The sequence below is a fragment of the Rutidosis leptorrhynchoides genome, chromosome 2 (assembly GCF_046630445.1).
Source record: "Rutidosis leptorrhynchoides isolate AG116_Rl617_1_P2 chromosome 2, CSIRO_AGI_Rlap_v1, whole genome shotgun sequence".
Classification (NCBI taxonomy): Eukaryota; Viridiplantae; Streptophyta; class Magnoliopsida; order Asterales; family Asteraceae; genus Rutidosis; species Rutidosis leptorrhynchoides.
The window spans coordinates 360628009-360700097 of NC_092334.1; the positions used below are offsets into that span (position 1 = coordinate 360628009).

At 36.1% G+C, this 72089-nt stretch overlaps 1 non-coding gene and 1 pseudogene across 1 annotated transcript; one reads left to right on the plus strand and one right to left on the minus strand.

The window, feature by feature from the left end:
• The first annotated feature begins 13023 nt into the window (after positions 1-13023).
• Positions 13024-13219, plus strand: LOC139895446 (U2 spliceosomal RNA). Its single transcript, XR_011775893.1, has one exon. It is a non-coding gene; the product is annotated as a U2 spliceosomal RNA (small nuclear RNA).
• A 1328-nt stretch (positions 13220-14547) lies between these two features.
• Positions 14548-55767, minus strand: LOC139888950 (uncharacterized; annotated as a pseudogene).
• Between the last annotated feature and the right edge of the window lie 16322 nt (positions 55768-72089).

Here is a 72089-nt window from a genome sequence, read left to right on the forward strand (position 1 = left end):
CGGCGGTGGCTATCATGCGTTGTACAGCTTGTTCGGGTGTTTCACGGCGTGGTGCACGACGAGGAGGCATTGTTCCTTCAAAACAAAAGAATACCTTTGGTTAGTATTCTAAATAATACTAACCGTGATATGGAATAAAGATAGAGAGAAAATTTTCCTTGACTCGCCTTAAATTCTTTATGTCATAATGTCGGAACGTTCATATGAGTCACCGTAATATAATCCCGGAAATTATATTACCCTGATTCATATGTGCATTCGACATTATTTCATATAGTCAAGGTGGCGTGTCAATCAAATTAAACAACGTGAGATTTAGATGAAATAAGAGTAGATATGAGTAGAAGCGTTCGAGTATAAATGCACAAATAGTCAAGTAATTCCTACTTCAAGTCTATATGCCGGTTGTAGTCTAGACTCACCAATGTACTCTATGACTCGGGGTTGACACCAATGAACTCTAAATCCCTACAACCAACGCTCTGATACCATCTGTAGCGACCCGACCAAATCATGTTTGACGGCGCCGACTACTTCGGTCCCGTTGCGTGGTCATAAGTCTTTATTATGACTTTTGACCAAAATATGTCGCATTTATTTTATAAGAAAAAGGATGTTTCAAGTTAACAAATGTAGTTCGAAAGACTAGTTACATTACAATGTTTAACGTACGAATGAAACCTATGCGACACAATTTAAAGTAGTCAAAAGACGCTCCATCTATGCATGTATACTCGACATCCAAGCAAGTATCAAAAAGAGTGCGGAAGCATGTATCAAGTAGCTTTCAAGGACCTGAGAAAACATATAGAAAACTGTCAACGAAAACGTTGGTGAAATCATAGGTGTTTTAGTAAACGTTGCATTTGAACCACAAGATTTAATATAATATGATTATCTAAATCATTTGCATTCCAAAGTTGTTATTTGTTTCGCGGGCACCCAATTATCAAACTTAACTGTTTTGCACCCTTCGCGTAGTGTTAGAACATACACTAGACCCGAAAATATATTTCATCCGCTAACGGTAGCGAACCGTCCGAATGAGGCTCGTCAAGCCCATGTGATCACATAATATAAGTTCACGTTTACACCCTGCAAGTGTAACTAATGATAATTGAATTGAGGCTTTTTGTTCAAACCCGTACGTGGAATGTTCGTTTTCGTACTTGTGTTCAAAGTGTAAAAGTATGATACGTATATGTTTCTCATCCCATAGTTTAAAGCATAAAAGTTGTTTGAAGGATGGGACTATGATCTCACCTTGAGTGCACGTATGAAAAGTACTTCACAAAGTAACGTGTGCGAAGGATAGTGCTAGTCTTGAACTAAACCAATAGGTCGTATCAATAACGGTAAACACGATAGGTCAAAGATGTTTAATTAGTCCTATGGCTCGTTACGACTCGATTATGTAGCATGTGAATCAAATTGTCAAGTTTCATGCAAGATACAAGTACAGAAACAAGTTAGGAAGGTTGCATAATCATTTGGTTAAGTTTGACAAAAAGTCAAACTTTGGTCGGTCAAAGTCAACGAAAGTCAACACGTTCGGGTCGGGTCCCGAACTATTTTTCTGAGGTTTTTATTCATATATAAGCATGTTAGAACAAGTCTCATGTGAATCAGAGGTCCATAGTGTGCCAAACATTTTTCGTATTTTGACCAAAGAGGTCAGAAACTGGACACGGCTTAGGCCGCTCCGCGGCCCCAAATTGTCGCGCCGCGACAATACACGGGACTGGTACCTGGTCAGTCTCAAATGTCCAAGTCTCAATTCCAAACATTTTCAAGCATAACTCGCAAACCGCTAATACTTAGAACTCGTATCTTATATCGTTAGAAAGGTAATTTGACAAAGAACACATCTAAATACATTTCACCAACCAAAAATGTTATTTGTAACAATCGACTTTCCAAAGTAAATGATCAATTAATGCACACATTTAATACACAAATTTGATAAGTGCACATTTATGATTCGGGCATTTAATGCATACATATAACATGCCGTTTTGTAGGTAATCGAGCATACAATACAACTAACTACTTACTAACTACAATTCATGTCATTCAATGCATCAAATATTCATTTCAAGCTTATCAAACCCTAACCCGAATTCACCAAAATCACTAATCAAGTTTATGGAGTTTTCTCAAGCAACCTACACATCAATTTGAAGCTAGTGATACTAGGAACACATTTAATACATGCATTTATAACATTTAACAACATTCAAACAACCAAATCACCAAATCAAACACACCAAAGTTCATACTCAAGCTAGTTACTTCAAATAACGAAATCGAGCATATAAATCATATATTCATGTTAGACTTGAGCCATAGACACTAATTAACAACTTTATAAGTTCAAAAATATCAAGAACACAAAATCTAGTGATTTTAGAAAGTTTCCCAAACTTGATGAAGTCGGTATGGAATCGAAGAGGAAGTTGCAAGGATTTCAAATATGTAATTTGTTTTGCATGACACCCGCTAGCTTGGATTTAGATGATGATTCCTTGTTTGAGAAATTGAGAGAAAATATGGAAGTAGAAGAAGAAAAGGGAAAATGAAAAAGAAAAGATGGGGGTGGGGGTTGACTAGTCAAAGGCTAGTCACCTCTTTGGCATTTTGGCGAAACTAGTCCCTCAAGTTCGGTTGCGGGTGCGTGAATTACCTAGACGAGATATTTTTAAAACACGTATTAACGGGAGATGTTATAAACATATAACGGGATTTAAATAGTTAAACGGAAAAGTAAACGGAAAAAGGCGGGATGTTACATTACCTACTCCTTAAAAGAAATTTCGTCCCGAAATTTAAGTAGGCGTAGTAGTCGTTGTTTCTTCCTCGGAATCCTGCGTTTCCGGAATTGGGAATAAATGAGGGTATTTCTTTTGCATTTGATCTTTCCTTTCCCAAGTAAACTCGGGTCCTCTTTTGGCGTTCCAACGGACTTTAACAATCGGGATTCGGCTTTGTTTCAATGTCTTGACGGAGGTGTCCACAATTTCAACCGGTTCCTCCACAAAATGAAGCTTGTCATCAATAGTAAGTTCCTCGAGAGGGATGACGATATCGGGTTCGGCAAGACACTTTTTCAAGTTAGATACATGGAAGGTAGGATGAACGGAGTTCAATTGAGGCGGAAGATCTAAACGATAAGCAACGTTTCCAATACGCTCCAAGATTTCGAAAGGACCAATATACCGCGGATTTAGCTTCCCGCGTTTCCCAAAACGGATTACACCTTTCCAAGGTGCAACTTTTAACATTACTCGGTCACCGACTTGAAATTCGAGGTCGTTGCGTCTTTTGTCGGTGTAGCACTATTGACGACTCCGGGCCGTCCGGAGCCTATCTCGGATTTGTACGATCTTCTCGGTGGTTTCGTGAATGAGTTCGGGTCCGGTGATTTGCACGTCGCCTACCTCGGCCCAACAAAGAGGTGAACGACATTTTCGGCCGTATAGCGCTTCAAAAGGTGCGGCTTTAATACTCGCGTGATAACTATTGTTGTAAGAGAACTCGGCGAGAGGTAAGCGCTCGTCCCAAGCTTTTCAAAAATCAACCACGCAAGCTCGTAACATGTCCTCCAAGGTTTGAATTGTACGTTCGATTTGTCCATCGGTTTGAGGATGATATGCGGTGCTCATGTCTAAACGCGTTCCCAACGCTTCTTGCAAGGTACGCCAAAATCTAGAAACAAAACGGCCATCTCGGTCGGAGATAATCGATAAAGGTACACCGTGTCGGGCTACGATTTCTTTAATGTAAAGTTGCGCAAGTTTCTCCATTTTGTCGGTCTCCTTCATGGCAAGAAAGTGTGCAGATTTGGTGAGGCGGTCAACAATAACCCAAATGGTATCATAACCGTCCGTCGTTTTTGGTAGTTTGGTGATAAAATCCATCGTTATCCTTTCCCACTTCCATTGCGGGATCTCGGGTTGTTGAAGTAGTCCGGACGGTCTTTGGTGTTCGGCTTTGACTTTGGAACATGTCAAACACTTGGAAACATAAGTAGTTACGTTCCTTTTGATGTTCGGCCACCAATATTGTTGTTTAAGGTCGTGGTACATCTTATTGGCACCGGGGTGGATCGAGTATCGTGACTTATGGGCTTCATCTAAAATGAGACTTCGTAGGTTCCCATAACTAGGCACCCAAATCCTTCCGGCGAAATATCGGAGTCCGGTTTCCTTAGTTTCGAATCGAGAGACGAGAATGTTCAAGAGCTCGTGTGAAACGTTTTCATCCTTGAGAGCCTCATCTTGGGCTATCCGAATTTGGCTATTAAGGTTGGTGTGGATGGTGATGTTTAAGGCTCGGACACGAAGAGGCACCGCTCTTTCTTTTCGACTTAAGGCATCGGCTACTACGTTTGCCTTCCCGGGATGGTAACGAAGTTCGCAATCGTAATCGTTTAAGGTTTCAATCCACCTTCGTTGTCTCATGTTTAGTTGCTTTTGATCGAAGATGTGTTGGAGACTTTTGTGATCGGTAAAGATAGTACTCTTGGTTCCATAAAGATAGTGTCTCCACATTTTAAGTGCAAAGACAACGGCTCCGAGTTCGAGATCATGTGTCGTGTAGTTTCGTTCATGAATTTTGAGTTGTCGAGAAGCATAAGAAATGACTTTCGTTCGTTGCATCAACACACACCCAAAACCATGTTTCGAGGCGTCACAATACACAACAAAATCATCGTTGCCTTCAGGAAGTGACAAGATAGGAGCGGTGGTAAGCTTTGTCTTCAAGATTTGGAACGCGGATTCTTGCTCGGTCGCCCAAATGAATTTCTTTCCCTTGTGAGTTAATGCGGTTAGAGGACGTGCAACCAAAGAGAAGTTTTCGATGAATCTACGATAGTACCCAGCGAGACCCAAGAATTGACGAATGTGAGTCGGAGTAGTAGGAGTTTCCCATTTACTAATGGCTTCGATTTTTGATGGATCGACTTTAATACCTTGGTCACTTACAACATGACCAAGAAATTGAACTTCCTTCAACCAAAATTCACACTTGGAGAATTTGGCATAGAGTCTTTCTTGTCTTAAAAGTTCAAGCACAAGTCGGAGGTGTTCATCGTGTTCTTCTTCGCTTTTTGAATAGACCAAATATCATCGATGAACACGATAACGAATTTGTCAAGATACGGTTTGCACACGCGGTTCATAAGATCCATGAACACCGCCGGTGCGTTCGTGAGACCAAATGGCATTACAAGAAATTCATAATTACCATAACGAGTTCGGAAAGCGGTTTTGGAGACATCTTCCCCCTTAACCCTTAATTGATGATAACCCGAGCGGAGATCGATTTTTGAATATACGCAAGACCCTTGTAATTGATCAAAGAGGTCATCGATGCGAGGAAGAGGATATCGGTTCTTAACCGTCAATTTGTTTAGTTCACGATAATCAATGCACATTCGTAGGGATCCGTCTTTCTTTTTAACAAACAAAATCGGAGCGCCCCAAGGTGAATGGCTAGGTTGGATAAAACCACGATCAAGTAGTTCTTGGATTTGACTTTGCAATTCTTGCATTTCGGATGGAGCGAGTCTATATGGTGCACGTGCTACGGGTGCGGCTCCCGGAATAAGATCGATTTGGAATTCAACCGGTCGATGGGGTGGAAGACCCGGCAATTCGTCGGGAAATACATCAAAAAAGTCACTAACAATAGGCACATCATCGATATGCTTCTCATCGGACTCGACTTTCTTAACGTGGGCAAGGATCGCAAAACAACCCTTACGGAGTAGTTTTCTAACTTTAAGGCACGAAACGAGGTTGAGTCTGGTGCAACTCTTATCGCCATAAACAATCAAAGGTTCACCATTCTCGATAGGAATTCGGATTGCGTTAAGATCACAAAGGATGTGAGATTTCGTTTTGACTAACCAATTCATACCGATTATTACATCAAAGCTTCCTAGTTCCATGGGTATCAAGTCAATTTCAAATTCCTTACCCAAAATGTTTAACGTACACCCCCGGTAATATGTGTCGGCACTTAATAGTTTCCCGTTAGCCACTTCAATGGTATAAGTGGTATCTAGTGGAAGTGGTGGAGTGCTAAAAGAATGAGTCAAAGTCTTGGATACAAAACTCTTATCGGCACCCGAATCGAATAAACAAGTAACATAAGTGTTGTTGAGGAGAAACGTACCCGTGACTAATTCATTGTCATCTCGGGCTTCCTCGGTGTTGATGTTGAAAGCTCGGCCGCGTGTGTTGGGGTTGGCTTTCTTCTTCGGACAGGCATTTCTAAAATGACCCGTTTGGCCACATTCATAACAAGTACCCGATTTTGGTGCATTGGGCACCTTTTGAGCGACGGGGGCGGCACTTCTACAATCGTTGGCCATATGACCACCCCTTTGGCACCGGTGGCAAAATAGATTGCTACATTCACCATAGTGGTGTTTGTGGCATTTGTTGCAAAAGGGTTTATTTCTGCCATAACTTTTCTTGGCGTCGGAGGTGAAAGGCTTTTTGGTGAAGTTGTTGTTGTAGTTGTTGCTTGATTGAGGGGCTTCCCATTTTCTTTTGTTGTTACCCGACTTGTCCTCGGCTTTAGGCGCCGGTACTACGATTTCGTCAACCGTTTCGATCAATTGGCGGGCCATGTTCAAAGCTTGTTGTAGGTTAGCGGGTTTGGATGACAACACCCCTTGTTTGATGCTCTTTGGAAGACCATACATATAAAGTTCGACCCTTTGAGATTCGGGGTTCACGAGGTTTGGGCAAATCAAGGATAGTTTGGCGAATCGTTGATTATAGGCATTGAGATCGTTTCCGACCGCCTCCAAGGTTCTTAGCTCTTGTTCGAGCTTTCGGGTTTCTTCGCGAGGGAAATATTCGATGACCATCTTTTCCCTTAAATCGGCCCAAGAGAGGGCGTGAGCTTCATCGGTACCCACCGATTGTACATAAGTATTCCACCATGTAAGAGCGACACCGGCGAAAGTGTGAGTGGAGTATTTGACCTTGTCTTGGTCCCGACAACCACTTATGCTAAAGACGGCTTCCGTTTGATCAAACCATCGGGTGAGCACAACCGGTCCCCCGGTTCCATCAAAAGTGTGAGGTTTGCACCCCATGAAGGCTTTATAGGAGCATCCCTCATTTGAGTTACCGGCTCCATTGTTGTTGTTGTTGTTGTTGTTGTTGTTGTTGTTTTGGTTGTTGTTTTGGTTGTTGTTATTATTATTGTTATTGTTGTTGGATGAGTGACCGGCCATGGCCGCATCTACGGCGGTGGCTATCATGCGTTGTAGAGCTTGTTCGGGTGTTTCACGGCGTGGTGCACGACGAGGAGGCATTGTTCCTTCAAAACAAAAGAATACCGTTGGTTAGTATTCTAAATAATACTAACCGTGATATGGAATAAAGATAGAGAGAAAATTTTCCTTGACTCGCCTTAAATTCTTTATGTCATAATGTCGGAACGTTCATATGAGTCACCGTAATATAATCCCGGAAATTATATTACCCTGATTCATATGTGCATTCGACATTATTTCATATAGTTAAGGTGGCGTGTCAATCAAATTAAACAACGTGAGATTTAGATGAAATAAGAGTAGATATGAGTAGAAGCGTTCGAGTATAAATGCACAAATAGTTAAGTAATTCCTACTTCAAGTCTATATGCCGGTTGTAGTCTAGACTCACCAATGTACCCTATGACTCGGGGTTGACACCAATGAACTCTAAATCCCTACAACCAACGCTCTGATACCATCTGTAGCGACCCGACCAAATCATGTTTGACGGCGCCGACTACTTCGGTCCCGTTGCGTGGTCATAAGTCTTTATTATGACTTTTGACCAAAATATGTCGCATTTATTTTATAAGAAAAAGGATGTTTCAAGTTAACAAATGTAGTTCAAAAGACTAGTTACATTACAATGTTTAACGTACGAATGAAACCTATGCGACACAATTTAAAGTAGTCAAAAGACGCTCCATCTATGCATGTATACTCGACATCCAAGCAAGTATCAAAAAGAGTGCGGAAGCATGTATCAAGTAGCTTTCAAGGACCTGAGAAAACATATAGAAAACTGTCAACGAAAACGTTGGTGAAATCATAGGTGTTTTAGTAAACGTTGCATTTGAACCACAAGATTTAATATAATATGATTATCTAAATCATTTGCATTCCAAAGTTGTTATTTGTTTCGCGGGCACCCAATTATCAAACTTAACTGTTTTGCACCCTTCGCGTAGTGTTAGAACATACACTAGACCCGAAAATATATTTCATCCGCTAACGGTAGCGAACCGTCCGAATGAGGCTCGTCAAGCCCATGTGATCACATAATATAAGTTCACGTTTACACCCTGCAAGTGTAACTAATGATAATTGAATTGAGGCTTTTTGTTCAAACTCGTACGTGGAATGTTCGTTTTCGTACTTGTGTTCAAAGTGTAAAAGTATGATACGTATATGTTTCTCATCCCATAGTTTAAAGCATAAAAGTTGTTTGAAGGATGGGACTATGATCTCACCTTGAGTGCACGTATGAAAAGTACTTCACAAAGTAACGTGTGCGAAGGATAGTGCTAGTCTTGACCTAAACCAATAGGTCGTATCAATAACGGTAAACACGATAGGTCAAAGATGTTTAATTAGTCCTATGGCTCGTTACGACTCGATTATGTAGCATGTGAATCAAATTGTCAAGTTTCATGCAAGATACAAGTACAGAAACAAGTTAGGAAGGTTGCATAATCATTTGGTTAAGTTTGACAAAAAGTCAAACTTTGGTCGGTCAAAGTCAACGAAAGTCAACACATTCGGGTCGGGTCCCGAACTATTTTTCTGAGGTTTTTATTCATATATAAGCATGTTAGAACAAGTCTCATGTGAATCGGAGGTCCATAGTGTGCCAAACATTTTTCGTATTTTGACCAAAGAGGTCAGAAACTGGACACGGCTTAGGCCGCGCCGCGGCCCCAAATTGTCGCGCCACGACAATACACGGGAACTGGTACCTGGTCAGTCTCAAATGTCCAAGTCTCAATTCCAAACACTTTCAAGCATAACTCGCAAACCGCTAATACTTAGAACTCGTATCTTATATCGTTAGAAAGGTAATTTGACAAAGAACACATCTAAATACATTTCACCAACCAAAAATGTTATTTGTAACAATCGGCTTTCCAAAGTAAATGATCAATTAATGCACACATTTAATACACAAATTTGATAAGTGCACATTTATGATTCGGGCATTTAATGCATACATATAACATGCCATTTTGTAGGTAATCGAGCATACAATACAACTAACTACTTACTAACTACAATTCATGTCATTCAATGCATCAAATATTCATTTCAAGCTTATCAAACCCTAACCCGAATTCACCAAAATCACTAATCAAGTTTATGGAGTTTTCTCAAGCAACCTACACATCAATTTGAAGCTAGTGATACTAGGAACACATTTAATACATGCATTTATAACATTTAACAACATTCAAACAACCAAATCACCAAATCAAACACACCAAAGTTCATACTCAAGCTAGTTACTTCAAATAACGAAATCGAGCATATAAATCATATATTCATGTTAGACTTGAGCCATAGACACTAATTAACAACTTTATAAGTTCAAAAATATCAAGAACACAAAATCTAGTGATTTTAGAAAGTTTTCCAAACTTGATGAAGTCGGTATGGAATCGAAGAGGAAGTTGCAAGGATTTCAAATATGTAATTTGTTTTGCAAGACACCCGCTAGCTTGGATTTAGATGATGATTCCTTGTTTGAGAAATTGAGAGAAAATATGGAAGTAGAAGAAGAAAAGGGAAAATGAAAAAGAAAAGATGGGGGTGGGGGTTGACTAGTCAAAGGCTAGTCACCTCTTTGGCATTTTGGCGAAACTAGTCCCTCAAGTTCGGTTGCGGGTGCGTGAATTACCTAGACGAGATATTTTTAAAACACGTATTAACGGGAGATGTTATAAACATATAACGGGATTTAAATAGTTAAACGGAAAAGTAAACGGAAAAAGGCGGGATGTTACACCGGTCAACTTGGGTGGTCAATTGTTTATATGAAACCTATTTCAATTAATCAAGTCTTAACAAGTTTGATTGCTTAACATGTTGGAAACACTTAATCATGTAAATAACAATTTCATTTAATATATATATAAACATGGAAAAGTTCAGGTCACTACAACATATCCTTAGGAGATTCCACTATATACGACACATAGTGGGAGACGGAGATGTTTGTATTCGCAAAGTTCACACAGATCAAAACCTTGCTGGTCCTTTTACAAAGGCTTTGGCACAATCAAAACATGAGGGTCATGCTCGGTGCATAGGGCTTCGTAATGTTAATGTTTGGAATGATTTGTAATTTAGTATTATGATATTTTGAAACATTTATGCAACATTTATATTAAATGATATGATGTATTTGGAGATAATCATACTCATTAATAATTGTTGTGTTCTTTATTAGTATGTTTAAATCCTTGAATAACCCCGTTATTCAAAAACGTCCATAGTCGATCACAGCTATGGGAATAGTTGTGAGTTAAGACTAATGTGAATAAGTTGGTTGACTTTCATAAAGATGAAAGTAGAGCAAGGGAGTTGCAACCAAATTCACCTATGTTTATTGAAGAATAAACATTGGACATGACCCGCTTTCAAGATCACTTCATGAATCGATGTCATAAGTGATTCTTGAAAATGGTAATATCTTTATATCCTTAGACCGTAGATACATATTGGGTCTTAAGTGTGAGGATTGTTATACTTTGACATAGTTAAACATTGTTCTTTAGCCAGGCAATCATAAAAGCTATTGTTAAGTATAATATGAGACACATGAGAGACGTGTGTAGTCTAGACAGGATTTGTTCCTTTCATCTGGATAAGAGATTGACATCTATGGGCCCCTCGATGATTTAAATTGATTAAGATGCGTGGCCACGCTTAAACTATATTGATGTATTCAATGGTGTTTGTTTTATCATTTTCAATCTTGATCGAGTAACATAATGTATGAGCTAAATATGAGATTGATTACTATCCATGTATCATGCTCAACGAGATGTCAGAACAAAGGGATAACTGATACCTCACCTATATATTGATTTGAAGAAGTAACTTAAGAATCAATGGATGCTCGGAATGACATTTTTCATGTGTTGTTAGGGGCAGTGACATGTTGCTAGACGTTTACCACTGTCTGTGTTGACATATGTTGAATCTTGTACAAGTGGGAGATTGTTGGTTATTAATGCCCAAGACACAACTTATGTCTATACTACTAATGACGTTTGAACCTAAAGGGTCACACACAATGAGCATATAGATATAATTACATATTTGAATACGATTCGAATATTACAACCTCATTATACATGTTGTGACATTATTATTTAATATAAATAATAATACTACAATTGTATGTGAATGCATACAAATATATAAACATGTATTTATGTAAGTAACAAGTATATTACTTACTTGTTTCCATATAGTTAACTAAATACAATAGTTTTGTCAAAATTGTTTGATGTAAATAAATGTATATTGTTAACTAGTTGGTAGGTCATGCATTGATAAACTTTACACTATATAATGTAAGAATACAAGTAAAGTGAAATGATGAAAGATTACTTTCGTGATAACTTGTTGCCTTTCATGATTAAAGTGAAATGATTATGCATTGCTTTTAATAATGACTTGTTTATGTGTTTCTTTAAATGTATGATCTTCATACGTACATTTGGTGAAGGTTTTGAAAATCACATATTTGCAAGTATTATCTAAAATAGTTACTTACAATATATCTTAAGTTTTCTTTCATATTCATATTTGAAAGATTAATAATAAAACAAGATAGGATTAAAACAAGAAATAAGAAAGGTTGTTTCTTATACTTGTTTTCAAGGGTTGTGAAGGACTAGCATCCGGTTGATATTGGAGTTTGCTTTCGTGTGGATTACTGATAGAGGGAGGCTATTTTGGCTCCTATATTCTTAGCATCCATAACTTCTCAAGTTCAAAGTCTTCAAAGGTCGTAGTCTTTAAACTCACTATTTATTATTTAGTTTTCTTAACAACATGCAATTGGATCCTTGGTAGGGAGTTTTGAAAGGTTTAGATAATTGTTGTACATGCTTCCGCTGCTAAATAGTTTTATGAAATTTAATACAAACCCCAACAGTATTAACTTCTTGATGACGCGTATTCAAATTTAAAAAAATAGTTATGCACTTTAACGACAACATTTAGGAGTTTTCTATTTGTTGAAGGTATTTGCGCTCAAAGATAATTTTTTTTTTTTTTTTTTTTTTTTTTTTTTTTTTTTTTTGAAAGGCAATGTTAGTGGTTAGAGTTAATTCACGAAAATCCCCCCCCCCCCCCCCCCGAGACTCGAACCCTTGATCTCCTCGAACACCATGTTAACATGGTGACCAATGAGGCAAAGCCCCATTGGCGCGCTCAAAGATAATTGCCCGTTAAATAATAATTAAATAAACATTTGAATAAGGTACTGCTAAGTTTTAAAATAATTACTACGTAGTTTAATTTTCATTCACTGAAAATTGCTACTTACATAAATGTTCAATTTGGCTCTAAGGATATATTGGTAAACGGGACTTTCATTACACCTGGCTATTCAGAAATACAAGAAATGCTAATGGGGTCACATAACCGTTTTAAAACACTTGGAGAGTAAACTTAACATTCCAGCACCAATAAGATGAGATTTAAATGGGGGTCATGTGACACTATTTATCCAAACGTAGCTTCGCCTTTGACGTGAATGATCATTCATCATCATCACACCAAGGTTAGTGATGGATAGATTTATCGTTGGTGTCTCATCTCAGGCTTCACCATGGTACTTATGTTAAGTTGGCAACCAAAATGGCATTAGTGGTCCCAGTCCCACATTGGCCGGCTGTAGAATACAAAGAGAAGGTAACTGCCTATATAAACAGAGCCCAGCCACGTTACAAATCATACCTTTCTCGGCCTTTTGGCTAAGATCAAGTGTAGTATCTGTTCTTATCAGTTTAATATCTGATATGTGAGCCATCGGTTCACTCGATATTAATCTTATTTTTTATGGGGAAAGACTTATCACAATAGCTTGCTATTGAGGTCTTTACGAGTCGTCTTAGTGTTGCACTATTGCTTTGGCCTGGCTCACCCCTCCAATTCAAAGTTTCAAATGTTTTTGTCTAGTCATAAAAAGTGACCCACGGACATTTCAGTGAGATCGGTCTGGATCTATATTGGCAATGAAGCGACAATATGACCTGGTTCTATTTCTAAATATTCTGAGAACTGACTTTAAGTAGTCGTCATCTATCTTTTGATAGCAGTCGACCAACTAGCGCCCTGATTAAATCTCGCCTGTTAGTTGTCTGTTTGTCATCTTATACTGCACACAACTGGACTTACAAAAACTAGATCGGGAAAGCATGGCATGTCGATTGGATGACCAAAAAATTAAGTTGTCGCAGAGATAAACACAATACCTCGAGGTGGAACGGCGGGTATCGCTAAAACAATTTTCATTGTTGTTAGACTTCTAATGCGTTTCCACTCGAAAATCATGAATATCTGTCGGTATTTTGATTATTAAACGAGGACGGTGCCGAGAACTTCTTCCCAGCCTAGTGTCCTAACTTATGGTGCTCTTAATGTTGTGTATAACTTTGATAAAATAAAAAACATTATCTTTGTGCAGTTCTTTGTACACATTAAGATCTTATTTTTGTCATTTTTCTTTGTGTGGTTGTGGATGACAACGGCGGGGCAGGGGTTGTGGTCGGAGAAGCAGGAGCTGGACGTTGAGTCAGAGAAGAAAGGGATGGATGGTTGATATGGATGGCGCCGGCAGGGTGGGATGGAGAGTACAGAGAAGAAGAGGCTGAAGCTTTAAGGTTAGGTTTTGTGTGGTTAAAGTTTATAGATTTGAGGTGGAGGAGGAGAAATGAGAGTTTTATGAGGAAAGAGAGATTATGTAAGTAAACATAATTAATGACTATCAAGTTATTATATGTATGACACCCCTTAAACTATAAAACACAGCAACGCGAACAATCAACTATGATTTCAATCAAAAAAGATTTTGATCATAAAATCCCTCAGAATAGGATTCGAATTGACAAAGTTCTAAAAACCGAAACAACCCTAACAACATCATCCAACAATTCAAGGAGCAACATCCCCCACCCAATCCAACATAATACGATACCACATAAAGTCAACTACTCGGTTAAAAAACAAAGAAACAAATTGAACCGACCACGACAAACGCCCAAGACAAAATGGAATCTCAAACCAACCACTTCTTACCACACAATCAGACAAAGTGGTGACAGTGTAGGTATGTTCATGATCGTACCTCATATTTAACAAGCAAAACCACTGCCTACTAAAGTATATGCATATAGCACAGAAACAGTTATCTGTGACATTTAAGTCGCATAATAAATTTTAAAATCCATAAGACATTCAACATTCAAGTGAGCAAAATAAGTTTTGATTTGAGATCCATAAAAGAAAAACCCAACACATAATTAATCCATTTGAAAGTATACTTAACTTCTGACCCCTGATGATTTTCTATATCTATGTACTTAATAACAACATATCTGGATATGAGATGCTATTATGAACACCTTTATCTCTCACCCATTATTTGATATATGGGTCAGCTTCAACTATCTACCTATATGCACCTGTTGCATATTGCAGTTTCAGAAAGAGAGAGATGTTAAGCCATGAGAAAAGTCAAAATCTACAATGTCCTTCAAATTCCAGACTCTCGGGTCATTGATGATCCAAGCCACACCAACCGCCATTGAAACTGTGAGAAACGCTGTAGCCTTTAAGCAACGATTTCCACCCGAAAACTTTGATAGGATAGTTTTGCAGTGCTTGTCTGCTTCTTTGATCAATACTTCATCGATACTACTAGCCAGTGCTTTCTCATTCTATATGATCATGATTAGAAACCTTGTTAGCATAGCAAATCAGTTTGGATTGGGTCATATTGAGGGTGTCAAAATAGTCAACGTTACTTCTTGCTTAATTGCAAGTTTCATTAAGTCTGTAACGTTACTAGACATGTATCATTATAATCTGTATATATAAATATTAAGAGTTACCTTATCTCTGAAACTCTTCAAGGCTTCTTTCAAATGATCAAGACTAGAAAGCTTATTAGACTGCATCATCCAATTTTCAGCTAGCTTTCTTAATACAACCACACTAGCTTCAAGGTTATCCACATAGATATTGCCCTGTTTCCAATTTTACAGTAAGAATCCCATAAACGCAACAAACTACAAATATATATAAAACTTACCCATTGCTTGTAGCAGTCTGCATTTTGGCTTAAACACCATATGAATATAAGTCACTTGCTTCACCTGCCAGAGCAGATTTGCCTGTATACAGCATACAATATTGACATTTGTTAATGATGAATATATGTATTAATAGGTGGATGAACAGAAACATTTCTTTACTTTATGATGAAATTCATTAAAAATTAATGTTTATGACTACAGAAACCTTTGCAAAGTGAAGGGTCCCATATATGATTTTAGATGTTGTGGACACCTATATATTGTTTCACCTGTTTCTTATGATATTTCCGCTCACCCAATCCACCCGTTAGCAGTATTGGATGACCCAAATTGACCAATTTTGATATGAACGAGTTGAAATCTCCCCCAGTCTAACTATAATATGACCATATCGAAGAATACCAAATAAGGAGATCAGATAAGAAGAAAAAATAACATATGAAACTTGCCTTGTCCAGCAGCTTTAGCAGCAATTGGTAATAGCTGTTGTGTAAGTTGCTTCATAGCTTTACTGCCAGGAGCAACAGCCAGAGCAACCTACTTTAAGAGGGGATAAACGGATTCAAATCTCTCAGTTGCCTAATAAGAAATACACCAAATGCAGTTTAATTAATTCTAGTTCACATATTTATAAATTTATAAATTCGAGTAATATTACTAAATTTGAAAGTCGTAATCTATCTCGAGAGAAGTCACCTTGACACGAGCTGGAGTAGTAGGAAAGGTGGGTCCCATCAGAAGCTCGAGAGCTGTGGGAGGCACAACACGCTCCCCCTTTCTCACAGCACCGTTAACTAGAATTGTACGAGCTTTAGGGGAAGACACGATCCTAAACATGTGAATAAATTAATTAATTTCCTAGTAATAGAATAATAAACAAAGAAAATTGCGACAAATAACTAAGTTATAAACATTCCAAGATAAGCAAGAATCGGGCACATTCAGAAACCATTTAACTTTCGAAAAAGTGTTCACTCGCATCAGAATTTACAGGTCTTTCAGTTAAGATAATTGAAACTGACTAGATTTGGATACTGATGACTAAATTGGTAAGGTATCTAAACTAAATTGTAACTTATTGTAGATTACCTTGTATATAAGGACATGTAGAAAGTAAACGCAACATACTAAGCACTTCTTAATTATATATGTAATTAATCTTTTTAATCATCATTTTGGTACATAATTGCTATATCTTACAAAAAAATAACTTGCTACCTTAAGTGGGCAGAAAATGGTATGTATGTGGATATAAAGGTTACAATTTGTGTGGAAGTTATCATGTTGCAATTAATGTTACATATACGGACAGAAAGTGAACATTATATTACATTATACAGCACTTTGTCCTAATATAAATCTAAGCCTATTTATTTACCACTTAATGGTCTGTTTCTATACAGCTCTTAATTAAGTAAGTAAAATTGCTGTTTCTTTGTCACTTAAATCTGGCACTTAATCTGAAATGTGGTCTCAGACACCCCTCCAGAATAAGAGTTAAATGAAAACAGAGGAAAATTCAGAAAAAAAGTAAACAACCTCAAAAAATAACACGGAGTAGTTTTTATGCAAGTGATTTTTACCTCTCAACCAATTGCAAAATAAGGTCTCTGGATTGAGGGTTACAGCCCGATTTACACGCTATTGGCAAGAGCAGATGGGCCCACATGAACAGCCCAACAACAAGGTCACCTTGACAACCCTAAACAAAATCACTCTTATTAAAGTTAATTAACATCCTAATAAATAAAATATATATTACAACTGGTTACCTGGGTGATAATCCACAATAGGACTGGTAGCTTATCTTGCCCTTGATATTTAGAAGTATCTTTTATGATAGGCAGAAGACTGATCAAAACATCAGGTTTACGCGGTAATACCATTGCTAGAACCACAAATATGGCAACATGAGAAAATAATAAATGCAAAATGCTGATTAATATGAAAGCTCGGTCAACCCTTTAGCTACACAAATAATAAATGCATGATGCTATTCTACTTTGATTAGCATAGCACATTGATATATCTCCATCTCCAAATATAAGAAAAAAAACATAGCAATACACATTATATATAACAATTCCAAACCAGATCAAGTATTATTGCTTACTAAAATTCGACCTTAAAGGGCCAATGTCCACCAGTTTCTCTTGGTTTTCAGTTCTTGGCGAAATTACTAAATTTACTTGTGTTGTAAGTTGTAAGACTTGATCACTTTTCCTTTTCTGGTTTCAGCTTAAAGGAAACTCCGCATCATCAACATGCAGGTGAAGTGCATGCAGTATATCATAACTACATGTTGCTTCATAAGTGTATGAAAGACAAAAGTTAAGCCTAAAATAATCTATTTCAAGTTTTTAAAAGAAGCAAAAAGGTTATTAAGGTTGTCTGCAGTGTATGTGATGGAAAACCGTGTGTACTTTTCAAATTCAGATTAACGCAGCGGACAGTTAAAATTAAATATAATCTATATTACAAAACATGCACACGATTGACGGTTCCACCAAGATCCAATTACACCACTAATAATTGTCAAAATATATAAATCACAAGAGTGAGTTAAACGATATACCTTTCCTGAAGAAATGGATTGTAGGAGAGAAACTTACGATCAATAGTATGACCGTCTCTTTGGATAGTCCACACTACACTTCAAACGACCGTCAATGGATGCTAGTCCAAAACCCAAGTAACAATTAATCAACCCTTGATTAATTGTGAAAACTATTAAAACAATAATACTCCGTATATATCTATTTGTTTCTCAAAGAAAAATGGTGAAGTTGTTTCTTTTGGATTTGTTGTTTTTTGTTGTGTACCAAATCAATACTAATGTTTTGAGTTTATATCTCGGTTGACAACTCTTACATCCCAACTAGAACATGCTAAAATAATATAATATTTAGTATATTATTACTAACTCTATTATTTGTTATGCTTTTTCTTTTCCTTTTGCTTTAACTTTTGTTTTTGTCTCCCACACACAAATAATAACCAGTAAATATATTTTATGGAGTAGGTGATTGATTATCAAGTCCCACATTACTTAATCAAACAATGGAGTCTTCTGCTTGGATAAAATATATACATACATCATATATATATATACTATTTGACGTCTATGTGTATATGTGTGTGACCCCGAAGGCTCAAATAAATTTATCCATATAGTTTTATGTTGTACCTTGCACATTAATCCTACAGACTCCCACTTGTGCATGATACAACATCAAGTAACTATACAAACAATAGATACCGTCTAGCAACAGGCCATTGTCCCTAAATTCATGTGAGGGTAGTTTCTCAGAGCTGCTTATAGTAAGTGCTAAATGTCATTCGTCCTTTTGTTTCAGATACTTTAGTTAAACTTGAGATATGGATCATCGGTCATTCTCATTTGTTTAACAATTTTATTTTTTTTCGATCTTAGAATTGAATTAGATCACCAAATTAATTAAGTATCATCTTAATTACATCTGGGTGTGGCCACATAAATATCTTATTCATTCATCGAGGAGCTCAAAAGTATCTAACTCCAAACATTTTGGAGGAACAAATCCTATATTGCATACACGTGTCTCTCACGAGCTTTACATTATACCCAATTATGGCCTTTATTACAGCCTTATTCAGGACAGCATTTAACCATATCAAAATACAATATTCCACACATCGAAACCGGCGTGCATCTCAAGTCTAAGGACATAAAGACATAATCACTAAAAGATTCACTACTGACAACGATCCATGTAGTGATATCTCGGTTGGGTCATTCCAATATCCATCATCAATGAATACATATGAATTTGGTCTCTACAAGTTAACTATTTATCATCAATAAATATAACCAACATTCATATTAATCTTAATCCATGTTATTCCCATAACATGATTGATTATGGAGATTTTGAATAATCAACAATTACTCATGGATTAAACATGCTAATATAGAACACAGTGATATAAATGAAAATGATCATACCATCAATATATCAATTCATTATGATAATACTGTTTAATGTTCCAAAAATATCCAAATACGAAATTACAAATTAAAAAGATCAGCAGCATAACGAAGTCCAATACTACTAGCATGATCATCATGCTTGTTGTGTGTCATGGGCTTTGTGAACGGGTCAGCCACATTATCATCCGTATGAACCTTAAGAATACTAATATCATTCCTCTCAACGACTTCTTGAATGTAGTCAAACTTTCGAAGAATGTGTCTGCTACCTTTACGTACACGTGATTCTTTCGCAAGTATAATAGCACTTGAATTATCACAGTACATTTCCATAGGGAATTCAATGCTGGGAACTACTCCGAGTTCAGCAATAAACTTCTTAATCCAGACAGCTTCTTGAGCAGCTTCTGAGGCAGCAATGTATTCTGCTTCCGTTGTAGACTGTGCAACAGTGCTCTGCTTTGAGCTTCTCCAATCAACTGCCCCGCCATTCATGACAAAGACATACCCTGATTGGGATCGAGAATCATCTCGATCAGTTTGGAAACTAGCATCTGTATAACATCTAATACTCAACTCTTCTTCCAAACCACCGTAAACCAAGAACATATCTTTAGTTCTCCGCAAATACTTAAGAATGCTCTTAACAGCAATCCAATGTTCTTCACCTGGATTCTGTTGATAACGACTCGTCAAACTCAAAGCTAACGAGACATCAGGTCTAGTACATAACATAGCATACATAATGGATCCTATAGCCGAAGCATAAGGAACACATTTCATTCGTCTTATCTCATAAGGTGTGATAGGACTTTGAGACTTGCTCAAGGTTATGCCCTTTTGCATGGGCAATGCTCCGCGCTTGGAGTTTTGCATGTTAAATCTTCGTAAGATTTTGTCAATGTATGTACTTTGACTCAAACCAATAAGCCTTTTGGATCTATTTCTATAGATCCTGATTCCTAAAATATACTTAGCTTCTCCAAGATCTTTCATGGTAAAACATTTTCCAAGCCAAGATTTGACATCTTGCAAAGTTGGAATGTCATTTCCAATAAGTAGTATGTCATCAACATACAAGATCAAGAAGACAACTTTGCTCCCACTAGCTCTAATGTAAACACAGGGCTCATCTTGGTTTTGAGAAAAACCAAACTCTTTGATTTTCTGATCAAACTTAAGATTCCAGCTCCTGGATGCTTGCTTTAATCCATAAATGGATTTTAGAAGCTTGCATACTTTATTAGGTTGCTTTGGATTTACAAACCCTTTCAGCTGAACCATATATACGTCCTCACTTAGGTCGCCATTTAGGAAAGCGGTTTTCACATCCATTTGCCATATTTCATAATCATGAAAAGCAGCTATGGCAATAAGTATCCTAATTGACTTAATGCTCGCGACTGGTGAATAAGTTTCCTCATAATCAATTCCTTGAGTTTGAGTATAACCTTTTGCCACCAATCGAGCCTTAAAAGTGTTTACATTACCGTCCATGTCAGCCTTCTTCTTGAAGACCCATTTACACCCAACTGGTTTACAATTAGGTGGAAGATCAATCAAGTCCCATACTTGATTTTCTTTCATGGAATGCATCTCTGTATTCATAGCATCTCCCCATTTTTCAGATTCTAAACCTGATATGGCCTCACGGTAGCTAGAGGGTTCATCATAATCCCCTAGATGAGGTTCATCTGAATTAATCAGAAGATTTAACTTCTCAGGTCGTTGAGGAGTTCTACTAGATCTACGAATTATAGGTGCAACACGTTCTAGCTCATCAACAATGTGCTCAGCTTCAACGTGTGGATAACTAGTGCCTTCAGAAGGTATGTTACCTTGTAATTCTTGAATTTCTTCAAGATCTACTTTACTCCCACTAACTTCTTGTAAGAGAAGATCTCTTTCCAAAAATTCAGCAAACCGAGCAATAAACACTTTATTTTCAGCTTGGTAGTAAAAGTAGTAACCCATTGTTTCCTTTGAGTATCCCACAAAGTGACATTTGATACTTCTGGGTTCTAATTTGTTTGAAGTGTTATGTTTCACATACGCTTCACAACCCCAGACTTTCAAATAAGACAACTTGGGAGTCTTCCCATGCCATAGCTCATATGGTGTATTTTCTACCTTCTTGGTTGGAACCATATTGAGTATGCGTGCAGCAGACTCCAATGCATATCCCTAAAAAGATGGTGGTAGAGTAGTCAGACTCATCATAGATCGAACCATATCAAGTAAAGTTCGATTCCTCCGCTCAGACACGCCATTGTGTTGTGGTGTGTAGGGTGGAGTGAACTGTGAGACAATCCCACGATTCTTCAGGTGGTCCAAAAACTCTTGACTCATATACTCCCCTCCTCGATCAGAGCAAAGGGCTTTAATGGTCTTTCCAAGTTGATTCTCTACTTCATTTTGAAAGATTTTGAACATTTCAAAAACTTTATGTTTATGTTTCAGCAAATAAACATAACCATATCGACTATAATCATCAGTAAATGTAACGAAGTATGATTCACCATTTCTAGACGTAGTTCTAAAAGGGCCACATACATTAGTATGTATTAGTCCTAAAAGATCTTTAGCTCTTTCACCTAAACCGGAGAAAGGAGCCTTTGTCATCTTTCCACATAAACATGACTCGCATAAATCAAATGACTCAGAGCCAGTTGATTCCAAAAGCCCATCCGATTGGAGTTTTGAAATGCGTTGTTTATTTATATGACCAAGACGACAATGCCATAGATAGGTCTTGTTCAAGTCTTTCTTGAATCGTTTGGCAGTACAGGTATATACAAAATTATTATTTGAAATCACACCATGCATATCAATTTCAAAAATACCATCACGTGGAATAGCATTAAAATAAAATATATTATTCTTAGAAACTGAAATACCAAAGTGCATAAATGTAAGTTCAAAACCAACATTTTTCAAAAGAGAAACTGAAATTACATTGCTCGTAATACTTGGAGCATAATGACATTGTTCCAACAAAACAATAAGACCACTAGGTAGAGTAAGCTCATAGGTTCCAATAGCTTCGACTGCAGCTCGAGCCCCATTGCCCACTCTTAAGTCTAGTGTGTTGTTCTTCAGTCTCTTACTTCTTCTCATTCCCTGCATATTGTTACAGATGTGAGTACCACAACCAGTATCAAAAATCCAGGAATCACTAGAAAAAGTATATAACTGTATATGAAATATACCTGATTTGCTGGTCTGGCCATCTTTGCCTTTTCTCAACTCGGATAGGTAGGAAGGACAGTTCCTCCTCCAGTGGCCAACTTTTCCACAGTGAAAACATTCGGCGTCTTTCGCTGGGTTTTCTTTCTTGGGAGATGGTGGAATCTTTTTCTTAGTAATTGACTTGCCTTTTCCTTTTCCCCAAGTTTTTGGCTTATTCTTTCTCACCTTACCATCCCTAATCATCAGGACACCTGGATTGGAAACCTTATATGGAATATCCTGTTCAGCTATTTTGAGCATCGAGTGCACCTCTGCCAGAGATTTCTCCCAACCTTGCATATTGTAATTCATCACAAATTGGTGATACGATTTTGGTAGTGAAACCAAAACCGTGTTCACAGCCAAGTTAGGCGGCAAGGTAGTTCCAAGTTTTTCTAATCGGTCAATGTAGCTTTTCATTTTTAAGACATGAGAGCTCACTGATTGACCCTCCTCCATTTTGCATGTTTGAAGAAACTTATAAGTTTCATATAACTCTTGACTAGCCTGTTTCTGAAACATATTTTTCAGCTCAGTCATCATATCATATGCTGTACGATCTTCCATTTCCTTTTGGAGGTCAGAAGTCATACTAGCAAGCATGATTAAAGCTATCTTCTCTTGCTCATCAAACAACTTCTGATAAGCATTCTTTTGAGTAGCAGTAGCTGTCTCAGGAGGAGCTTCGGGTAAGGGTTCTTCAATTTTGTTCAACTTCCCTTCATATTTGAGAACAATTCTCAGGTTGCGGTACCAATCGAGGAAGTTTGAACCATTGAGTTTCTCCTTCTCCAACAAAGAACGGAGGGTGTTTTGGTTTACGTTTTGATTGTTTGACATCTACAAAAAAAACGAGATTCAATTTTAGTATTTTCGATATTGTACTTTAATAAATTAACTACCCAGGTTTTAATATATTTGAAAACAATTAATTTACGAAAGCCTAAGATTCACATAGAGGTTCCATAACTACATCTGTTGATCAGCTAGCAGTTATAGAGTCTATTGGTAGGTAGCGGTTACCAATTGCATCACAAGTACAACTCTTAGATCTTTATGGGACTCAGTAGTATGTGTAGTTCAACAAACCACTATTATCTACTAACATGTTTGTCCCATCTTTGCCTCGAACTCAGGTCTCACTGTGAATACGATTAAGTCGTCCAATTTGAAAACTGTGGAAATTCAGCCTAGTCTCACTCGTAACTGAAAATCCACCTCGTGGCTATAATTGGATTAGGTCTCACCGTAACCAAAAAATAACGAGGAGTGTTTGCAAGCTCATTGGATGGCATGACTTAAATTTGACGGGTATTTTAAAAATGTTTGTGTTTAACGAATAATGCATGCACACAAGATTCGCTACACTATTTGTTAAAAATCATTTTAACCAATTTTATATATGTCGATCGTGTTTATGCGTCTAGTTTGTTATTTTATTTTATATATAAAAGTAACAAATACACAAACGTGTATCGTTTTAAAACAATTTTAAAAGATTCCGATCATATATAATTTGTGTTTCAAAAATCATTTAACTTTAAACTCGTTAGAGTTTAACTTTTTAAAATCATCAATTTTAATCATTGAAACTGTTACCGGTTTTATTTGATGTTTTCATCAAAAACATTTAGCATATATTCTAATCAACAATTATGTATAATGCAAAAATAAAACACAACCATATCATGCATCACACACACATAGCCTGAAATGTCCCGTTCTTATTGATTAAAAATGTTCCATATTAATTGATTTCGTTGCGAGGTTTTGACCTCTATATGAGACGTTTTTCAAAGACTGCATTCATTTTAAAACAAACCATAACCTTTATTTCATCAATAAAGGTTTAAAAAGCTTTACGTAGATTATCAAATAATGATAATCTAAAATATCCTGTTTACACACGACCATTACATAATGGTTTACAATACAAATATGTTACAACAAAATAAGTTTCTTGAATGCAGTTTTTACACAATATCATACAAGCATGGACTCCAAATCTCGTCCTTATTTAAGTATGCGATAGCGGAAGCTCTTAATAATCACCTGAGAATAAACATGCTTAAAACGTCAACAAAAATGTTGGTGAGTTATAGGTTTAACCTATATATATCAAATCATAATAATAGACCACAAGATTTCATATTTCAATACACATCCCATACATAGAGATAAAAATCATTCATATGGTGAACACCTGGTAACCGACATTAACAAGATGCATATATAAGAATATCCCCATCATTCCAGGACACCCTTCGGATATGATATAAATTTCGAAGTACTAAAGCATCCGGTACTTTGGATGGGGTTTGTTAGGCCCAATAGATCTATCTTTAGGATTCGCGTCAATTAGGGTGTCTGTTCCCTAATTCTTAGATTACCAGACTTAATAAAAAGGGGCATATTCGATTTCAATAATTCAACCATAGAATGTAGTTTCACGTACTTGTGTCTATTTTGTAAATCATTTATAAAACCTGCATGTATTCTCATCCCAAAAATATTAGATTTTAAAAGTGAGACTATAACTCACTTTCACAGATTTTTACTTCGTCGGGAAGTAAGACTTGGCCACTGGTTGATTCACGAACCTATAACAATATATACATATATATCAAAGTATGTTTAAAATATATTTACAACACTTTTAATATATTTTGATGTTTTAAGTTTATTAAGTCAGCTGTCCTCGTTAGTAACCTACAACTAGTTGTCCACAGTTAGATGTACAGAAATAAATCGATAAATATTATCTTGAATCAATCCACGACCCAGTGTATACGTATCTCAGTATTGATCACAACTCAAACTATATATATTTTGGAATCAACCTCAACCCTGTATAGCTAACTCCAACATTCACATATAGAGTGTCTATGGTTGTTCCAAAATATATATAGATGTGTCGACATGATAGGTCGAAACATTGTATACGTGTCTATGGTATCTCAAGATTACATAATATACAATACAAGTTGATTAAGTTATGGTTGGAATAGATTTGTTACCAATTTTCACGTAGCTAAAATGAGAAAAATTATCCAATCTTGTTTTACCCATAACTTCTTCATTTTAAATCCGTTTTGAGTGAATCAAATTGCTATGGTTTTATATTGAACACTATTTTATGAATCTAAACAGAAAAAGTATAGGTTTATAGTCGGAAAAATAAGTTACAAGTCATTTTTGTAAAGGTAGTCATTTCAGTCGAAAGAACGACGTCTAGATGACCATTTTAGAAAACATACTTCCACTTTGAGTTTAACCATAATTTTTGGATATAGTTTCATGTTCATAATAAAAATCATTTTCTCAGAATAACAACTTTTAAATCAAAGTTTATCATAGTTTTTAATTAACTAACCCAAAACAGCCCGCGGTGTTACTACGACGGCGTAAATCCGATTTTACGGTGTTTTTCGTGTTTCCAGGTTTTAAATCATTAAGTTAGCATATCATATAGATATAGAACATGTGTGTAGTTAATTTTAAAAATCAAGTTAGAAGGATTAACTTTTGTTTGCGAACAAGTTTAGAATTAACTAAACTATGTTCTAGTGATTACGAGTTTAAACCTTCGAATAAGATAGTTTTATATATATGAATCGAATGATGTTATGAACATAATTACTACCTCAAGTTTAGTAGGTAAACCTACTGGAAGTGACAAGAAATGATCTAGCTTCAAAGGATCTTGGATGGCTTGAAAGTTCTTGAAGTAGGATCATGACACAAAAACAAGTTCAAGTAAGATTTTTACTCGAATTAAGATAGTTTATAGTTATAGAAATTGAATCAAAGTTTGAATATGAATATTACCTTGAATAAGAAAGATAACCTACTGTATATAACAAAGGTTTCTTAATCTTAGATGATTACTTGGAATGGATTAGAAAGCTTGGAAGTAAATTAGTAAACTTGAAGGGATTTTTGAAGTGTTCTTGAAGTGTTCTTCCTATGATGATTATAGCTTGATTCTTGAAGTGATTTTTGATGAAGATGATGATTAACTACTGTAAAAATACGTTCATAATAGTGTGTGTGTGTTGAGAGAGAATTAGAAAGAGAATTGGAAGTGAAATGGAGTGAATGATGAGTGGTAATTGGTGAGTGGTGAGTGGGGTTAAAAGGAGTTCTAGTTAGTTGACTAGCTCATGGTAGAAGTTAAAATTGATTAGTCATACATGACATAATCAAGAGTGGAATCCCATGCTAGTTCCTATTGGTATATACTCATAGTAAGTATGTTTTGAAGCTGTGTATAATACGGGTAAGAATACGACTAGAATTCTTGATGAAAGAAAAGAATGGAAAAGTAACTGTAACCATTTTCGTTAAGTATGAGTGTTTTGATATATGTCTTGAAGTCTTCCAAAATTATTTTAATACATCTAAATACACTACATGTATATACATTTTAACTGAGTCGTTAAGTCATCGTTAGTCGTTACATGTAAGTGTTGTTTTGAAACCTTTAAGTTAACGATCTCAATTAATGTTGTTAACCCATTGTTTATTATATCTAATGAGATGTTAAATTATTATATTATCATGATATTATGATATATTAATATATCTTAATATGATATATATACATTTAAATGTCGTTACAACGATAATTGTTACATATATGTCTCGTTTCGAAATCCTTAAGTTAGTAGTCTTGTTTATATGTATATAACTCATTGTTAATATACTTATGGAGATACTTACTTATCATAATCTCATGTTAACCATATGTATATCCATATATATATCGTCATGTCGTTTTTACAAGTTTTAATGTTCGTGAATCGCCGGTCAACTTGGGTGGTCAATTGTCTATATGAAACATATTTCAATTAATCAAGTCTTAACAAGTTTGATTGCTTAACATGTTGAAAACATTTAATCATGTAAATATCAATCTCAATTAATATATATAAACATGGAAAAGTTCGGGTCACTACAGTACCTACCCGTTAAATAAATTTCGTCCCGAAATTTTAAGCTGTTGAAGGTGTTGACGAATCTTCTAGAAATAGATGCGGGTATTTCTTTTTCATATGATCTTCACGCTCCCCGGTGAACTCGGGTCCTCTACGAGCATTCCATCGAACCTTAACAATTGGTATCTTGTTTTGCTTAAGTCTTTTAACCTCACGATCCATTATTTCGACGGGTTCTTCGATGAATTGGAGTTTTTCGTTGATTTGGATTTCACCTAATGGAATAGTGAGATCTTCTTTAGCAAAACATTTCTTCAAATTCGAGACGTGTAAAGTGTTATGTACAGCCGCGAGTTGTTGAGGTAACTCAAGTCGGTAAGCTACTGGTCCGACACGATCAATAATCTTGACTGGTCCAATATACCTTGGATTTAATTTCTCTCGTTTACCAAATCGAACAACGCCTTTCCAAGGTGCAACTTTAAGCATGACCATCTCTCCAATTTCAAATTCTATATCTTTTCTTTTAATGTCAGCGTAGCTCTTTTGTCAACTTTGGGCGGTTTTCAACCGTTGTGGAATTTGGATGATCTTCTCGGTAGTTTCTTGTATTATCTCCGGACCCGTAATCTGTCTATCCCCCACTTCACTCCAACAAATCGGAGACCTGCACTTTCTACCATAAAGTGCTTCAAACGGCGCCATCTCAATGCTTGAATGGTAGCTGTTGTTGTAAGAAAATTCTGCTAACGGTAGATGTCGATCCCAACTATTTCCGAAATCAATAACACATGCTCGTAGCATGTCTTCAAGCGTTTGTATCGTCCTTTCGCTCTGCCCATCAGTTTGTGGATGATAGGCAGTACTCATGTCTAGACGAGTTCCTAATGCTTGCTGTAATGTCTGCCAGAATCTTGAAATAAATCTGCCATCCCTATCAGAGATAATAGAGATTGGTATTCCATGTCTGGAGACGACTTCCTTCAAATACAGTCATGCTAACTTCTCCATCTTGTCATCTTCTCTTATTGGCAGGAAGTGTGCTGATTTGGTGAGACGATCAACTATTACCCAAATAGTATCAAAACTACTTGCAGTCCTTGGCAATTTAGTGATGAAATCCATGGTAATGTTTTCCCATTTCCATTCCGGGATTTCGGGTTGTTGAAGTAGACCTGATGGTTTCTGATGTTCAGCTTTGACCTTAGAACATGTCAAACATTCTCCTACGTATTTAGCAACATCGGCTTTCATACCCGGCCACCAAAAATGTTTCTTGAGATCCTTGTACATCTTTCCCGTTCCAGGATGTATTTAGTATCTGATTTTATGAGCTTCTCTAAGTACCATTTCTCTCATATCTCCAAATTTTGGTACCCAAATCCTTTCAGCCCTATACCGGGTTCCGTCTTCCCGAATATTAAGATGTTTCTCTGATCCTTTGGGTATTTCATCCTTTAAATTTCTCTCTTTTAAAACTCCTTGTTGCGCCTCCTTTATTTGAGTAGTAAGGTTATTATGAATCATTATATTCATAGATTTTACTCGAATGGGTTCTCTGTCCTTCCTGCTCAAGGCATCAGCTACCACATTTGCCTTCCCCGGGTGGTAACGAATCTCAAAGTCGTAATCATTCAGTAATTCAATCCACCTACGCTGCCTCATATTCAGTTGTTTCTGATTAAATATGTGTTGAAGACTTTTGTGGGTGGTATATATAATACTTTTGACCCCATATAAGTAGGGCCTCCAAGTCTTTAATGCAAAAACAACCGCGCCTAATTCCAAATCATGCGTCGTATAATTTTGTTCGTGAATCTTCAATTGTCTAGACGCATAAGCAATCACCTTCGTCCGTTGCATTAATACACAACCGAGACCTTGCTTTGATGCGTCACAATAAATCACAAAATCATCATTCCCTTCAGGCAATGACAATATAGGTGCCGTAGTTAGCTTTTTCTTCAATAACTGAAACGCTTTCTCTTGTTCATCATTCCATTCAAATTTCTTCCCTTTATGCGTTAATGCAGTCAAGGGTTTTGCTATTCTGGAAAAGTCTTGGATGAACCTTCTGTAGTAACCAGCTAGTCCTAAAAACTGGCGTATGTGTTTCGGAGTTTTCGGGGTTTCCCACTTTTCAACAGTCTCTATCTTTGCCGGATCCACCTTAATACCTTCTTTGTTCACTATGTGACCGAGGAATTGAACTTCTTCCAACCAAAATGCACACTTTGAAAACTTAGCGTACAATTCTTCCTTCCTCAATACTTCTAACACCTTTCTCAAATGTTCACCGTGTTCTTGGTCATTCTTTGAGTAAATAAGTATGTCATCAATGAAAACAATGACAAACTTGTCAAGGTAAGGTCCACACACTCGGTTCATAAGGTCCATGAACACAGCTGGTGCATTAGTTAAACCAAACGGCATGACCATAAACTCGTAATGACCGTAACGTGTTCTGAAAGCAGTCTTTGGAATATCATCTTCTTTCACCCGCATTTGATGATACCCGGAATGTAAGTCAATCTTTGAATAAACAGACGAGCCTTGTAGTTGATCAAATAAGTCGTCGATTCTAGGTAGTGGGTAGCGGTTCTTGATGGTAAGTTTGTTCAACTCTCAGTAGTCGATACACAACCTGAATGTACCATCTTTCTTCTTGACAAACAAAACAGGAGCTCCCCACGGTGATGTGCTTGGTCGAATGAAACCACGCTCTAAAAGTTCTTGTAATTGGCTTTGCAGTTCTTTCATCTCGCTGGGTGCGAGTCTGTAAGGTGCACGAGCTATTGGTGCAGCTCCTGGTACAAGATCTATTTGAAATTCAACGGATCGCTGTGGGGGTAATCCCGGTAATTCTTTCGGAAATACATCGGGAAATTCTTTTGCAATGGGAACATCATTGATGCTCTTTTCTTCAGTTTGTACTTTCTCGACGTGTGCTAGAACAGCATAGCAACCTTTTCTTATTAGTTTTTGTGCCTTCAAATTACTAATAATATGTAGCTTCGTGTTTCCCTTTTCTCTGTACACCATTAAGGGTTTTCCTTTTTCTCGTATAATGCGAATTGCATTTTAGTAACAAACGATCTCTGCTTTCACTTCTTTCAACCAGTCCATACCGATTATCACATCAAAACTCCCTAACTCTACTGGTATCAAATCAATCTTAAATGTTTCGCTAACCAGTTTAATTTCTCGATTCCGACATATATTATCTGCTGAAATTAATTTACCATTTGCTAATTCGAGTAAAAATTTACTATCCAAAGGCGTTGATAAGGCTAAAAAGGAACATATATTTCATAGCATTATCCCCCCAAGAAAGACAAGATTTTAGTTGCAATTGTTCATATTACAAGCGATATTTGTTTAAATATTAAAAAGTGAAGACAAAAGGCAGATTCGACGAATTGAAGACAAAAAGGTCCAAAAAGCTCAAAAGTACAAGATACAATCAAAAAGGTTCAAATTATTGATGAGGAACGTCTAAAAATGACAAGAGTACAAGTTACAAAACGCAAAGTACACGATATAAAATAGTACGAAAGGACGTTCGAAAATCCGGAACCGGGACATGAGTCAACTCTCAACGCTCGACGCAACGGTGTAAAAATTACAAGTCAACTATGCACAAGAATAAAATATAATATTTAAATAATTCATAATAAGAATAATATTAAATAATAAAAAGTTGTTAATTGAGCATAGTTCAGGGGTCGTAAGTGAAAAATCAAATTCAGAATTCGCCTATAAAAGGCAGTGTATTCGATCGATGAAAACATACCTTTTTCTATCCTAAATCTATCTTTCTATATATATCGATCCCTTTTCTATATCAAATATCAATATCTATATTTATAATTCTCTATCATAATGTTAATGTAATCAGATATAACAATAAACTTAATTTTAATTTTAAATTATGATAATAATAAGATTTATGATAGAGATCGTTTGAGTGTATAAATTCGAAATTCTGTCCGTGTAACGCTACGCTATTTTTAATCATTGTAAGTTATGTTCAACCTTTTTACATTAATGTCTCGTAGCTAAGTTATTATTATGCTTATTTAAAACGAAGTAATCATGATGTTGGGCTAATTACTAAAATTGGGTAATTGGGCTTTGTACCATAATTGGGGTTTGGACAAAAGAACGATACTTGTGGAAATTAGACTATGGGCTATTAATGGGCTTTATATTTGTTTAACTAAATGATAGTTTGTTAATGTTAATATAAAGATTTACAATTGAGCGTCCCTATAAATTACCATATACACTCAATCGAACACGATGGGCGGGGTATTTATATGTACGAATAATCGTTCATTTAACCGGATACGGGGATGGATTAATAGCCACTAGAATAATTAAAACAGGGGTGAAATTATGTACAAGGACACTTGGTATAATTGATAACAAAATATTAAAACCTTGGGTTACACTCAGTCGACATCCTGGTGTAATTATTAAACAAAGTATTAAAATCTTGTTACAGTTTAAGTCCCCAATTAGTTGGAATATTTAACTTCGGGTATAAGGATAATTTGACGAGGACACTCGCACTTTATATTTATAACTGATGGACTGTTATGGACAAAAACCAGACGGACATATTAAATAATCCAGGACAAAGGACAATTAACCCATGGGCAAAAAAAACTAAAATCAACACGTCAAACATCATGATTACGGAAGTTTAAATAAGCATAATTCTTTTATTTCATATTTAATTTCCTTTATTTTATATTTAATTGCACTTCTAATTATCGCATTTTTTTAAGTATCGCAAGTTTTTTTATCGCACTTTTATTATTCGCAATTTCATTATCGTTATTTACTTTATGCTTTAATTTAAGTCTTGTATTTATTTTTAATATTTTACATTTGGTTTTAACTGCGACTAAAGTTTTAAAATCGACAAACCGGTCATTAAACGGTAAAAACCCCCCTTTATAATAATAATATTACTTATATATATATATATTTGTATTTTTACAATTATTGTGTGTAAAAAAATATAGTGTTATACTTCACGAGCTCCCTGTGGAACGAACCGGACTTACTAAAAACTATACTATAATACGATTAGGTACACTGCCTATAAGTGTTGTAGCAAGGTTTAAGTATATCCACTCGATAAATAAATAAATAACTTGTGTAAAATTGTAGCATATTTAATAGTATTTCGCACTAAAAATAATACTATTTCGTATACACCCCCTACGACATCAAGTATTTTTGGCGCCGCTGCCGGGGAACTCGGCGAAACACTATATTTTTAATTTATATTTGTAAAAAAAAAGAAAAAAAAATGACACGCTTTGTCCCTCTTTTGTTGTACTAGTTTTTTAAAAAAAAAAAAAAAAACCACTATCTTTGTTCCCACTATCGTTTTTCTTAAAAAAAAAACGTAAAAAAAAAAAAAAAAAACCTAAAAAAAAAAAAAATTGTGTAAAAAAATCGTGTTTTTTTTAAAAGAAAAAAAAAACGATATGAGTCCGCCAAGTGTAATTTTGCTAAATTAATAAAGGAAGTGGACAAACGCATTTATAATTATGACCATGTCGTTATTTTTACTAATAACCTTATACAAGTTATTTTATTTATTGTAAATAAGTCTCCCCACACTCAAATTTACTAATTACACAAAGTTATTTCGTAGTAAAAAAAAAACGGGCACATTTATATTTATAACGACATGACCAATGAAATATGTAATTTTGCTACCTAATTATTAAAGTATTTTTTTTTTTAATAACACTCTAGTTAAAATTTTTAGTATTAAGATTAGTTTTGCCATAGTTATTTTTATTTCTAGATTTTTTTAGGATTGCCGTAAAATCCCTTAAGTGCTTATTCCTTAAACTAAGTTTTAGGCGCTTTAGAATTTTGCGAAGCCATTTTTCGTGCTACTTTCTTATTTTTATTTATCTTTCGACGCCGTTTACCTATGTATCAATTACAATTCCAATTAGTGATCTTTATTTGTAGTTTTAATTTTAAGATAGTGATAGTTATAAGGTTGGATTAACCTCGTGTTTACAAACCACTCTTCGTCTTTTTCATTTTTCGACACTTTTCGACGCGCACTCTTTTTCTCTCTTATTTCTCGCCATTCTAGTTTTTAGGACATAGATTTTTATTCTACTTCTTATCTAAATTTCTTAAAATTACGAAAATTTATTTTAAGTGGTTAAATTGATAGACATCAAAATTTTCTGGTTCGTAGTAATAGTTGGATTTGTACGTGGACCGGGTTATTGGAGCCAAACAGTACTCAATTATATTGAGACCAAACGAATCCTGCCCCTCTGCTGCATCTTTTGGCTATTCGAAACGTGGGCAAAATCAGAAAAGTCTATTAATTGGATAACTTATTATAATTTTTCTTTCCTTTTTAAAACTAATAGGATATTCAGTGAATGCACCGAGCAAGACGTTCACCACCTTTTGTACGTTCACCACCTGTAACTAGATCAAGATATTTAGCAAATATAACCGCCGTTGATTTTTCTTTAGAATCGTCACCCAGTAGACCAAGTACTTCAGTTCAAATTTCCGATAATCCATTTTTTGAACCCGACCTCACAATTGAGAATCCGGAAAATATTCAGGAATGGTTCGTAGATCCTGAACCATTAAACTTTCCTCCGGAGCCACCAATCATTCAAACAGAGATTGTTGAGGAACGAACCATTAAATCAGAATCATCTAGTGATATCGATTCAACAAATTCAATTATGGAGAATCTGGAACCTTTAAGTATGGAAGACCGAATGAGAGCTAAACGCACTGGCCAAGGTCACACAATTACTCATCCAGACATTAATGCGCCAGATTATGAAATCAAAGGACAAATTCTACACATGGTGACTAATCAATGCCAATTTAGTGGTGCGCCGAAGGAAGATCCAAATGAACATTTACGTACCTTTAATAGAATCTGCACACTATTTAAAATCCGAGAAGTTGAGGATGAATAGATATATCTCATGTTATTTCCCTGGACTTTAAAGGGAGAAGCCAAAGATTGGTTGGAATCGTTACCTGAAGGGGCGATCGATACATGGGACGTTTTAGTTGAAAAATTTCTTAAACAATTCTTTCCTGCATCTAAAGCCGTAAGACTTCAAGCAGAAATTGTTACGTTTACACAGAAACCAAATGAAACTCTATATGAGGCGTGGACAAGATATGGAAAGTTGTTAAGAGGATGTCCGCAACATGGTTTAGACACCTGTCAAATAGTACAAATATTCTACCAAGGATGCGACATCACTACAAGGAAAGACATAGATATAGCAGCTGGTGGTTCTATTATGAAGAAAACCGAAACTGATGCTTACAAAATTATTGATAACACTGCTTCCCACTCACATGAGTGGCACCAAGAAAAAGATATCATTAGATCATCTAAAGCAGCTAGAGCCGATTCTAGCCATGACTTAGATTCCATTTCCGCAAAGATAGATGCTGTGGAGAGACGAATGGAAAAGATGACTAAAGATATTCACTCAATACGAATTAGTTGTGAGCAGTGTGGAGGACCACATTTGACAAAAGATTGTCTCAGTATTGAATTAACAATGGAACAAAGAGAGAATATTTCATACATAAGACAAAGGCCTGGAAATAATTATCAGAATAATTATCAACCGCCAAGACCAATTTACAATCAAAACCAGAATTATAACCGAAATATTTCATACAACAACCAACAAGGTCCTACCAATCAACAAGTATCTAATAACAATTACAATCAGCAAAGACCTAATTTTCAAAACAAACCACCACAACAAACCGATGATAAAAAGCCGAATTTAGAAGATATGATGACGAAGCTAGTTGAAACTCAAACGCAGTTTTTCACATCTCAAAAACAAACCAATGAACAAAATGCTCAAGCATTTAGAAATCAACAAGCTTCTATTCAAAATCTGGAACAAGAAGTAAGTAACCTAGCAAGGTTAATAGGTGAAAGAAAACCGGGAAGTCTACCTAGTAATACAAATGCTAACCCCCGAAATGAAACAGCTAAAGCCATTACCACAAGAAGTGGTACAACACTTAAACCACCTGAAATACCTGTAACTTCTGATGAAGCTATTCCTACTCCACAAGAACCACAACCTGATCAAGATAAGGAAAAAGAACCGGTAGTTGAAAAGGTTAATGAAGATAACAAAGTTAAGGATAAACCTTATGTTAAACCATACCAACCACCACTTCCTTACCCGAGTAAAATGAAGAAAGAGAAACTTGAAGCCGAGCAATCCAAATTCTTGGATATGTTTAAACAGATAAATGTAAATCTTCCTTTCATTGATGTGATTTCAGGAATGCCTAGATATGCTAAATTCTTGAAAGATCTAATCTCGAATAGAAAGAAAATGGAAGAACTCTCGGCTGTTACCATGAATGCTAATTGTTCAGCAGTGCTGTTGAATAAGATACCAGAAAAACTATCTGATCCAGGAAGTTTCACAATTCCATGTTTTTTGGGTAGTCTTAGTTCAATAGAAGCATTGGCAGATTTAGGTGCTAGTATAAATCTAATGCCGTATTCACTATACGCTAAACTAGACCTTGGAGAATTGAAACCAACCAGAATAAGCATACAACTAGCCGATAGATCAATAAAATATCCTAGAGGGATAATGGAGAACATGCTAGTTAAAGTTGGTACTTTAGTATTTCCAGTAGATTTTGTTGTTCTGGACATGGAAGAAGATTCTCAAGTTCCTCTCATATTAGGAAGACCATTCTTAAACACGGCTAAAGCAATGATAGACGTGTTCGGTAAGAAACTGACCCTAAGTATAGAGGACGAGAGTGTTACTTTTTCAGTTGATAGAGCAATGCAACAACCACAATCTGCAGATGATACATGTTATTATATTCAAACTATAGATGCACATGCAGAATTATTAGAAGAATTTCCAGAATTACAAGGAACAGGAGAATGTTCTTTAGGAGAAGGTAATGAACCAATTGATGAAGCTGAAATGTTAGCTACACTTATAGCTAATGGATATGAACCAACAACAGAAGAAATTCAAATGCTAAAAGAAGAAGACAGATATCGATACAAATCATCGATAGAAGAACCTCCGAAATTAGAGTTAAAGCCACTTCCAAACTATTTGGAATACGCTTATTTACATGGTGAATCTGAATTACCTGTAATAATATCGTCTTCTCTTACTGAAAATGAGAAATCACAACTCATTTCTGTGTTGAAAGCCCATAAACCAGCCATTGCATGGAAGATTCATGATATTAAAGGAATAAGTCCTTCATATTGCACACATAAAATCCTTATGGAAGAAGGTCATAAAATGTATGTGCAACGCCAACGAAGACTAAATCCTAATATGCAAGATGTAGTTAAGAAAGAGATTATTAAACTGCTAGACGCAGGTCTAATTTATCCAATCTCTGATAGTCCATGGGTAAGCCCAGTTCAATGCGTGCCTAAGAAGGGTGGCATGACTGTCATTACAAATGAGAAAAATGAGCTTATTCCTACTAGGACTGTAACAGGATGGCGTGTATGTATTGATTATAGAAAATTAAATGACGCCACCAGAAAAGATCACTTTCCCTTACCTTTCATAGATCAAATGTTGGAAAGATTAGCCGGAAATAGTTACTATTGTTTTCTAGATGGATTTTCCGGATATTTTCAAATTCCAATAGCACCCGAGGACCAAGAGAAAACCACATTCACGTGCCCTTATGGTACTTTTGCTTACAAACGCATGCCATTTGGACTTTGCAACGCCCCTGCAACCTTTCAAAGGTGCATGATGGCGATTTTTCACGACATGATAGAAGAATGCATGGAAGTATTCATGGATGACTTTTCAGTCTTCGGTGATACATTTAAATCATGTCTAGTTAATCTGGAACGAATGCTAATTAGATGCGAACAATCAAATCTAGTACTTAATTGGGAGAAATGCCATTTCATGGTTAAAGAAGGCATCGTTCTTGGACATAAAATTTCAAAAGAAGGAATTGAAGTGGATAGAGCTAAAGTAGATGTAATTGCTAAACTTCCACATCCCACAAATGTTAGAGGAGTTAGGAGTTTTCTAGGGCATGCCGGTTTTTACCGACGTTTCATAAAAGATTTTTCTAAAATTGCCACTCCTATGAATAAACTCCTAGAAAAGGATGCTCCATTCATCTTTTCAGATGAATGCATCAAATCGTTTAATATTCTTAAAGAGAAACTCACTAATGCGCCGATCATGATAACACCAAATTGGAATCTACCATTTGAACTAATGTGCGATGCAAGTGATTTTGCAATGGGGGCCGTTTTAGGACAAAGGATTGAAAAACGATTTCAACCTATTTATTACGCTAGTAAGACATTACAAGGAGCACAGACGAATTACACAACTACTGAAAAAGAACTCCTTGCTATTGTCTTTGCTTTTGACAAATTTCGTTCATATCTCGTTCTATCAAAAACAATAGTCTATACCGATCATTCTGCTCTTAGATACTTATTTTCGAAACAAGATGCCAAACCAAGATTAATTCGTTGGATCTTACTTTTACAAGAGTTCGATATTGAAATCCGAGACAAAAAGGGAGCAGAAAATCTCGCAGCCGATCATCTTTCTCGTCTTGAAAATCCCTATTTAGAAGTTCTAAATGAATCGGCCATTCAAGATAACTTTCCCGATGAATATCTATTGAAGATAGATTATAGTGAAATTCCATGGTTTGCAGACTTTGAAAACTATTTAGTATGTGGATTCCTTGAAAAAGGGTTGTCGTACCAAAAACGAAAGAAATTCTTTAGTGATATAAAACACTATTTCTGGGAAGATCCACATTTGTTCAAAAGATGTCCCGATGGAATAATACGCCGATGCGTATTCGGAGAAGAAGCCAATCAAATCTTAAATCATTGTCACACAGGACCAACAGGAGGGCATTATGGGCCTCAACTAACAGCAAGAAAAGTTTATGATGCTGGATTCTATTGGCCTACAATTTACAAAGACGCACACTTTCTTTGCAAATCCTGTGATGCTTGTCAAAGGGCCGGAAAAATAAGTCAACGTGATGAAATGCCACAAAATGTCATCCAAGTATGTGAAGTATTTGACATTTGGGGTATTGACTTTATGGGTCCATTTCCAAAATCTCATAATAATCTATATATACTCGTAGCCATTGATTATGTATCTAAATGGGCGGAAGCACAAGCTCTCCCAACTAACGATGCACGAGTTGTAGTCAACTTTTTAAAACGTCTTTTTGCAAGGTTTGGAACACCGAAAGCTTTAATAAGTGATCGGGGAACTCATTTTTGTAATAATCAACTTGAGAAAGTTCTCAAACGTTATAGAGTAACTCATAAAATCTCAACCGCATATCATCCACAAACAAGTGGACAAGTTGAAAATACCAACCGAGCTTTAAAACGTATTCTAGAGAAAACCGTAGGATCAAATCCGAAGGAATGGTCCATTAAATTGGAGGATGCACTCTGGGCTTTTAGAACAGCCTACAAAACTCCAATTGGAACCACACCTTTTAGACTTGTTTATGGAAAAGCATGTCATCTTCCAGTAGAAATTGAACACAAAGCATTTTGGGCTTTGAAAACATGTAATCTTGATTTACATGAAGCTGGACGTCTACGATTAAGTCAACTAAACGAATTAGAAGAATTAAGACATGAAGCATACGAAAATTCGTTAATCTATAAAGAAAGAACGAAGAAATGGCATGATAAAAGAATCAGAAGTTCAAAAGAATTTAAAGAAGGAGACAGAGTTCTTCTTTTCAATTCACGATTCAAGCTATTTCCTGGAAAATTGAAATCAAGATGGTCTGGACCATTCATAGTCAAAAGAGTTTTCCCATACGGAACGATAGAATTAATAAATTCAAATGGGATTGAATTTAAAGTTAATGGTCACAGAGTTAAACATTACATACATGGTCCGATGGAAGTTGACGACGAAGTTAATCACAATTTCGACACCACAGCTAACTAAGTGTGGGGAGAATCAAGTCTTTAAAGGATAATATGTATTTCTGTTAGAGTTAGATTGTCTGTTTTCGTGTAGTTCTCGAAAATGGAACCCGAATGGTCTTTCCCTAGCAGACCCTAAAGAACTAGTCTTCTCCCCCCATTCTGAATTTTTATTTTTTTTAGGTTTTTACAAAATGAAGACTGCATGTGAACTAAACCATGGTCTAATGCTACACGCTTTGATCACTAAACGTAATAATAACATACTACCGAGTGAAATAGTATCAGTAATCAGAGAAAGAATGGACGGAGTTAGAAAAGAATCCAGATGCGAAGATAATAAATTACAATTTGGTAAAGGAAAATCAAAATCTGCAGCGAAAAGAAGAGCACGACACCTAGAAAGATGTCACAAATGCGGAAAATGGTCACATGGAGGTAAATGTTCAAATAATCAAACCTATTCAAATACCGAATTTGTTACTTTATGCAGAGACGGACCGTTCATATGTTTAGAAGAAAAGACACTGAATGCTCGAGGTTACGCCTATGAAGCTATGGAAAACCAATTAAACCGACTATCTTATGAATGGGATAGATTATATAACTAAGAAATCTATTTCACAGGTATGTCTGTACAGTTTTTATTTTTATTTTTATTTTTTTTACCTTTTGATAATAAACGCTAATTTGTTCGCTAAAAAGTATTAAATTGGTATTGAATAAAATTAGGTTTGGCGACCGAAATTATTGATATCATTCAAAAATTTATTACATCACTGCGAAATTTAACGTTTATTCTTAAGGTATAAATATCTTTAATCAATCAACCCAAAATATTTCAAAAATTCGTCATGAGTTAAATTAGGTCTTGGAACCGAAATTACTTTACCGAAAAGAGGGGCGCATATTTTTAATAATATTTGATTGACTAAAGTGGGATAAAAAGCTAAAAAGATTTTTAATTTTATTTTTAACATGTTTTTAAAATTAATATATAAATCTTAAATTAATATTGGAAACTTTGTAAAAACAATATTTTTAAAATTGTAAATATTTGAAAAATTAATATAAGTTTGGTGTGAATTTATAATATGAATTTTTAAAATTAAGTTTGGTGTGAATTTTTAATTTTTAAAATATGAATTTTTAATTTTATGCATTTCAAATTTTTAAGTTTGGTGTGAATTTTTAAATTTTGAATTTTATATTTAAATTGTGTGAATTTAAAAACAAAAATTTACTTTATCTCATTAAGTTAAAAATATGATTTTTAAAATTCGTCGTGAGTTGAAGACTAGGTCTTTGAACCGAAATTGCTTTACCCGAGGGCGGGACGAGAAATTTTATTATCATTATTTTTAATCTTATTGATTTAAAGTATGCCAAAAAAATTAAAAAATCCAAAAATCTAAGCTTTTAAAACAATCGCTACAAAAAGACAAATTTTAAAATTTTGTCGAGGGACGGACTAGGGCATCGTTCCGAAACGCCCTCATTCTTAAAAGAAACAAATTTTTAAAATTAATTAATATTTGTTTTATAAGTTAAAGGTTTTATAAAAAAAAAAAAATAGTATGTATATATTTGTTTGTAGTTTATCTTACAAGACAGGGTAAAACAACGCGTTTTCAAAGACTGGCATTAAGTTCAGCAAAAGCAAGTAATTTTGACGACAAGATGCAAAATATGTGTGAAATAACAAACAAGACGGAATAAACAAATGACGTGCACCATTTATCATTCAACAAACAAACAACAATATGTTTGAAACTTTGGTAAAATTTAATCACTTTTCTACGCTTATCACCCTCAATAATTTAAATTGTTACTGATTTCTTGCAAGTGAGGGCATTGCAAGATCTTAAGTGTGAGAAGGGGTTAAATTCTTTCGGATTTTAAATTTTTTTTTACTTTATACACTTGGTTACCATTAAAAATACTAGTAAAGCAGTAGTTGTATTAGAATCTAGTGCTCTCTGATAATAAAGAACAGCCCTAGTCTTATATACTGACTACCCAATTCTAGTAAAAATTTTCAAAATTTTCAATTAAATGAACTCAAAATCATGTTTATACATATTTATGAACGATAAAAGTAGGTTTTAACACCGAAATTATTGTTACCTCGGAAAGGACATAAATTGAGAAACAACCAAAATGTTGAAATTCATTTAAAATGGAATAGAGGACGATAAAAAGGAAAATAAAAGCCAAGTGTGGAAAAATTTACCAAGTTATCTTAAACATATGTCACATATTTTTGTAACAAATAACTGAAAATACTTTTGTTTTGGACGATAATCAACTGTTTTACCCGAGGAAAGAAAAGAAGAGATGGATCTACACGATGAATCAATTCCATCATTTAAAAGGAAGTAAAGTCTTCCGAAAAATACACGCGCCTCTTGATTTAGGTCAGGAAGTTGTCGTCCAGACCAGCTGTAGGTTGACGAAAAATCTAGAAAAGTCATCACTAAAATCGGTTGGAAATCCACGGACCTCAGCATCAAACAGGGTCGCCATGTGGTCAGATTTATCCTAACCATGAGAAGGATTTATCTCGTACAATGGGGGGGCACCGTGCAAATTAGCTGGATAAGACTAATGAATCAGATCCCCAGAAAGGATAATCTCCTTAAAGATTAAAAATCAGCTTTTAAGCCTGATATTACTCAATCCTTGAGATTGACCTTAAAGATTGAGAATTCAAACTCATGGAATTCAATGATATCTAAACTCGAGCTTGAACGAGAAAATATTTTGATCAAAATACAAACCGATTTGTTTTCTGAAAACCCATTTTCAATGCGTTCATTACCATTGAACGTAAAATCCTAGGAATTCACCTGGAATTCATTAGGTCACCTGAACCAAATCGGGTGTCAACCGTAAGAACGGTGGTTGCATAGCATGGTCGGAGACAGGACCTTGTGCCAGACCGAAAAATCATAGGATGATCTTTACTATCGCTCCTACCAAGGATAGTTCTAGCATCCGACACGTTAAAGGACCATAATCATCTGCATGTCACGGGACATTGCCTTAACAGTTTCTTGTTCATCGCTTTCCTTTACAACCGGACGGTAGTTTACCGAAAGGTAATATACGGAACAAGTAAACTGGATGTGTGCTTTCCGATACCGGGATAGCAGTGGATTACACGAACCTAAAAGTTTTTAGCCAAAATAATGATCCACAAATATATTTTGCAACACCAATGATAGATCAAATCAGAAAACTTGTCTAGGGTAAAATCTAGCATGAATTTTCAAAAGATCAAATGTTTTCATAAAGATCCAATTTCCCTAAAGGATCTACATTTTTATAGTCATGTGGGACTGTAAACCGCCTTTCAAATGTGCACTTTGCTTTGGAAACCGAAAGTAAATCGGCTATTTGATTGCAAGTGTCGTTGACCTAAACCCGAGGCAACTGTGGATGACACACCCACCTTTAACCATGGTTACATTGTTACTACCATTGTTCATACCGCCATATTGAAATCACTGATGTACAAAGTGTGAAGAATAAAGAAGTGATTCAAGTGTTTTTCAAGACCATATTGCTTGAGGACAAGCAACGCTTAAGTGTGGGAATATTGATAAGGCTAAAAAGGAACATATATTTCATAGCATTATCCCCCAAGAAAGACAAGATTTTAGTTGCAATTGTTCAAATTACAAGCGATATTCGTTTAAATATTAAAAAGTGAAGACAAAAGGCAGATTCGACGAATTGAAGACAAAAAGGTCCAAAAAGCTCAAAAGTACAAGATACAATCAAAAAGGTTCAAATTATTGATGAGGAACGTCTAAAAATGACAAGAGTACAAGTTACAAAACGCAAAGTACACGATATAAAATAGTACGAAAGGACGTTCGAAAATCCAGAACCGGGACATGAGTCAACTCTCAACGCTCGACGCAACGGTGTAAAAATTACAAGTCAACTATGCACAAGAATAAAATATAATATTTAAATAATTCATAATAAGAATAATATTAAATAATAAAAAGTTGTTAATTGAGCATAGTTCAGGGGTCGTAAGTGAAAAATCAAATTCAGAATTCGCCTATAAAAGGCAGTGTATTCGATCGATGAAAACATACCTTTTTCTATCCTAAATCTATCTTTCTATATATATCGATCCCTTTTCTATATCAAATATCAATATCTATATTTATAATTCTCTATCATAATGTTAATGTAATCAGATATAACAATAAACTTAATTTTAATTTTAAATTATGATAATAATAAGATTTATGATAGAGATCGTTTGAGTGTATAAAGTCGAAATTCTGTCCGTGTAACGCTACGCTATTTTTAATCATTGTAAGTTCTGTTCAACCTTTTTACATTAATGTCTCGTAGCTAAGTTATTATTATGCTTATTTAAAACGAAGTAATCATGATGTTGGGCTAATTACTAAAATTGGGTAATTGGGCTTTGTACCATAATTGGGGTTTGGACAAAAGAACGACACTTGTGGAAATTAGACTATGGGCTATTAATGGGCTTTATATTTGTTTAACTAAATGATAGTTTGTTAATGTTAATATAAAGATTTACAATTGGGCGTCCCTATAAATTACCATATACACTCAATCGGACACGATGGGCGGGGTATTTATATGTACGAATAATCGTTCATTTAACCGGATACGGGGATGGATTAATAGCCACTAGAATAATTAAAACAGGGGTGAAATTATGTACAAGGACACTTGGTATAATTGATAACAAAATATTAAAACCTTGGGTTACACTCAGTCGACATCCTGGTGTAATTATTAAACAAAGTATTAAAATCTTGTTACAGTTTAAGTCCCCAATTAGTTGGAATATTTAACTTCGGGTATAAGGATAATTTGACGAGGACACTCGCACTTTATATTTATAACTGATGGACTGTTATGGACAAAAACCAGACGGACATATTAAATAATCCAGGACAAAGGACAATTAACCCATGGGCAAAAAAAACTAAAATCAACACGTCAAACATCATGATTACGGAAGTTTAAATAAGCATAATTCTTTTATTTCATATTTAATTTCCTTTATTTTATATTTAATTGCACTTCTAATTATCGCATTTTTTTAATTATCGCAAGTTTATTTTATCGCACTTTTATTATTCGCAATTTCATTATCGTTATTTACTTTATGCTTTAATTTAAGTCTTGTATTTATTTTTAATATTTTACATTTGGTTTTAACTGCGACTAAAGTTTTAAAATCGACAAACCGGTCATTAAACGGTAAAAACCCCCCTTTATAATAATAATATTACTTATATATATATATTTGTATTTTTACAATTATTGTGTGTAAAAAAATATAGTGTTATACTTCACGAGCTCCCTGTGGAACGAACCGGACTTACTAAAAACTATACTATAATACGATTAGGTACACTGCCTATAAGTGTTGTAGCAAGGTTTAAGTATATCCACTCGATAAATAAATAAATAACTTGTGTAAAATTGTAGCATATTTAATAGTATTTCGCACTAAAAATAATACTATTTCGTATACACCCCCTACGACATCAAGTATTTTTGGCGCCGCTGCCGGGGAACTCGGCGAAACACTATATTTTTAATTTATATTTGTAAAAAAAAAGAAAAAAAAATGACACGCTTTGTCCCTCTTTTGTTGTACTAGTTTTTTTTTTTAAAAAAAAAAAAAAAAAACCACTATCTTTGTTCCCACTATCGTTTTTCTTAAAAAAAACGTAAAAAAAAAAAAAAAAAAAACGTAAAAAAAAAAAAAAAAACGTAAAAAAATAAAATTGTGTAAAAAAATCGTGTTTTTTTAAAAGAAAAAAAAAACGATATGAGTCCGCCAAGTGTAATTTTGCTAAATTAATAAAGGAAGTGGACAAACGCATTTATAATTATTACCATGTCGTTATTTTTACTAATAACCTTATACAAGTTATTTTATTTATTGTAAATAAGTCTCCCCACACTCAAATTTACTAATTACACAAAGTTATTTCGTAGTAAAAAAAAACGGGCACATTTATATTTATAACGACATGACCAATGAAATATGTAATTTTGCTACCTAATTATTAAAGTATTTTTTGCGGTTATTATTGTTGTTGAGATGATTGTTGTAGTTGCTGTTATTGTTGTTGTTGTTGTTGTTGTTGTTGTTGTTGTTGTTGTTGGGCCGTTTGTTGTAGTTGCGATTGATGTTGCGATTGTTGGGATAATTGTTGCGATTATTGTTGTAATTGCTGTTGTTGTTGTATTGGTGATTCTTATCACCGTTTTCCTCCCACTTTCTTTTGACTTGCTTCACATTGGCCTCTTCAGCAGTCTGTTCTTTAATTCTTTCTTCAATCTGGTTCACTAGTTTGTGAGCCATTCTACATGCCTGTTGTATGGAGGCGGGCTCGTGTGAACTTATATCTTCTTGGATTCTTTCCGGTAATCCTTTCACAAACACGTCGATCTTCTCTTCCTCATCTTCGAATGCTCCCGGACACAATAGGCACAATTCTGTGAATCGTCTTTTGTACGTGGTAATATCAAATCCTTGGATTCGTAACCCTCTAAGTTCTGTCTTGAGCTTATTGACCTCGGTTCTGGGACGGTACTTCTCGTTCATCAAGTGCTTGAATGCTGACCACGGTAGTGCGTACGCATCATCTTGTCCCACTTGCTCTAGATAGGTATTCCACCATGTTAACGCAGAACCTGTGAAGGTATGCGTAGCGTACTTCACTTTGTCCTCTTCAGTACACTTACTTATGGCAAACACCGATTCGACCTTCTCGGTCCACCGTTTCAATACGATCGGTCCTTCGGTTCCATCAAATTCCAAAGGTTTGCAGGCAGTGAATTCTTTGTAGGTGCATCCTACACGATTTCCTGTACTGTCAGATCCAAGGTTATTGTTGGTATGTAGCGCAGCCTGTACTGCGGCTATGTTTGAAGCTAGAAAAGTACGGAATTCCTCTTCATTCATATTCACGGTGTGTCGAGTAGTCGGTGCCATTTCCTTCAAAATAGTCAAATGGAACAAGTTAATCATACAGAATATTAAGAGTAGTTAATAGTATTTCGTAGCATAATATGAACTCATTTATAAAAGCTTTTTCTTCATATTAGCATTTTATAAGTTTAAATTCGGGTATTACCTACCCGTTAAGTTCATACTTAGTAGCTAATATACAATTCAACTACTACAATTCTATATGAAAAACTGATTGTAATAATATTTCGCGTTCAAACTTTTATACAATATTTTACAAACTTACAATACCGCTTATTTTACATAAAGCATGAAATATAGCACACAATAACTTTGATACAAGATAGTTTTGAAGATAATTCTAGCTAGTACACAAGTCGTTCAGCAAAGGCAATAAAGACACGTAATTCATACGTCCAGAAACAAGTCATGCATTCTGGTTTTACTAGGACTACTTCCCATCCTTGGTCTTGTGGAACATAACCGTTATGGCCGTTGATAAGACAGCGTGTTATAACGTCGTCAAAGGGACGAGGGTTACGTAATGACCAACAGTCTCGTAATAACCTAAAAACCTCATTTCTTACCCCAATTACCGACTCCGTCACTTGTGAGAACGTTTTGTTTAATAGTTGTAGCCCGATGTTCTTGTTCTCACTTCGGTGAGAAGCGAACATTACTAACCCGTAAGCATAACATGCTTCTTTATGTTGCATGTTAGCCGCTTTTTCTAAATCACGAAGTCCTATATTCGGATATACTGAGTCAAAATAATTTCTTAACCCGTTGTGTAAAATAGCATTTGGGTTCCCCGCAATATATGCGTCAAAGTAAACACATCGTAACTTATGGATTTCCCAATGTGATATCCCCCATCTTTCGAACGAAAGCCTTTTATAAACCAAGGCATTCTTGGAACGTTCTTCGAATGTATTACAAACTGATCTCGCCTTAAATAGTTGTGCCGAGGAATTCTGACCGACTATAGACAAGATTTCATCAATCATGTCTCCGGGTAGGTCTCTTAAAATATTGGGTTGTCTATCCATTTTGTGTTTTTATACTGTAAAATAGACAAGAGTTAGATTCATAAAAAAAATACTTATTAATACAAGCAATTTTTACATATATCATAAAGCATAAGCACACTATATTACATATATTACACCACACGAATACAACTATCTTATTCCGACTCGCTCGTTTCTTCTTGTTCGGTTTTGGTTCGTTTTGCCAAGTTTCTAGGGATATATGATGTTCCCCTAATACGAGCCGTCGTTGTCCACATTGGTTTAGAAAAACCTGGTGGTTTAGAGGTTCCCGGGTCATTGTTACAACTTAAGGACTTCGGGGGTTGACGATACATATAAAGTTCATCGGGGTTGGAATTAGATTTCTCTATTTTTATACCCTTTCCCTTATTATTTTCTTTTGCCTTTTTAAATTTAGTTGGGGTAATTTCTATAACATCATTGGAATTCTCGTCGGAATCCGATTCATCGGAGAATTGGTAATCCTCCCAATATTTTGCTTCCTTGGCGGAAACACCATTGACCATAATTAACCTTGGTCGGTTGGTTGAGGATTCTCTTTTACTTAACCATTTTATTATTTCCCCCACCGGTTCTATTTCTTCTTCCGGTTCCGATTCTTCTTCCGGTTCCGACTCTTCTTCCGGTTCCGACTCTTCTTCCGGTTCCGACTCTTCTTCCGGTTCCTCTTCGGGAACTTGTGAATCAGTCCATGAATCATTCCAATTTACATTTGACTCTTCATTATTATTAGGTGAGTCAATGAGACTTGTTCTAGAGGTAGACATCTATCACATAATATCAAACACGTTAAGAGATTAATATATCACATAATATTCATATGTTAAAAATATATAGTTTCCAACAAAAATGTTAAGCAATCATTTTTAAAGAAAACACGGTCGAAGTCCAGACTCACTAATGCATCCTAACAAACTCGATAAGACACACTAATACAAATTTTATGGTTCTCTAAGACCAACGCTCGGATACCAACTGAAATGTCCCGTTCTTATTGATTAAAAACGTTCCATATTAATTGATTTCGTTGCGAGGTTTTGACCTCTATATGAGACGTTTTTCAAAGACTGCATTCATTTTAAAACAAACCATAACCTTTATTTCATCAATAAAGGTTTAAAAAGCTTTATGTAGATTATCAAATAATGATAATCTAAAATATCCTGTTTACACACGACCATTACATAATGGTTTACAATACAAATATGTTACAACAAAATAAGTTTCTTGAATGCAGTTTTTACACAATATCATACAAGCATGGACTCCAAATCTCGTCCTTATTTAAGTATGCGACAGCGGAAGCTCTTAATAATCACCTGAGAATAAACATGCTTAAAACGTCAACAAAAATGTTGGTGAGTTATAGGTTTAACCTATATATATCAAATCATAATAATAGACCACAAGATTTCATATTTCAATACACATCCCATACATAGAGATAAAAATCATTCATATGGTGAACACCTGGTAACCGACATTAACAAGATGCATATATAAGAATATCCCCATCATTCCGGGACACCCTTCGGATATGATATAAATTTTGAAGTACTAAAGCATCCGGTACTTTGGATGGGGTTTGTTAGGCCCAATAGATCTATCTTTAGGATTCGCGTCAATTAGGGTGTCTGTTCCCTAATTCTTAGATTACCAGACTTAATAAAAAGGGGCATATTCGATTTCAATAATTCAACCATAGAATGTAGTTTCACATACTTGTGTCTATTTTGTAAATCATTTATAAAACCTGCATGTATTCTCATCCCAAAAATATTAGATTTTAAAAGTGGGACTATAACTCACTTTCACAGATTTTTACTTCGTCGGGAAGTAAGACTTGGCCACTGGTTGATTCACGAACCTATAACAATATATACATATATATCAAAGTATGTTTAAAATATATTTACAACACTTTTAATATATTTTGATGTTTTAAGTTTATTAAGTCAGCTGTTCTCGTTAGTAACCTACAACTAGTTGTCCACAGTTAGATGTACAGAAATAAATCGATAAATGTTATCTTGAATCAATCCACGACCCAGTGTATACGTATCTCAGTATTGATCACAACTCAAACTATATATATTTTGGAATCAACCTCAACCCTGTATAGCTAACTCCAACATTCACATATAGAGTGTCTATGGTTGTTCCGAAATATATATAGATGTGTCGACATGATAGGTCGAAACATTGTATACGTGTCTATGGTATCTCAAGATTACATAATATACAATACAAGTTGATTAAGTTATGGTTGGAATAGATTTGTTACCAATTTTCACGTAGCTAAAATGAGAAAAATTATCCAATCTTGTTTTACCCATAACTTCTTCATTTTAAATCCGTTTTGAGTGAATCAAATTGCTATGGTTTCATATTGAACTCTATTTTATGAATCTAAACAGAAAAAGTATAGGTTTATAGTCAGAAAAATAAGTTACAAGTCATTTTTGTAAAGGTAGTCATTTCAGTCGAAAGAACGACGTCTAGATGACCATTTTAGAAAACATACTTCCACTTTGAGTTTAACCATAATTTTTGGATATAGTTTCATGTTCATAATAAAAATCATTTTCTCAGAATAATAACTTTTAAATCAAAGTTTATCATAGTTTTTAATTAACTAACCCAAAACAGCCCGCGGTGTTACTACGACGGCGTAAATCCGGTTTTACGGTGTTTTTCGTGTTTCCAGGTTTTAAATCATTAAGTTAGCATATCATATAGATATAGAACATGTGTGTAGTTAATTTTAAAAGTCAAGTTAGAAGGATTAACTTTTGTTTGTGAACAAGTTTAGAATTAACTAAACTATGTTCTAGTGATTACGAGTTTAAACCTTCGAATAAGATAGTTTTATATATATGAATCGAATGATGTTATGAACATCATTACTACCTCAAGTTTAGTAGGTAAACCTACTGGAAGTGACAAGAAATGATCTAGCTTCAAAGGATCTTGGATGGCTTGAAAGTTCTTGAAGTAGGATCATGACACAAAAACAAGTTCAAGTAAGATTTTTACTCGAATTAAGATAGTTTATAGTTATAGAAATTGAATCAAAGTTTGAATATGAATATTACCTTAAATAAGAAAGATAACCTACTGTATATAACAAAGGTTTCTTGATCTTAGATGATTACTTGGAATGGATTAGAAAGCTTGGAAGTAAATTAGTAAACTTGAAGGGATTTTTGAAGTGTTCTTGAAGTGTTCTTCCTATGATGATTATAGCTTGATTCTTGAAGTGATTTTTGATGAAGATGATGATTAACTACTGGAAAAATACGTTCATAATAGTGTGTGTGTGTTGAGAGAGAATTAGAAAGAGAATTGGAAGTGAAATGGAGTGAATGATGAGTGGTAATTGGTGAGCGGTGAGTGGGGTTAAAAGGAGTTCTAGTTAGTTGACTAGCTCATGGTAGAAGTTAAAATTGATTAGTCATACATGACATAATCAAGAGTGGAATCTCATGCTAGTTCCTATTGGTATATACTCATAGTAAGTATGTTTTGAAGCTGTGTATAATACGGGTAAGAATACGACTAGAATTCTTGATGAAAGAAAAGAATGGAAAAGTAACTGTAACCATTTTCGTTAAGTATGAGTGTTTTGATATATGTCTTGAAGTCTTCCAAAAGTATTTTAATACATCTAAATACACTACATGTATATACATTTTAACTGAGTCGTTAAGTCATCGTTAGTCGTTACATGTAAGTGTTGTTTTGAAACCTTTAAGTTAACGATCTCAATTAATGTTGTTAACCCATTGTTTATTATATCTAATGAGATGTTAAATTATTATATTATCATGATATTATGATATATTAATATATCTTAATATGATATATATACATTTAAATGTCGTTACAACGATAATTGTTACATATATGTCTCGTTTCGAAATCCTTAAGTTAGTAGTCTTGTTTATATGTATATAACTCATTGTTAATATACTTATGGAGATACTTACTTATCATAATCTCATGTTAACCATATGTATATCCATATATATATCGTCATGTCGTTTTTACAAGTTTTAACGTTCGTGAATCGCCGGTCAACTTGGGTGGTCAATTGTCTATATGAAACATATTTCAATTAATCAAGTCTTAACAAGTTTGATTGCTTAACATGTTGAAAACATTTAATCATGTAAATATCAATCTCAATTAATATATATAAACATGAAAAAGTTCGGGTCACTACATAGCCTAGCCCAAAAATCCTATGCTCGATCCCATGAGCCGACATGGGATTAAGAGGTCAAACTAAGGGTAATATCGTAGCTCCCACTTGATTCAAGAATCAAGTGAAAACTTGACAAACGCCATCGTTGTCAACTTGACCTGTTCGTCATCTTCTAAATCAAAAGCATGTTGTATTTTATCTTCAATCTTCATCTTGTTACATTTATTTAAATTTGAAAATACACTAAACTAGTACTTTTACAAACTGAAATAAATTTAAATACAATACTATGAAAATGAGAAATAAATATAATACAATTTTGGCTTCAAAATGGCCTTATAATACAAATAATCAACATGACACAATATTGCTGTAATCAACAATCACAACAATCATACATATGTCGGGACATTATGGGCTACGTGTGCAATCACAATTCTAATAACTACATTATTAAAAACTACGTATGGCTTGTCCATGGTTACAATGCATGTGTACAACTATGGAATGAAATAAACAATAATTATTCAAGCCATAATAAATAAATTCAAAATTTATAACAGTGATATTTTTCAGATCTTATTTGTGCGTCATGAGATTTAATTTAAAACAAACATGTTGAAATTATAAAAAAAAGTTTTTACTTTTTACCATCTCACAAAACTAGATCTGAGAAAATCACGTAACAATTAAAATGGTGTAAAAGCGGCTCTGATACCACTGATGGAAAACCGTGTGTACTTTTCAAATTCAGATTAACGCAGCGGACAGTTAAAATTAAATATAATCTATATTACAAAACATGCACACGATTGACGGTTCCACCAAGATCCAATTACACCACTAATAATTGTCAAAATATATAAATCACAAGAGTGAGTTAAACGATATACCTTTCCTGAAGAAATGGATTGTAGGAGAGAAACTTACGATCAATAGTATGACCGTATCTTTGGATAGTCCACACTACACTTCAAACGACCGTCAATGGATGCTAGTCCAAAACCTAAGTAACAATTAATCAACCCTTGATTAATTGTGAAAACTATTAAAACAATAATACTCCGTATATATCTATTTGTTTCTCAAAGAAAAATGGTGAAGTTGTTTCTTTTGGATTTGTTGTTTTTTGTTGTGTACCAAATCAATACTAATGTTTTGAGTTTATATCTCGGTTGACAACTCTTACATCCCAACTAGAACATGCTAAAATAATATAATATTTAGTATATTATTACTAACTCTATTATTTGTTATGCTTTTTCTTTTCCTTTTGCTTTAACTTTTGTTTTTGTCTCCCACACACAAATAATAACCAGTAAATATATTGGTATCTTCTATACATTCGCAATTTCAAACTAGGGGTTATTTCTTGGTTTCGTTGATCATTAATAACTTGATTATTTTTAGACACAATGCTATTAAGGAGTCCTGTTAAGAAAGACATTCACACATGGTAACCCATTCCTTTTGAATATCATCAATTTCAAACATGCTAATTCATTATGACTTATTATTGTTTATAGTAGTTACAGATTTATTTAAAGCAAGGCTATATAAGTTGAAAACTAATGGAAAATCTACTAGTGTTCCAAGCAGCTTTTCAGGACATAACTGCTTTTCATTTCTACGCCAAATAAGTTAGGAATCTATCACTATAAGTTCTCCACACGGGTATTAAGGTGTATTGAACACTAAACACTTAGTTAACTGTCTAGAACGGAAAGTAACCTATCACATAAGTATTATATGAAAATGACTCAATAATTTCTCTCCAGGATGATATCATGTTTAATCCATCTTCAGGAAAAACTGGCATTATTGCAGGCTAATTTAAGCGCTATCCCTAACAACTACAAGAGTGTAACACCTAACCACCCAATGTTAGTCATCGCCAGTCGATCAACCACTCATGATCTAATTCTAAGCCTTATATTGTTTTTTATACGTGGAAAAAATAGTCTTCCACCCTAACGAAACTAAGCACTTGAAAATCAGCACAATAGCTACACTATATATCTTTTTCCATGACCTTGTGCAACAAGGTAAATGGTCATCTTGATAATCCTTGGAATTGACAGGTATTCGTATATTTAATCAAACTAAATTAGGCCCAATCAATCTCAGTAATCAAGCTTACAAGTCAATTGTCACTCTTTTTCTATAGTCAAAGATACAATAACAATGCTGACATGGCATAAGTATATGAGCATCATTTCATTTATTCTTATATTTCACAGCAGAAGGCATATAAATTTCTTAATTATCAACCAAAGATACAAGTAGAAGATTGAGCACATAGGAATATAGGAATCTATTTAATGTATTTTTCAAATATCACTGAACAAGTTTCTAGGCTGATATATACCTTACACCACCATCAATTAATTCATCATTATCAACAGTACCATTAAAAACATGCAATAGTATTCAGTAATCAGTATTACCAATACCTGTGATTTTGAAGGTGCCTGTTGAACCACCTTCTTTGAACCTTTGATGGTTCCTTGCTGAAGAGTGAGGTCAGCAATTAAAATATCTAAGCACCGCACCACAAACGAGCCAAGGGCGTCTATAGCAGTGGCGAAAACAGGAATTTTTTTCACCCGGGGCGAAATTTTTTTTAAAGCGTATCAATTTTTTTTTGGTAAAATATAGAGGTTTTGGGGAAAAATATGGTGATTTTTGAGCAAAATGTGGAGGTTTTTGGGCAAAATGTGAAGGTTTTGGGGCAAAATACGGAGGTTTTGAGGCAAAATATGGTGGTTTTGGAGCAAAATAAAATTTCCACCGGGGGCAAAATCGAAAAACCCAAAATTTTTACACTAAAAATTGCAAATCGACTGGGAGCATCTGGCCCCCCCCCCCCTGCCCCATGCTATTTCCGCCACTGGTCTATAGGCTGAGCATTCAGCCAGTCAGCAGCTGTCCTATACACATCTTCAGATATTTGTGATAAAGGAATCTGCATAAAAGTCAACAAAATCAGTCAACAGAAAAGGCATTTCGTAATCATTACAAAAGCGAATTTAGTTATTGTTAACTGTTACATCAATCATCTTTTCAACAGAAGCTTCCTTAAGTATTTTCATCCATAAGAATGGGCCAATAGCCTAGTGGTGAATGACTCACTCTTCCTTAGGGGAGGTGAGGGTTCGATTCCCACTAGGTGAGGATTTTCCAAATAATTGGATCAAAAACCATTCTTACCGGGCCCAAATGATCCCTTGGTCCCACGCATGCGAAGATTGAAACAATGACAATGCAGGTTCGTTTATCGGGCCTGGCATGCTGTGGGTAAATGGGTGATGGTGTTTTGCCAGGCTCCAGTGGGCTACCGGGGACCGCTGGATGGGTTGACAAAGTCAACACAGGGCTAACATGTCCCTGCCGATACACATGTTTTTTGAAACAAAGTATTTTCATCCATGGAAATTGAGATGCACTGACATTAGCAAATGCTCGACCAAAATAATCTGCAAATCTCATCAGCCGTATATCCGCTTGCCATTCATACGATTCCTAAAACAAAAATTCATTAATATATTCAATTCGGTACAAATTAATTAAATAAGATCAAAAATATATACATACATTCAATTCAGTTACCGTTATATCAGCAAAAAAAACAGCCATGATCATTAATGTTCGCTGAAGCTTCAGTAACAGTGATTTTACGTTTCTTCACTTTCTTAGGTTTACTCTTCTTAACCTCTACTCAGGCCGAATCCTCGGCATCAATGACGTCATCCTCGCCGTTACGAGCATCATCATCCTCCGGCAGCTGATCGATCGGACGGAAAGCAGCACCGGAATCATGATCGGAGAATTTGTTAGTAACACTATTAGTGTTTTTATGTTTAGATTTCTTATAGGTGACCGTTTGCCACCCTTGATCGTCGTTGTTAGTGTAGCTGCTATTCAGACGCTCTATATCTCTCAAAATCGCTTGAAATTCGGCCGAATTTTCGTCCATTGTAACAGAAGTTGCTATACGACACCGTTTTGGATGGGAGTAGGTCTCCGTCAATTACTAGTAGTCGCCGGTGAAGAGAGATTGTAGGTGTGTAATGAGGAAATATAGGAAGAGAGATAGCTGGGTTCACTAGTGTAGGAATTAATGGGGAAATTACCAAATAACCCTTGTAAAATCAAAATAGGTATGGATAAATTATACTGTACTCCGTAGCTTAAAGTAATTATACGTTATAATTTTACCCTTTTAGACCACATGTTATATTTGATTAGTGAAGTGATGTGAGGTGAAGACAAAGTTAGTTAGGACTTAGGAGAGAGAACAGGTTTGGTGAGTATCAAATATAAATGTTACTCCGAATTTAAGTGAACAAGTTTTGAATGTGTGTTAAAATATGATTGCGTTGGATGAAATAGATAAATTAATGAATTAATTATATAATTAGTATATGTGATTTATTCAAAATTATATCGATAGTTTTTTTTTTTTTTTTTTTCTAAAAAAAAAATTATACAGGGAGTCCCTGTCTATTTTAAAATGCATGGTCCAAAACCTAATGCCAGTTAATTGATTAACATAAAAAATTATCAACGTAAGGTTTAGGACTACCGGTTTAATTTTGTAAAACATTGCGATTTAGAATGGAGATTTGAGGATATCTCTAGCAGTTCTTCTTTTTCTTCTTATCATGTTTAAACTAAAATGTTTAAATTTACGATACACGGCCATATAATAATCCCGTATCTTCCTGCTCGGCGTGAGTTAAATTTTTTCGACAGCACCGTCAGACTCGAAATAATATTATGAACAAAAGGAAACTAACTACGTTCGAAACGGACATTTTTTAAAAACCGCTAAACACAACGACAGCCCGTATCTTCCTGCTCGCCAAGTTAAGACGGCACCGTCAGACTCGAAATAATCTTATGAACAAAACGAAACTAACTACGTTCGAAACGGACAATTTTTAAAAAACGCTAAACACAACGACATCTAACCAAATAAATCGATCGATGAATCTATTCAATCAAACGTGTTAGGGTAGGAATCAATTTGTATATAATCTAGAGCGCTAAATCTATTTTAATTTTCCTCCGTAAAAAAGTAGGATTTGTAATTAATTTGTCTATAGAAAATAAATATGAATATTCCGGGTCCGGCCCGCGTGATGCGGCGGGGGCTTTCGGTCCGCGTATTCATATTTAACGTAGCTTTATGTATTTACAGAAGGGAAAACGGTCTATGTGTTAAGCGCCGTTGTTGGTGTTGTCGTCTTTACTATTTTTTAAAATCTGTCCGGTTCGAACGTAGTTAGTTTCGTTTTGTTGATAAAATTATTTCGAGTCTGACGGTGCTGGCGAAAAAATAAAACTCGCGCACCTTCATTAAGAGAATGACCAGCCACGTAGGACACATTACCTACATGTACAAATTTAATCAATTAACAATTGTCATCAACAAAACATACTTAAGAAAAACATAACGACAATCAAGTAAAAATGATAACATACCATTTGATCAGACCTCCTGACATCATTAGAGAAAGCACTAACAGCAACATTGGAAGACCCGATACAATCGGCTCCAATACTAAGCCCATAGTTTCTAAATGCAGGTCGGTTTAACATCTTTTTCTTTTTTTCTTATACAATCAGGTTGTTCATAATAACTAAAGACCATCAGAAAAGATGGCATATATGTTTCTACATATTTACTAACCCTTTATCTAGGCGGAATTATGAATCCCTTTTCATACCCATAAACCAAAATCAAATGATACACGACAAGAAACATGCCAAAAAAATTGACTAACAACATGGGAAAAAATATCGGCATAAGCAAATCTGGAAAACTAACATAAACAGCTACATCAAACCAAAAAAAATCCAGCAAACATCAACCAAAAAAAATCCAGCAAGCACCCACAATTTGAAATCGAAAATATAAAAAAAGCAGATAAGAAAAACTTAGTTATTGTTAACGTATAAAATGTTTTATACTATTGAGCATGATTCAAGAAAAAAGCACATATCAGAGTATAAAAACAATTCACTAAGTGGAATGGGGCTCAGATACGAATATAAAATTAGGCATCAGAAAACGGAATGTGTAACACCCCGTTTTTCCCCGTACATGATTTATAGGTGTATTGTGTATGTACGATAGGCGTATGAAGGGTTCGGGACATGTCCGGGTGTTGAGGTCTTGTATGCAAGGAAATGAGTGAGACCACGTTGAACGTCGCGACGCGACAAAGGAGGCCGCGGCGCGGCAATTAACTGGAATCAAGATCAGAAGTTCGATTAAAAATGATCCCATACCTAGGCAAAGGTCGCGGCGCGACATTTAAGGTCGCGGCGCGGCGATACGGGCAAACTGGTACCAGATTCTTGTAATTTTAAATAAGGTTCAAGGGCAATTTGGTCATTTCGCGTTTGAGCCAGATTTGAGGTTTTAACCTCATCCACTCATTCATTTTCTTTAATTTCTTTTTCCTTTTCTTTACTATTTTCCTCTCAAAACATAAATTCCTCAAGTTATTCAAGTGGGATTTTGGAAAGGAAGAAGCGGGTTTTGATCTTTGGTGTAGCTGACAAGTTTGTTCTCCTCGTTCTTAGCTACACGGTGATACTAGTGGTAAGCTCTAACTCCGAATTTCATTTTCGTGTTCATCATTCAAATTTGGGGCTTTTGATTGTATGATTCATAGATGGAACCAATTTAGTTGTTAATTGGAGATTAACACCAAGATTCGGGTTTGTAAGTGTTAAAGGCGGGTTTTGGGTTGGTTAATGATTTAACCACGTTTAAGACTTGAGAATGGTGTATAATCACTAGTATTAGTGATTATTGATGTTTTGGAGACTTTTAGGGTTCTTGTGGTTGACTAATTTTGACTAGAGTCGAAATTAGGGTTTGTTGAGGATTATAACCTGAATGTCGATTCGATGAGGTTTGTAAACTTAAAATGGATTAAGTTGAAGTATAAAACCGAGATAAACATGTTTTGGTGTCAAAACTTGTAAATTGGGAGATTTTCACTTTACGGGTCAAAATTAGGATTTTTGGGCAATTTTGAGAACGATAAGTGTTTAACACTTGTGTTTGGGTTTAATTGGCATATTAGAACCATTTTCACTTGTGTTAGTGAATGTTGGTTAGTTTGGGCGCGGTTTGTGCTTGAAAGTGCATTTGGGTCGAAATTGCACTAAGTGTCGAATTGGGTTGGTTTGTAAATCCAATCTAAGTGTGTTGTTGAATTTATGATAATAGAATAGGTACTTTCCATTGACGAGTTGCGGATTACTTGGAAGCATTCTTCAAGGCGACAAGGTGAGTGTTAATATCCTATGTGCATATGTATGTGTAGGATAGGTACGGGTCGGGTGAAGTGGTTCTCAGTTATAGAGCCCACTTCACATATATGTGGATTTGATGGACTTGTGTATAGGTCCAATTGGCACGGTTGTGCATTTTGGTTGACCACCTTGGCAAGGTGCACACTTTGTGTGTACGTTATCACATGGGCGTGTGATCTGGATTATATAACCCCAATGGCGAAGGGTTAATATTGTGAGTGGAATATGAATGTGGAATTTGTCGCGGTGTTCAAGACACCACATTCTAGTAACGAGTAGTATTGTCGCGGTGTTTAAGACACTACTCATTGTTGATTGACATGTGGTATTGTCGCGGTGTTTAAGACGCCACGTTGTCATGGGAGTGGAATTGTCGCGGTGTTCAATACACCACTCATTGTTTTGATCGACATGTGGAATCGTCACGGTGTTCAAGACGCCACATTGTCATGGGGGTGAGTTAGTCGCGGTGTTTAAGACATCACCCGGGGGATTAGTGAATACGCGGAGTAATGTACACTAATGGATGTTATGAACTCCGACGGTCTTTCAAGTACCGTTCCCTTGTTCGATTGGTTAACCATGGTTATTGCGTTGTAAGTGTAAGCAATTACGTTATTCGAGTTATATATATATATATATATATATATATATATATATATATATATATATATATATATATATATATATATATATATATATATTTTGTATACGTATAACGTTGTTTTGTCGTGATATAGCTAACCCTCCGGGTGTAGTTGATTGGCATTGTTCACATCGTTGTTGGTGAACTTATATTTTGTTGATGTATCTTTAGCTCGTTGCTTAGTGATCTTACGGTATGCTTAGACTAGCTTGCCTTTATGCTTGGATGCTCCGGTATGCGGTATTTGGATATTTGTATGGCTTGTCCATTTTTTGCACATACATACTAAGCGTTAGCTTACCCTCTCGTTGTTGATATTTTTATAGGTTCGCATGCTTGGCGGCTCGGGTAAGCTTGGGGATTAGAGATCTTGGCTAGGTTGCTTAGAAGATCTTGCTTTTGTACTCGATTAGGATTTGGGTAGCGTAGTCCCAAATCACCATGCTCGGTTTTGTGTAAACGTAACTAGTCGGGTCATAATGATTATAACCGGTTTATGATTTAACTACGTATTATTGTATTGAGAAGTTTAAATTATTAATGTATGCTTTAAGTTCGTTGAACTTACTTTGGTAACAAATATGTTTTGGTAAATGTGTAATGGGACCTAAAGTATTATTTAACGTATATTAAAAGGAAAAATTTTATGGGCCGGTTTAATACGGGTTGGGTTGTTTCAAGTGGTATCAGAGCATGGTCTAAGGGATTTAGGTGACTTGAGATAGGTGCCTAGACTTAGACTTGTGTGTGTGCTTAATTTGTTGCGGGACTTGTAGGAGTACGGGTCGGAATGGGTTTAGTTAGTGCCTTGTTTATAGGTTGGACTAACGTTTGTATTAGTAATGCGGATATTATTAATATGTTATTGTGTTGTGATGATAATTCTCGCGTGTGTTTATATCGCGTAGAATTTTGTTTGTGTTTGCTTATATCATCGAGCGAGGCGGTCGTTGTACTAACAAGTTGATACGGCGTGTGTACGTAATAAGGACTTGCAAACCTTATTACGGGTGCAAATCGTGTCTAACAAGTGATATACGACGAGTGTTTAGCAAGATGGGGCGGTGTGGAGTGTGTGTTTTATACGTTCGTGATCTAATCGCTTTGCATTCCTTAGAATGGCGATGGGAAGTGGGATCGAGACGAACGACGCTGAGTTTAAAGCTAGAGTTGCGGCCGCCGTTGCGGAGCAAATGAGTGCGTTTCGAGAAGAAATGGATAAGAAGTACTCCGAACTTCAAAGTAGTGGTGAAATGGAGCGTTGTCTTAAGAGCTTCATGAGGACTAAACCCCCGATGTACGACGGAAAGCCGGATCCTTTGATAAGCACAACTTGGATCTCGTATGTCGAAGGGTGTTTTCATACTATTGGTTGCCCTTCCGAGAAAAAGACGAGACTCGCTACGAGTTTGTTGCGGGGTAGGGCGAGGGATTGGTTGGATGGTAAGATTGATCTTGTCGGTGGTGAAACGTTTATGGCGTATTCATGGGGTTAGTTTAAGAAGGAATTCTTCGAGGAGTTCCGAACTTCAGCCGACTTGTCGAAAATGCGTAATGAGTTGCGAAATTTGCAACAGGGTTCTATGGATTTAAATACTCTCAAGACGACCTTTATGGCGAAGGCTCGTTTTTGTCCGGAGTATTTGGAAAATGATCGTTTGTTGATGGGGGATTTCTATCGGACCTTGAATGATGACTTGAAGAACCAATTAGTCGGGGTCAAGCGAGATCGTTTGCGGAATTATTTCGACTTGGCTAGGGGTTTCGAGTCGTATTCACGATCGAAGAAGGGTGAACCTTCAAGTGGGAGAAGGATTGTTTCGTATGGTGCTCCGAGTAAGAGGACTAAGGGTCCGAGTGTGAGCACGGGTGGTACGCGGACGGGTGTACCGGATTCTAGTGCATCTAGATGTTACAATTATGGCATGAGGGGTCACAAGTCTTGGGAATGTTCGGTACCAAAGGGTGATGGTATGGTGTGCTTTAATTGCCAAGAAGAAGGACATCGTAAGTCGGAATGTCCCAAGTTAGCGGGGACGGGTCCGGCAAGGAGACATTAAGGTACTTTTCGTTTTAATAAATATGTCCTTTGATTATTTATTAAGTGCCGTTGGAGTTTGTGTTGTAAAATGCCTTGTGTTGCGCATATTGTTGTTAAGGGTAACGTTCCTAATGGAAGTACCCTATGGTGACGTTTGATTGTTGGGCGAAGGGCGTAAGAATTGGTGTAACCAAGCGTTCCTTAGTATTGGGAAATGTTTCTACCAAGCCATGAAAATGGGTTTTGGTGTTCGGTTGTTAAGCGCGTGTTCACTTTTGTGTTGAAGTTGATGAACCATGAGGTTCGACGATTGGGATGAAACCCGAGAAATTGAGTGTTGATCTCGATATATGTTGGTAAAAGAGCCTACGTGACGCGACATTAGGATCCTCTTTCATACCTACTAGCGTGGTGTTCGACTCCGATTGTGTTGCGGTTACATTGTACTTGGGGTACCGGAGAGAAACCCTTAGGTACATGAGTGACCGGGTGAAATTTGACAAACTAAAGCAATTGGATGATTGCGATGGTATAGTTTGTGTAATTTGTGGTGCACTTTTTGTTCGAAGTGTTTAAGGATTGATTGAAATCCTTCGTGCGCTCAAGGTTGGAGCAAGATGTGGTGATGGGTCGTGTGAGCCCAATTGTTGGTAAAGTCTACCTTTGGTAGCACTCTACGGTTGTACAAGTTGTGGATATGGAACGTAGCCCCAAGTGGGGGAGTTACACTCTCGCACGAGGAGACCTTAGGGTGAGAATTTGGATAATGCTTATGGTAGATCCGAAACTTGTGTTGGGACCTAGTTTTGGTCGATTTGTGCTAGAGTACAATTTCGGTTAAATTGTACTTATGGTTTTGGATGTAAATTATCACCAACGTGATAATGTGCTAATCTCGTTGAGAGATAATGGAAGTGTTAGACGAGCAAAGTGAAATCCCTCAGTTAAGGGATGTGTCTGTCGGGTTCTCTTCTAGAGAATTATTGTTTTGTACCTATGTTTGATATAGGTGGTTCGTGCTCGATTGTGTTGATGGTTAGTGGTATCCGTCAGGATTTACTATAGTGTAGCAGAGCGCGATGTTGCACTACTCGTTGTTCGAGGCCAAAAGTGCGTATGTGATTGGTGAAGCATGACCTTCGGGGTCCGCTGACTTCATCATGGGTGTAGTGTTATATCGGTGGAGCATGACCTTCGGGGTCCGCTGACTTCATCCGGTGTCGAGATTTGGGAATGTGGGTCGCGTATAGTTTCTGGCCAGCCTTCGTGTTGTGTGATCTATTGGTTGTTTTATACACCGATGGTGGGGTCGTAAGGACCATGTCGTTTGATCTATTGGTTGTTCTATACACCAATGGTGGGGTCGTGAGGACCATGTTGTATGTTTAGTGATGCGATAGCCGTGTTTCGCTCACGTGTTGTTACGGGTGTGACAATAGTCGATTTTGTACACCTTGGGATTAGCGTTTCCATAGTCGTTTTGGGCGCTATCGGTTTTAGCCGCTGGATTATGGTGTTATGGTAGTTGCATATTGTTCATATTGCGCACTACAAGGGATGTCTAGTGATTGGTGTTACGCGTAAGGATTCGTTTGGTTCGGTCTTCATCATTTCGGGTTGTTGACCTTAGGTTTAGACTGGTTGCTTTTAGCGTTGTACTCGGTAAGGGTACGCTAAGGGATCGATATCTTGGTACGAGATTGGTTGAGTTTCTCGATGTGAGGGATTGAGCAAGTTTTAGTGCTCGGATTGTGGAATTGATAAATCGCGGGTGACGATTTAGTTATTAAAGGCAATTCATTGGGAAGAATTGCTTAGGAAAGTCGGTTGGGACTTATGTTTGAGGACCGTGAAGTGTGGTCCGTTTGGTTAAGTGACGCGGATCACGAGGACGTGATCGAGTCTAAGTGGGGGAGAGTTGTAACACCCCGTTTTTCCCCGTACATGATTTATAGGTGTATTGTGTATGTACGATAGGCGTATGAAGGGTTCGGGACATGTCCGTGTGTTGAGGTCTTGTATGCAAGGAAATGAGTCAGACCACGTTGAACGTCGCGGCGCGACAAAGGAGGCCGCGACGCGGCAATTAACTGGAATCATGATCAGAAGTTCGATTAAAAATGATCCCAGACCTAGGCAAAGGTCGCGGCGCGACATTTAAGGTCGTGGCGCGGCGATACTGGCAAACTGGTACCAGATTCTTGTAATTTTAAATAAGGTTCAAGGGCAATTTGGTCATTTCACATTTGAGCCAGATTTGAGGTTTTAACCTCATCCACTCATTCATTTTCTTTAATTTCTTTTTCCTTTTCTTTCCTATTTTCCTCTCAAAACATAAATTCCTCAAGTTATTCAAGTGGGATTTTGGAAAGGAAGAAGCGGGTTTTGATCTTTGGCGTAGTTGACAAGTTTGTTCTCCTCGTTCTTAGCTACACGGTGATACTAGTGGTAAGCTCTAACTCCGAATTTCATTTTCGTGTTCATCATTCAAATTTGGGGCTTTTGATTGTATGATTCATAGATGGAACCCATTTAGTTGTTAATTGGAGATTAAGACCAAGATTCGGGTTTGTAAGTGTTAAAGGCGGGTTTTGGGTTGGTTAATGATTTAACCACGTTTAAGACTTGAGAATGGTGTATAATCACTAGTATTAGTGATTATTGATGTTTTGGAGACTTTTAGGGTTCTTGTGGTTGACTAATTTTGACTAGAGTCGAAATTAGGGTTTGTTGAGGATTATAACCCGAATGTCGATTCGATGTGGTTTGTAAACTTAAAATGGATTAAGTTGAAGTATAAAACCGAGATAAACATGTTTTGGTGTCAAAACTTGTAAATGGGGAGATTTTGACTTTACGGGTCAAAATTAGGGTTTTTGGGCAATTTTGAGAACGATAAGTGTTTAACACTTGTGTTTGGGTTTAATTGGCATATTAGGACCATTTTTACTTGTGTTAGTGAATGTTGGTTAGTTTGGGTGCGGTTTGTGCTTGAAAGTGCATTTGGGTCGAAAATGCACTAAGTGTCGAATTGGGTTGGTTTGTAAATCCAATCTAAGTGTGTTTTTGAATTTATGATAATGGAATAGGTACTTTCCATTAACGAGTTGCGGATTACTTGGAAGCATTCTTCAAGGCGACAAGGTGAGTGTTAATATCCTATGTGCATATGTATGTGTAGGATGGGTGCGGGTCGGGTGAAGTGGTTCTCAGTTATAGAGCCCACTTCACATATATGTGGATTTGATGGACTTGTGTATAGGTCCAATTGGCACGGTTGTGCATTTTGGTTGACCACCTTGGCGAGGTGCACACTTTATGTGTACGTTATCACATGGGCGTGTGATGTGGATTATATAACCCCAATGGCGAAGGGTTAATATTGTGAGTGGAATATGAATGTGGAATTTGTCGCGGTGTTCAAGACACCATATTCTAGTAACGAGTAGTATTGTCGCGATGTTTAAGACACTACTCATTGTTGATTGACATGTGGTATTGTCGCGGTGTTTAAGACGCCACGTTGTCATGGGAGTGGAATTGTCGCGGTGTTCAAGACACCACTCATTGTTTTGATCGACATGTGGAATCGTCACGGTGTTCAAGACGCCACATTGTCATGGGGGTGAGTTAGTCGCGGTGTTTAAGACATCACCCGGGGGATTAGTGAATACGCGGAGTAATGTACACTAATGGATGTTATGAACTCCGACGGTCTTTCAAGTACCGTTCCCTTATTCGATTGGTTAACCATGGTTATTACGTTATAAGTGTAAGCAATTACGTTATTCGAGTTATATATATATTTTGTATACATATAACGTTGTTTTGTCGTGATATAGCTAACCCTCCGGGTGTAGTTGATTGGCATTGTTCACATCATTGTTGGTGAACTTATATTTTGTTGATGTATCTTTAGCTCGTTGCTTAGTGATCTTACGGTATGCTTAGACTAGCTTGCCTTTATGCTTGGATGCTCCGGTATGCGGTATTTGGATATTTGTGTGGCGTGTCCATTTTATGCATATATATGTATGTAGTATATTCTCACTCACTAAGCGTTAGCTTACCCTCTCGTTGTTGATATTTTTATAGGTTCGCATGCTTGGCGGCTCGGGTAAGCTTGGGGATTAGAGATCTTGGCTAGGTTGCTTAGAAGATCTTGCTTTTGTACTCGATTAGGATTTGGGTAGCGTAGTCCCAAATCACCATGCTCGGTTTTGTGTAAACGTAACTAGTCGGGTCATAATGATTATAACCGGTTTATGATTTAACTACGTATTATTGTATTGAGAAGTTTAAATTATTAATGTATGCTTTAAGTTCGTTGAACTTACTTTGGTAACAAATATGTTTTGGTAAATGTGTAATGGGACCTAAAGTATTATTTAACGTATATTAAAAGGAAAAATTTTATGGGCCGGTTTAATACGGGTTGGGTTGTTTCAGAATGCCCTGGCTGCGTCCTATAGGACACCCCGCCGAGGTGCCGACCCGTTCTCCGAAAATCAAATAACAAAGCGAAGTCGAGCAGCAAGTTACGGACCGCAATGGCTGCACCATACATGTAACCCTGCCAAGATGCGAGTCTATATATTTTTTTGCTACTCAACCCATATCCCGCATATTCACCATCAAAGCCACCCATTTCTAAATATGTGGAATTTCATATTATACAGATACATATTAGCAAGTAGACAGTAGGTTAGCATAGATTTAACAATGATTACCAAAGGTGATATTTAAACCGTAAAAGCAATAAAGCGTACATAATGTGAAAGATGTAAAAACAGTAGCAACCACAAAACAAACAACATAAAAAGAAACAGAATTTGGTCACAACCTGCACAATATTTGGTTGGTTGCAACCTGCACAATATTTGGTCACAGTATTTGGTTGCAACCCAGGCCAAGATCCTTCCTTTCGCACCTTTCCTCAAATTTATCATCTTCAAATACTTTGGCTCAAGCTTCGGTTTTTCACAATACTTTCGAATCCTCAAAATATCACGCCAGTCAGCTTCTAACTTCGCAGCAACCTCATCATTATACTTGACTGGCAAGAACCCTTCAGGCAAAACCTCAGTTCTCTCTTTCTCTTTACACCTTCGATTCAAAACTTCGTCATCTTTTCTAAACAACTCCTCAAAACCAGGAAGATCTTCATTCCTATCATTCATATACGTAGGATATTCTTCAAAAGTAACATCTTCCATTAAACCATCAACTTCCCCATCATCGATATCCTTAGAAACCTCAGGGCCAAAAGAATCATCCTCTGATGGAGGATCATCGGACTGTGCGTCAGCAACTTTAGCTTCTTCTTGCTCTAGACGCACCAGCTCGTCCAGCTCAGCTCTGGTGAAGTTGTGAGGGATCTCCCCCTCCTCTAAATCATCATAAACAACAGAATGCTTGAGCTCATCCTGTTTAGAAAAGAATTCACTAAAACTATAATCAATTTGTAAAGGAATTACTGACAGTGCTGTTTCTTTTGAAGTACCAGGAGCCACCACCATTTGAACATCAGTTTCTCCCTCTGGCAATTCAACCAGATCAAACTTCTATTCCCAAGCAGTAATCTTAGCCAAAGCCGACTCTGCCACCTTTCTAGCTTCAGAAGCTTCTTTCTTTGCAGCAGTTAACAACAATGATTGATCACCAACTTTCTTCTGTAACAAATCAACCTGAGTTCTCAACCTAGTAACATCCTCAGTTTTCACACGATTCTCTTCTCTCAAGTCCTCCACTTTCGCATCCATATCCTTCTTCATTCTCAGATTATCAGCCATAGCTTGAACATACAAATCATTCAGATTCTGAAGCGCAGATGAACTAACTCCTCCTTCTGCTCCTGTATGTGGTGCCTCCGGAGTTGGAGTAGACACAGTCTCTTGAGACAATTGTTGAACAATTGGCGGTGATTGATGTTGCGGTTGAGTTTGTTGCCGTGGCTGACTTTGTTGCTGTTGTTGACTTTGTGCTTGAGTAGGTGCAGTTCTTTGTGTAGCACCTGTAGCAGAACCACCTGGATTCTTCAAAACCAACTTAAACCTCTTGCTCGGTCTCATCTTTGTAGAAACCTGAGAACCTTCATCTTCTACCAGACGTCTCCTCTCACCTCTAGGAGCTTCTTCACCAATACCAGTATTAACATCAACGGGCTCATCAGCCAAACCTCCAGTACCAGAACCACCTGTACCCTGAGTATTCATCGGCTGATCAACCTCTTCATCACTGTTTGCTAGCTCAAAATCAGGCTCATGACCAGATAGACCGTTCTCATTCCTCCACTTCTTGCCTGGTGGACATTGATAATCTTCCCTCGCAAGATGACACACCAGCTTTCCATCACTAGCACTCTTCTTCTGATTTAATCGATTAAACGTAAGATCAGTCATATGTTTCAGCTCGATGACGTCCTTCTTTGATCTCGGTAGATCCATAGTTTGAGCATTAATCATTATCTGCAGGAACCTCGGATAAATCAAGTATTGTTGGCTCGTAACATTCTCCATCAACAGATCAAAGATAACACCCGAAAAATTGAAATCAGCTTTCAGAATCAAGGCAGCAAACATTCCCTGATAAATCTCACTCAGCTCATCAAATCCGCCTTGTAACGTACTCAAACACTTAACAATCACTAAAGACAGATATCTGTACGGTGGAGTGAATCCGCTTCTTTTGATCGTAGCACGTGTAATATCACCAGCATACTCACATCTCAGCACACATCCAGTAATCTTAGTCTTCGACAGTCTCTTGGGCATTTTCTCATCATCCTCAAACAAAAACGTGTTCCGAATAGTATACTCAGATATCTTAACCTCTTGATCACATACTCGACTTACTATCACATGCTTATTATCAACAGTTTCCACTCTAGCGTTAGCCCAGAATTCTCTCTGATGAGAATAATAAGCAGTACATGGCATTGACACCGCAGCAAATATCCTTGAACGCTTCAAGAATTCAATCACAGTCTTGTACTTGCTAGCATTTGGACCTTTGTCATTTAGACACGCCATCAGATTAGAGTTAGGGCTCGCCTTCAACCCTGGAAGACTAGCAGATGTGGGTCCTCCTGATGATTCAGTCTCAGAACTGTGGACAGCTTGTTCTTGATCCATTTGTGCACCTGACATGATTAACAAAAACTGCAAACACAATTCTTAATCAGCGTTAAATTCATGATTAATTAAGTATCACTGATTTATCATCACAGAACATATCACATTAATACGATCACGGTTACATAATCACATGTTCAAAGTTAGATCATTACAGACATAAGATACATTATCAATGCTAACAGGCTAGCATTATCAAATTACACAATAATCTGAAAATAATCAAACATAAACATAACATCAGAATCAATCATCCCATTATGGGATCCTCTGGCACTAACTTTTCTTCATGTTGAATCACACCAAGTTTCTCAAACAAGTTATACAGTAAAGCTGCATATGGGAATGGTTCTTCTGATTCAAGAAAATCTTTCATCACATGAATGAGAAAGTGTCCCACATTCACTTGAATACCCTCTAGTAGGCAATATAGAAACAAGACTTCAGTACCAGACAGCAAATGATCTCCTTCTCTCCTAAAAGTCACATTTCTTTTGATGATTCTCAAATGTATCTCATGTTGTGGCAAGATATCTTCATCACTAACCTCAACTCTACCAGTATACACTACCTTCTCTGGCTTGCATATCCTAACAATAACATCTGACAATCTGAATCTACTGGGAATCTTTCTGATATCTTTGCTAGGGTACAGTATCTTAACCCCAGTATGAGGAACGTTTAACAGGTTTGAGAATTCCTCTAAAGTCCACCTATACTGTTGATTAAATAGACCCGAGTGTACAAACTTCTTCTTACCATCCTCTAAAGCAACATTGGCGTAAAATTCTCTAAGTAGAGCAGGACATTAATAATCCCCAATATCTATGAAAGCCTGACACCCAATCTGTTCCCAAGGACTATAAGTCTGTCGAGTCGCAATGACCTTTTGTTCTACTAAGATTGGTCGATATCTAGCTAGGATTCTCCTACGGTCGATGTTGAACATCCATTGACCAACAAATGAGCCACCTGACATTCTAATACAAACTACAAGCACTAGCATTAGATGTTCATCACAGAAATTATCAGAGACCAATCATTCAATTAAAATTAATCAAAATAATCTACCATCGGTCCAACAGAATGACCATCGGTCGATGGTGGAGACCATCGGTCCGATGGTCTAGACCTACTGCAGATGGTCTAACCACATACACACACTGGTCAAATAACGACCTTCGGCCGAGTGACAAGATGTCCGGCCGATCGATGGACACCATCGGTCGATGGTCAGAGACCCTCGGCCGGAGGTAGTTCATCAGATCTGTGACTCGAAATTGATCAAATCGTCCGATTTGACGTTTCTAGTTCAAATTCCTGTTATAACAGATGCTAAAGGGGCCGTTTATCATACATCAAACATCAATTTCAACAGATCTTAAATAAAACTCATCCGATTTAAAGTTTATACTTCGAACACTAAATCATCGATTACAAACAAACGATTAAGAGTTATGTTACCTTGTTTACGGCGCTAAGATCACAAAGAAAAGATGAATAATAAAAACTGGATCAAAACCTTTCTCCTTAACTTCAGAAAATTAGGGTAAAATCACACAATTTTGGCCATCGCTGGGTCCTTTTATACCCTGTCAGTGACCATCGGCCGATGGTCAAGTCCGTCAGTCTGATGGTCTTGACACTCGGGCGAGGGTCTGAGTCCATCGGCCGGATGTAAAGACTGTCGGCCGGTGGTCTGACATTTGAAAACTTTTAAAACTTAACACTTTTCAATATCAGACTTTTACCCACTTACACTAACTCCCCCTGGGACTGATCTCCACAATAAAAAACATCACGCTTTGTTCCTTTAAGCTCAAAACAACTTATATTCAAAACAATAAGAAACCTAAGGTTCCTTTCACAGTAAACCTTACCCAGAACTGAGTTGTGGACTTAAAAGATGAAATATAAATGCACATGCAACTAACACATGAATGCAAACTAATTCAGAAATGCATGCTCATGCAAATACACAAAGCAAATAACTGTACAAGATCAAGTATATCATGATCAGCAATATAATAACAGATATAATCAGTAACATTTAACCTTTTAGATCTGTGGATAATAAACCTTTAACATCAGTTTCATAAAGCATTAACATTAACAAATTCATGATGTTATCAGCATAGGAACAAATAATACTGCTTATCATCAGTCACACTTCCAGAGGAATAACATATCTTTTTGTGAGTTGGCATATAAAATTGATTGAATCTTTTTGATTCGGGGATCAGAACTGAACTATATTGACATGTTATTCCATAGTTCATTCACGAACTTATTCATTAAAGCATATACAGAACAACCTTCAAATATATCAATAAACATTCATCAACTTTCACCCTAGACTTCGATGATCACGTTAGATTAATTACTTTAACATTTTTCAATGTCAGATTTACATCACAAAGTCAGTCCTCGTTTGAGATCGCACGATTTCTCGGGTAGAACAATTGAGCACAAACCTGTTGACGCTGTCCTCTTATCACATCAATGTACTTTCGATTCTATTGAACAGAACCATCCCACGATGTTTCTAGCAACCCTGTCAGCCTTTGGCTTCTACCTTAAACTTATACCTTTCGTTTCAGATAACATTGTTAATCTCAAATTTATTGCATACTCTGTTAAGGACGCATACCGGCCGCTATAAACCCCATACTTAAACGGAAATAGTATGATGTATGGTGTTGGATGGATGGAAGTGATATATATATTTGAGTGATGGAACGCTAAGATACCTTCCAGAAGATATTCCCTCTATCCAGGTCAATAGGCACAATCCCATATCACAGACAAAAGATGTAAAGTTCACTAATTGAGATGTGAACTAAATGATTTAAGTTCTCTATATCTGATGATCTGATAAATTCTCCCCCTCGGATGTAGATAACGAAATCGTTCAAATAAGTCTCCGATTGGAATGTATGTTGTCTCAAACATTGATAACCGAGGAATCTCTGAAACTCTGTTCAATTCTTGATCCATGATTCTCTTGCAGCTATGTAGTGCATCATGTTATTTACAAATTGAAATAAATACATAAATAAACATAAACAATCCATAACTTGCAAATTTTTTTTTTTTTTTTTTTTTTTTTTTTGGATTTTCTGATGTTGCATTTTCTCCTTACA